Raw genomic sequence first — 59,908 nt, 5'->3', positions numbered from 1 at the left:
GAAGCAGGCTCCATGCAGGGAGCCCGATGTGGGACTCGATCCAGGGTCTCCAGGATCACGCCCTAGGCTGCAAGCTGCGCCAACCGCTGCGCCAACCGCTGCTCCACCAGGGCTGACCCCGTGGAAGCATTTCTTAAGCAAACATAAATCACAAGGCAAAAAGATAATGAAATAAATTACATTAAAATCCAATGCTTCTATTATACAAAGGGCCCCACTAAGGAGTTAATAGACAAGGACTAGATATACACAAGCAATGTCTAGAATTGACATGGGATTAGTATCTAAAATATATAAGCAACTCCTAAGAAACAAGCAAAATAAAAAGACTGATAGAGAAGTGGGTAAGGAGTAGGAATGGGAACTTATAGGAGTAGAAACCTGCAAGGCAGACTGCAGCTCACCAGTGGAAAGAGAATTGCAAATTCAGAAAGAAATGAGCCAGATCTATTAGACTCAAAACACTCTTAGTTTGTACTGGTGCCTGGGGGGTATGGAGAAAGCGTCAGATGGAGAAAGCACCGCCTTCACCCCGGCCCGCCTCCAAGGTCAGAATAGCACCCAGAAGACACTTGGTTACATTGGAGATGTGTGCCATAGACCCAGCACCCCGTAACTTGTTAGACATTGAATGTTCACCTGGGTCTGAAACGGGACAGGTAGGGGCTGCTGCTGGCTGTGGCATTATTTGGAGGAGTTGGCAGAAATCAGTTGGTGTGATCATCCCTGGGACAGCAAACCTAAACTGTTGTCGATGTGCACCATGGAATTTTTTTTAAAGGTATTATTTATTTATTTAGAGAGAAAGCATGAACAGGGGGAGGACACAGGGGGAGGGAGAGAGAATCCCAGACAGACTCTGCTAAGCATGGAGCTGGCGCCAGGCTGGATCTCACGTCCCTGAGATCATGACCTGAGCTGAAATCGAGAGTCTGGCCACTCAAAGGACTCGGCCACCCAGGTGCCCAAGCACCATGGAATATCATCTCACCATTAGAAGAAATCAAAATGATTGTACTCTTCTCTCCTTTGTCAGATCTTAAAAGCTTTATACTGAGGGACAAAAAAAGAGAAAACAATATACTTTATAACATTGTGTAGGAATGTTAAAAATATAAGCATGCGAGAAATACATATTTTGAAAGCATGTATAGGAACAAAACTATGTAGGAAACCCATTAGAATGGGGGATACATTCTCTGTGTGTTTTAGAATCTTATCACAATGTGATAACTCAGGCAGTGTGATTTCTTCCCTGTCTCCTGTCCTACTCTTTACACTTGAACATTTTAAAGTAAGTTAATCTTTTAATCATACTTGTAGAACAGCACCTAATCTAAGCCTTAGTAAATACTTATGAGTCAGAGAATGAGCAGAGAGTTGATTTTGTTTTTAAAATATGTTTCCATGGGCAGCCCTGGTGGCTCAGCGGCTTAGTGCCGCCTTTGGCCCAGGGCATGATCCCAGAGACTCGGGATCGAGTCCCACCTCGGGCTCCCTGCATGGAGCCTGCTTCTCCCTCTGCCTGTGTCTCTGCCTCTCTGTCTCTCATGAATAAATAAATAAAATCTTAAAAAACCCAAACAAAATATGTTTTCAGCTTTATTGACATGTATTTGATAATAAAAAATCATATATATATTTAAGGTGTAAAAACTGATGGTCTGATATATGTGTACATTGTGAAATATTCACAAGGCAATCGACATATTCATCATCTCATACAGTTACCAATTGCCTTTCTCTCTCTTTTTTTTTTTTTAATTTTTTTATTTATTTATGATAGTCACAGAGAGATAGAGAGAGAGGCAGAGACACAGGCAGAGGGAGAAGCAGGCTCCATGCACCGGGAGCCCGACGTGGGATTCGATCCCGGGTCTCCAGGATCGCGCCCTGGGCCAAAGGCAGGCGCCAAACCGCTGCGCCACCCAGGGATCCCTTCTCTCTCTTTTTTTATGTTGTGAACTGCTAAGATTTACCCTCTTAAATTTCAAGTATACAATATTGTCAACTATAGTCGCATTGCTGTACACAGTTCTCAAGAACTTTTTCATTTTGCATAACTGAAATATAGTACTCCTTGAAAAATATCTCCCCATCTTCACCTCCCCCAGCCCCCAGTAACCATTTCTATGTATCTCACATATCTTACTTAAGACCATGCAGGGATCCCTGGGTGACGCAGCGGTTTAGCGCCTGCCTTTGGCCCAGGGCGCGATCCTGGAGACCCAGGATCGAATCCCACGTCGGGCTCCCGGTACATGGAGCCTGCTTCTCCCTCTGTCTATGTCTCTGCCTCTCTCTCTTTCTCTCTCTCTGTGTGTTTGTGTGACTATCATAAATAAATAAAAATAAAAAATTAAAAAAAAAGACCATGCAGTATTTGTTTTTCTACAGCTGGCTAATTTCACTGAGCATAATGTCTTACAGGTTCATCCATGTTGTTGCAAATGGCTGAAGAGTATTGCATGGTGTATATATACATGATATTTTCTTTATTCATTCATTTATCCTTGGACATTTAAGTTGTGCCCATATATTGGCTATGAGAATAATACTGAAATGAGCATGGAAGTACAGATATCTCTTCAAAATCCAGATTTCATTTCTCTTGGATATATACCCAGAAGTGAGATTGCTGGATTATATGGTAGTTCTATTTTTAATTTTTTGAGGAACCTCCATACTGTTTTCCATAGTAGCTGTGCCTGCTTACATCCCCACCAGCGGTGTATTGGGTTCTCTTTTCTTCACATCCTAGCATCATTAATCTTCTGTCTTTTGGTATTAACCATTCTAACAGGTGTGAGATGATGTCTCATTGTGGCTTTAACTTGTATTTCCCTGATAATTAGTAAAGTTGAGCACTTTTTCATATACATGTTGGCCAACCGTATGTCTTCTTTGGAGAAATGTCTATTCAGCTCCTTTGCTGTTTTTTTTTAAAATCGGTTTTTTGTTTGTTTGTTTGTTTTTCTATTGAGTTACATGAGCTCCTATATTTTGAATATTAACCTCTTATCAGACACATGATTTGCAAATATTTTCTCCCATTCCATAGGTTGCTCTTTCACTATATATTTTTTTATTTATTTATTTTAATTATTTTATTTTATTTATGATAGGCACACAGTGAGAGAGAGAGAAGCAGAGACATAGGCAGAGGGAGAAGCAGGCTCCATGCACCGGGAGCCCGACGTGGGATTCGATCCCAGGTCTCCAGGATCGCGCCCCGGGCCAAAGGCAGGCGCTAAACCGCTGCGCCACCCAGGGATCCCTGCTCTTTCACTATATTAATTGTTTCTTTTCCTGTGCAAAACTTTTTAGCTTAATGCAATTTGTCTGTTTTTGCTTGTTGTCTGTGCTTTTGATGTTGTTTCCATAAAAATCATCACTCAGACCAGTGTTAAGAGGGTTTTCCTCTATGTTTTCTTCCAGGGGTTTTATAATTTTGGATTTTACATTTAAGTTTTTAATCAATTTTGAGTTGATTTTTACATATGGTATGAGATAAGAGTCCTATTCTATTATTTTGCATGTGGATATCCAATTTTCTCAATATCATTTATTGAAGACTATATTTTCCCTATTGTATGTTCTTGGCACTCTTTAAAAAAAGATTTTATTTGTTTATCTGAGAGACAGAACATGAGCAGAGGGAGAAGCAGACTCTCCACGGAGCAGGGAGCCCAATGCAGGGCTTGATCCCAGGACCCTGGGATCATGACCCTGAGCCAAAGGCAGACGCTTCACCAACTGAGCCACCCCAGTGCCCCTGTTCTTGGTACTCTTGTTGAGTATCAGTTGACTGTAGATGTGTGGATTTATTTTTGGGCTTTCTATTATATTCCACTTGTTCTCCATATGCCTGCATTTATGCCAGTGTCATACTGTTTTGATCACTGTAGCATTGTAATATATTTTGAAATCAGGAAATGTGATGCTTTGTTCTTCTTGCTTAGGATTGTTTTGATCATCCAGGGTCTTTTGTGATTCCATATGAATTTTAGAGTTGTCTTGCTCTATTTCCATAAAGAATACCATTGGGACTTTGAAAAGGACGGCATGGAACCTCTAGATAACTTTGGGTAGTATGAACATTCCTCTAGTCCATGAACATGGATGTCTTTTCATTTATCTGTGTCTTCTTTGATTTCTTTTACCAGTGTTTTATAACTTCCAGTGTACAAATCTTTCACGTCTTTGGTTAAGTTTATTCCTGAGTATTTTATACTTTTGTTGCTATTGTGAGTGTGATTGTTTTCTTAGCTTCTATTTGGATAGCTCATCAGAAAGGTGACTGATGTTTTTATTTTGATTTCATATCCTGCAACTTTACTGGATTTGTTGATAAGTTCTAATAGTTTTTTTGTCGAGTCTTCAGGGTTTTTTGTCTATACAAGCATGTTATCTACAAACAGGGATCATTCTACTTCTCATTTTCTGATTTGGATATATTTTATGTCTTTTTCTTGCCTAATTGCTCTGGCTAGGACTTCCATAATTATGCTGAAAAGAAGAGCCAAGAGTGGGCATCCTTGGCTTGAACCAGATCTTGGAAAGCTCTCTGTTTTCCCCCATTGATAAGATGGGCTGTGGGCTTTTCATATATGACCTTTATTGTGTTGAGGCTAAGTTCCCTCTATACTTATTTTGCTGAGAGTTTAATCATGAATGAATGTCAAATGCTTTTTCTGTGTCTATTGAGACAATGATGTACTGTTTTTCCCTTTCATCTTGTTAATGTGGTATATTGCATTGATTGATTTGCTTATGTTCAACTATTTTTGCATCCCAGGGATAAATCCCACTTAGTCATGGTGTATAATTCCTTTAATATGCTGTTGAATTTGGTTTGCTTGTACTCTTTTGAGAATCTTGAATATATATTCCTTATGGACATTAGCCTGCAGTTTTCTTTTCTAAGATTGTCTTTGTCTGATTTTGTTATCAGGGTAGTGCTGGCCAGCAAAGAATTGATTATAAATTGCTAGCTGCCTGGAATCTAATGAGGAGTCCAAATTGTCTGTTGAAGGAGTCTTTAAATTAAAGCTTCTCTATGTGATTTAAAGTGTGTCATAAATGGAAAATCCAGAATGAATTTATCACACAACTCCCCAGACCACAGAAATGAGGGCAATGCTGCACAGTGGCAGAAGTGAAGGATGTTTGAAGAGTATGTCAACACAAGGCTCATCCCACCATTTCAGAGTTGAGCTCAGGGAGTTAGATTATGTGGAGACAGAGAAACACAAAGGATAGAGCCCTGGTTTATTCTGAATGGCTCAAATGGACTGCCTTTTGAGGCACAATATTAATGCTTCAAAAGGAGCTTTTATTAACCTAATACTGAGTTTATTAACTTAATAGTTTCTTTCCATTTCTTCTTTCACCTGGGAAAGGGAGACAGAAGAAATGGAGTAAACAAAAAATTAAATCCATAGGTGTCTTCCGCTGCCCAGGTGTGTGATAGGATAGAGTCTTAGGGCTTAAATGCCAGGATGGTAAATGTCATGAACAAAGGATGTTTCAAGCAGTTGTTAGAGCTATAGATCTGTTTCATCCATGAGTTGGATGCTTCCTTTCTCCACAATTTTCTTCATAACCCAATAGTCGCTAGTATTTTCTCAACAATTTCGGTATCACCAGGCCCTATTAAGCCAGCTTCTCCCTATTGTCTCTTTTTAATGCAGCTCTATTGGAAGTTGAAGAAATCATGAGGAGTTGGAGGCATAGGAGGGAAGTGGAGGAATGTGCCCAACCCATGGGTCCAAATTTCCTGAACTCCACATTTCTCTCAGTGGAATGAGTTCCTCAGCATCAAAACTGCAGAGAGCTCCTGGTTCATCTGCTCCCTCCTTACAGCAGTCTCTCTCACAAGGCAATGAGGCTCCATTCATTCCTCTTAAATCTGAACCCACAGGCTTCTCCATCTCACCACATCCCTCCCACCACCCACCACACTTCTCATTATGCACTCCAAAGGAGATCCCAGCCCTGATTTCCAAGGTACTCATATCAGCATTCACCACTGCCTCTGCTCCCCAGAACAGTGTTGCCTTTCTTCTCACCTCCTGTGGGACACTGTCCCTTCTCACCAGCTACTTCCACAGTTCCTCTGGCCACCTAGAACTCTCGCTTCTCCATTTCTTTTCTCATGGCAGGCACAAGCACACAGCTGAGCTGCCCTGCCCAACTCTCTGCCCATCTGAGTCATAAATGTCCAAAATTTTCCCTTCACCACTTGAGAAATGGGTACATTGGGATGGAGTTTGAACAGATGAATTTGGGAGTTTTAAATGCTATTATTCCTGGAAATTGAGGACAGAGCCCAAGAATACCTGATTCTCAGGAGGAAGCGGGGCTAGCTTTCTACGTGGGAATAAGGAAAGTCTGGGAAATTTTAACATAAATGAATTCACTGTTCTATCACAAATGGTCTTCTCAGTGGTAAATTGGAATAGAAGAGGCCATCTCCTGTTTTTCACCTCTCTTCTGGCCCTGTCCTGATGTGCCCTGATCCAATTCCTGATGTGAGGGACAGTCAGCTGCAACTGGTGTCCTGTTCTCTTAATCAAAGCTGGTCCTCATCACCCTCCTTTGCTGCTCTGGCCATCACTGGTTCCTCACTGGTTCCAGTGAGGGTTCCTGCCTGGTTCTATGCAAGGGGCCCCTACCTGGAGCACTGATTCTACAGAGTTATTTTCAGTTCTTGGACAATGCAGGCTAACCATAATTTCCCCTTTCTGATCTTTGATGGGTGTTGAAATGTCATTTTGATGACCCCTTTGTGAGAACCTTGTCCCTCCAAAATCACTTCAGACCGCCTGGTACCATTGTCCCCATCACAGGCACACCCTGATCTTCTTTTCTTTCTGGTGAGAATAGTAGCCCTTGCACGATGTCAGGGCCCCAAAGTCTTTCTCAGACTTTCTCTTTTCCCACATGGAAAACCCCCTAAGTTCATTCCCCTGAATTGGATCCTTTAAGAGCAGCAGCTCTGCACTTACCTGGCGTGTCTTTGCTCTGAATCTGAAGCGTGTCTTTGCTCTCTGAAAGGGGAGCTCAGCATCACCAAGGACATCATGAGAGCTGCCATCCCTGGGACCCCAGTGATCACCATCCTGGAGCCTGGGAAAGGCTCTCACTCCATGGACGCCGCTCCTAATGTATCAGAGACAGTAAGCCTGGACAGCCTTCTATATCTCCTGGGTGTGGTCAAATTTTTAAAGAAGGAACCAAATTGTCACCAGAGAAGTTTGTTGTAAAGCACATGATTCTTTAAGGTGTTAAGATTCACTGAAGACGGTACAAGGAAAGGGATCCTCATTTTGAGCAACCCGGTGAGTCATAAGGCTTGATTGTCTTATATATTTTCCTCCGTAGGAACAGATCTCAAGGAATGCCATTCCCTCTCCACAGTGACTGCCATCCCCCTTGCACAGACATATTTTGGGACAGAGCAAGTCCTAAGCAGTGTGTTAATGATTTAAGGAGATTGGACTGTCTGTTCCAGAACTCAGAATTAGTCCTGGTACTTGTAAAAGCAGTCATGCAATATGTGTGGTGTGTAACTTTTCCTCTCAGGGATTCTGTAGACCTCAGAGTAGAAAGGATATGGACTGAAGTCTCAGGGTTTTAATACCAGATAAGGCATGGAAGTAGGTGTACAACATAACACAAATTACGTGTCCTTTCTGGGCCACAGTTTCTTCATTTTTGAAACAGATGGTAAGCACCTGCACATCAGTAATTCTGTGAGGGTGAAATGGAAGCATACACATAGAATGCTTTAGAAATGTTCAGGTCTGAGAGTTTTGAGTAGATCAATGAAGTTATCAAGAACCATCCTTTTTTTTTTAATTCAACATCTGTACATATTTTTGTTAACTTTTAAACACCAAATAGTCCTAACAAACTATACAGAGAGTTCCTGAAATTAGGTAAGTTTACTCCCCCAGAACATACAACCTAAGAAAGACAATAATAAACGAATATAATTTTGAACAAATATATTAAGTACTTAAATAAAGTGTTGTGAATTGAATAAAAGCACATAAAATTAGGGACACCTGGGTGGCTCAGCGGTTGAGCGTCTGCCTTCGGCTCAGGGTATGATCCTGGAGACCCGGCATCGAGTCCCACATCGGGGTCCCTGCATGGAGCCTGCTTCTCCCTCTGCCTGTGTCTCTGCCTTTCTCTGTGTGCCTCTCGTGAATAAATAAAATCTTTTTAAAAAAGCATATAAAATTATTTAATTTAGGTTTTCTATGAGGTACAGGGATGCATTATTGCAAAGTGGTCAGGCACAGGTTTAGGAAGCCCCTTTCTGCTACTACCAGACTTTTTTTTTTTTTCCTTTTAAACAGCTTTATTTGTTATAACTTACATGCCACACAATTTATCCACTCAATGTGTACAATTGATAGCTTTTTAACTGAGTCACATGTAGGTGTAAGCAAACCATTGTCAATTCTAGAACATTTCATTACCTTCCTTCAGTGGCATATATTCTGAATATGGTACTACCAGACTTTTAAAAAAAAATCCATTGTGACTTATTTGCTCTCTGTAGAATGAAGATTATTATGTCATTGGTTTATTGGGAAATCTAATTGGGATGATACTCAGAATTTGTGACTCTCTTAAAAGAAAGCCTGTACAGAGTAAAGAATCAAGAAATGTTAATTATTATAATGCAGGATTACTTTGGAACACAAGAAATTCTTTTTCCAAGGAATGTATTAGTTAACCAACAATATAAATTCTATAATTTTAGCAATAAATACCAGTGGAACTTTCTGCAGTTCCACACCCTTTTAGTGTAGTTTCAAAACCTCTGTAATAAAACAGCATATCAGAGAAAGATCTACCATCAGAATTAACGTAAAATGATTAAGGAGGGTGCCTGGGTGGCTCAGTAGGCTAAATGTCTGCCTTCGGCTCAGGTCTTGATCCCAAGGTCCTTGGATAGAGCCCCGAAACAGGCTCCCTGCTTAGTGGGGAGCCTGCTTCTTCCTCTCCCTCTGCTTCTCCCCCTGCTTGTGCTCTCTGTCAAATGAATATATAAAATCTTTTAAAAACCCAACAAAATGCAACCTTTAATTAAAAAAAAAAAAAGATTCAGTGCCTCGCTGGCTCAGTCGGTAGAGCATGTGACTCTTGATCTCAAGCTTGTGAATTTGAGCCCATTCCCACATTGGGAATGGAGCCTACTGAAAAAACAACCAAGCAACAAACAACAGGAAGATGTAAATAAAAGAGACTTATATCACCAAGTTCTGTATAAGAAGAAATAAAAGAGTAATAATTAGAAATGAAATGATGAAGTGTTTTTTGCCATCTGTTTATTTGCCTGGGAACATCAAAGAATTCCTGTAAAATTACCAAAGGTATAAAATGGTAAATATAGTATCATTTGATAACAAATGAATTCCAACATAATACTAAGAATAAACATGAAGGGGCACCTAGGTGGCTCAAGTGGATTAAGGGTCCAACTCTTGATTTCAGCTTAGGTCATGATCTCAGGAGTGTGAGTTTGAGCCCCTAAATTGGGCTCCATGTTCAGCTGATGAGTCTGCTGTGATTGTCTCCATCTGCCTCCCCCCTCCTATTATGTGTGCACCCACATTCTCTCTCTCTCTCTCTCTCTCTCAAATTAATCTTAAAAAAAAAAAAGAATCAAGAAAGTTATCCATTCAGAGAAGTTACTACTCAAAAAAATACAAGATCAACTTCAATGCCTATTTCAAAACAATCTCATTAAGAGGAAGATGATTTAATTTTTTAAATTTTATGTAGGCTCCATGCCCAACGTGGGGTTTGAACTCATGACTCTGAGATTAAGAGTCACATGCTCCACCAACAGAGTCAGCCAGGAGAGGAGAAAGATGGTTACAATGTCTCTGTTGTAGTTTTTCTTCCTCTTATTCCCAAATCCCACACAAGTTTCTGGGCCATGTCAGTCCTGACAGCTCTCCCACCTCCTCTTCCAGCGGTTCTATAATTTTCTTTCCCAATCAGAGATGCCCCTTCCTTCTAACAGTGTCTGGTTGGCTGAGCCCCATTGAGCTGTTTCACATCCACACCTTCTCCCTCCACGGGATGGGGAAATGAGCCCTGGACTCAGAGCTCCTCTCTGCACTGCTCTGACTCTTTCTCTCCTCGCTGCCCGGCTCGCAGTGGCCTGCAGATGCACCTGGAAGACATAAGGAGCCAGATCCAGGTTATGATCTTGCAAGCCATCGCCCTGGCTGCCCTGCTGAGCCCCCATGGAACTGGGGCCATTAGGGTGAGTGTTCTGGTGGGGACTAGAAGGATATTAGTAGCCCGCAGGTACTGTTTTTCTCTCCTGTCTCTCTTCTTTCTTCTTTTTTCTCTTGTGTGAGGTCTTTTGCTTTTTGTTTTTCTGATGATAGTAAGAACCACCATGTATTGGACACTGACCGAGGGCCCAATCTCATTTCATTTTACAATGGTCTTTTCAGGAGGCTATTTGTTATTCTCATTCTTGAAATGAAAAGACTGAAACCTGGAGAGATGTCTCAGGAACCTCACGTCACAGTGCCAATGTGCGAAGAGTCATGGCTCTGTATTCTCTGGAGAGTGTCTGTCTCTGTCGCTCTTAGGTTTCAGAGGTAAACTTCTTGCAATTGGAGTCTGCAATGCCTGTTTTTTACTTTCTCATGCTTCATTTGGTCCTCAGCCCTCTGCCTTATCCCTTCTGTCTCCTCACATCTCTAATCCTGCTCTCAGTGTGGACACTAGTGGCATCCTTACATCCACAACCAATGGTCACTTCTCTCTGTATACCTTACCTGTGTCACTAGTAATATTTGCAACATGACCACTTCCTCCTTCTTGGAATTTTACTCTTGTTATTTGTCTTTGAGGAACATACTTCCTTCTTGTTTTCTTCCTACTTGTTAGTCCTCCCTCTTTCAATGTCTTAAAAAAAAGACACCCAATGTGGGGCTCGAACTCACAATTCCGAGATCAAGAGTCCTGTGCTCTTCTGACTGAGTCAGTCAGGTGCCCCTAGCATCCTTTTTTAAAAAAAATGTCAACGTTTGCTGGAGTGCAGGACCACACACTCTGACCCTGCTATGATGACTTTATATACTTCTTGGGGGACCCAATCCAAGTTTATTATTTCACTTACTATGAGGACTCCTAGTCTATGTCACTAGCCCAGTCTAGCCTGGCATCCATCCGTTATTTCAACTGCTCTCAAACTGACTCTGCTTTATCCCCCAGAAATTCAAACTATTTATGTCCCCAAAAGAACATTTTATCTTCTCTCACTTCATTGTCCTTCATTACTTTTTCCATCACTGATGCCACAATTCTCCACATTGCCTGGGTATTCTGGGTTCCTTCATATCCCTACTTCTACCATGGCACTAACTGATGTCTGTGGCTTCTCATCTCTTCACTGCTACTCAAGCCCATCCTCTCTTCTCCTTACCCCAGGTTACTGCCCTATCCACACCCTCATCACTTGCCACTGGCCTACTGAAGCATCCTACTGGTCTCTTTGCAAAAAGCCTCTTCCAATCCATCTTCCCTAACAGCTGCCACCTTCAAGTACAAATCTGATCATGTTAGCTATCCTCTTGATTGAGATCCTTTAATGATTTTCCCCCGGAGCCACTGTTCAAATTCAAACACCTGCAATTAGCACACAAAGCAGGTCCCAGCGTGGCTCCTCCACATCCTCTCAGCTCTAGTCAAATCCAAGGATTCTCAGTCCTCCAGAAAGTCCCATGGCTATCTGCTCCTACGTCCCCTGCTAGAGATGCCACCTCCTTCTTTTTCTGCACTGCTAACGTCATATAAAGAACATCTCTAGGAAGCCTTACTTCAATCTCATTTTAATTCTCTCCTTTTGGTCCCAGATAGCATCTGTGTACACCTTATGATAACGCGGTAGCGATAAAATCACATGTATACTAATTGTCTTTTCTTTGTCCTCTTGTTCTTTGGATTTTAAGTAGCTTGAGGACAAGGACCATGTCTTCTGAGTTATATCGCGAGTGCCAGGAGAATGAAAGTTCACAATAAAGGGTTTTTTGATTGAATGAAAATGAACATCTGTAAGCATATAATTTGCTTCACAATGCACAGGCCTTTAGTTTTAAGAATTCGCAAAAACCATAAAAATGAGATACCATGAGGTGAACAAGCTACATAGGTATAGCCAAGTCTATACTCAGGTTTTTTTCTTTTTTCTTTTTCTCTCATCTTTTCTGTAGGCGAGTGATTTTCTAGCCACTGTATTCAGTGGAAGTCCCCAAGCATTTGTGTGAGACAATGAATCCTGTTAGTAGAATATCCAAGGAGAGGGTAGGTTCTGCATGTGTTAGAGCTGCAGGGCGAATCTGATTCAGTAGAGTTACTTCCTTTCCTTTTCTCAGCCCCAAACTCCCTCATTTTTATTGTTTTACTGTAATACTAATAGGTTTTTTTCTGTTGTCAATCTTTTGCTCCTTCTTACACGTCAGTAAAACTAAGATTCTATCCCATAGGCATTTTGAACGCAACATTTATTTCCAGTGGTAACTACCTTTAAAAACACAAAGTAACAAAAAATTGTGAATGTTGTGTGAAGGATAATACTTTAAAATTTAATATGCTTTAAATGAAGGTGTTGTGGGCAAAATTACATAATCCACCATTTTTATTCTAAGGCTAAAAAAGTAACTGGAAGTCTATAAATGGTACCAAGACTGGGGACATCTTTTCATTTCTTTCACAATTAAAAAAAAACTTCCACTCTGAAAGATTTTTATTCCACTCTTCCCTCTCTCCCAACCCACTATGTGGCTTTATCACTCATTTTATATGTTTGGTCCCACAAGGATTCTGAGATATTGTGCATGTGGGTGGGGAGGATGATTCAATCCTTGCTTCTACCAGGAGTTGTGCTACCTTGGGCTGGTTACTTAACCTCTGGAGCTGCCTAATATGCAAAAGAATGCTTTACATGGAGGTGTGAAGATGCAAAGAATAAATTAAACATGTAGTAAGTCCTCCATAAATATTACCTTATTATTGGGTTCAGTGTGATTATTATTGTACTGGAGTGATGGATGCCTAAGTTTTCAGGAACAAGGGAAACAACCTGAATTTTCAATAAGTCATTTCTCTCATTGTTTCTTCCCATTTCTTTTCTTTTATTTTGCTTTTCTCAGTTTCTGTGTTATTCGTCCATGTTATTCCTGTATTCTGTTGACGTTCCTGCATAATCACCTGTTCTCCAATCTTGCTGCTTCTTCTCCATGCAGAGGGCCATGTGTCAAGGTATGTCTGGTTTGCCCAGACACACAGACCTTCTGGGGAGTATGTGTTTGAGTTTGATGAGGATGAACAGTTCTATGTGGACCTGGATAAGAAGGAGACTGGTGTCTGCCAGGGTTTATTCACGCCTTCGACTTTGATGCTTGGAGGGGTATTGCTAACATCATCATGGCAAAGAAGAACTTGAACACCCTGATCCAACAGTCCAACCACACTAGGGTCACAAATGGTACTGCTTCCTCTTGCTCAGTTCTCTACCACCCAGTTGCAGAGATGGGAGAGCCCCTCTAATGAATAGAGAATGGGAGGCTCAAGAAACTCTCCTCATGAATGAGCAATATTCAGTCCACAAAGCTGGGTGCTTAAGTCATTAAAGGAGGAATTTTCTTCTCACTCAAGAACAAGGTTGGGCTGGAGGAGGCCAGTCGGGAGCATAAGAAGCTATGAGTTTGATGTGGGAGGCATGGGTGGGGGTGGTGGGCATGAAAGAGGTGGCCCCTAACCTGGAGAATACAGGGGCTAGGATGGTGGGGACCTTTGAGATTTAGCCAAAGGCAGCAGACTTACCAGGTCCTGCCCCTTCTCAGAGCCACCTGAGGTGACCATGTTTCCCAAGGAGCCTGTGGAGCTAGGACAGCCCAACACCCTCATTTGCCACGTGGACAAGTTCTTCCCACCTGTGCTCAATGTCACATGGCTGCACAATGGGCAGATGGTCACTGAAGGTGTAGCTGAGACCATCTTCCTGCCCAGCACCGAATTTAGATTCCACAAGTTCCACTACCTGACCTTCCTTCCCACGGCTGAAGACGGCTATGTCAAGGTTTTTTTTGTTGTTGTTGTTTTGTTTTTTTAATTTATTTATTCATGAGAGTGTGAGAGGCACAGACACAGGCAGAGGGAGAAGCAGGCTCCATGCAGGGAGCCAGACGTGGGACTTGATCCCGGGTCTCCAGGATCACGCCCTGGGCCAAAGGCAGCGCCAAATTGCTGAGCCATCTGGGCTGCCCTGAAGACGTCTATCACTGCAAGGTGGAGCACTGGGGCCTGGACCAGCCACTCCTTCGGCACTGGGGTATGGAACTCCCGCCCTTTGCCCACGCTCTCCTGACAACCATCTTCATTTCCAGGATCCATCTCTCTGCAGCATCTGCTTTCCTTAATCTCGTGTGTTTTATTGTCACTTTATCCAAACCTCACTGGTGATCTCATGGTTTCTAACCCTTCATACCCCTACATCTGAAGCCACCTCCTGCCCTCTCCACCTTCTAACTCTTTCCTTTGTGCCCCAGAGGCCCAGGAGCTGATCCAGGTGCCTAAGACGAGGGAGACTGTGGTCTGTGCCCTGGGCCTGGTAGCAGGCATGGCAGGTATCATCACTGGCGCCATTGTCCTGAAGACCAGGAGGCCTGAAAGCATTGCCAGAGGCCCCCGGGAGTCATCCCAAAGCTAGTACTAAGGACACAGTGCAAAGGAAGAGACAGCATGGTACAGGTGGTAGATGAGAAAGAGAAGAACTTCCACATGGGTTCTTGAGCACTTTGCATTTCAAAATCACCGAACTAGAGGAAAACAATACAATTATAATGAACATCAGTTGAGGTGCTTACTATTTACCAGGCACCATTCTATACATTTCTTAGGTGTTGGACTGGCTGAGAGACAGGGGCACCCAAAATGGCGGACATCTCAAATTGGGTCAAAATGGCTCATCTTCCCGCCAAAGCGGTCATGACCACCACATCATCTCCAGTAAATCGAAGCCTAGATGAGAAACTGAAACTTTCCATCCAGGACTTTCCAGCCAGGGACCCACCCCCCATTGTCTGTACTATCCCACCCCCAGTCAATCACCTAGGGACACGGTGTTCCCTTGCCTAATTTGGCAAGGGACCCACCCGGATCCAGACCCGGAACCAATAAGGATTAAAAACCCCCACACTCCCCAACCCCAGAGCGACTTCCCTGACTCAGGCCACCTCTCCAAGTCACGGAACCTCCCCCGGGGAGCGCTCCCCATTAAAGCACTCTCAAACCTACTGCCTGGCTCTGCCATTTCATTTTTCCGCCATTCATTTGGAAAAAACTAAAATTAGGTATTCACTTACTTATTTTTGGAAGTTGGTACCATTCTTTCCCCATGATACAGAGGGGGAAGCAGACATGAAGAAGAGTGAAGGAATCTGTCCAAGGCCACACAACTTGAAAGGCAGAGTCTGGATTTGAACTCAGGTATTGGGGCTCCAGAGACTCAGTCTTATCTAATATGCAGCCATTTTATCTCTCCCTGACAATCTTCATAATCTTGGTTTTCTTCAACAGAAGAAACTATGACAACATAGTGATGTCTAGAACCTCCAATATTAAACATTTATAATTATAAAAGATATCCTACCTTTTGCAAAGGGAATGCATTTAATTTCTCCATAAATATATTTGCTATAGGTTTTTGGTTTATAATCTTTACCATGTGGTAAAATTGATCAAATTGTTTATGTAATTATTGAATTCAGTTGAAATTAATATGAATGTTCTTTTTTGGTTTACTGATTTCTAGGGTCATATTATTGATTTTCTTACCTTGAAACTTCACTGCATTCCTAGGTATTTTGTGGTCCCAGCCTAATGATGGTGATGCAATCAGCTAGGAATGCCTGGGGGTACTCACCTGGGTCCCTATTATTTGTGGTGAGCTCCCACAGACACTTCTCAGACAGGAGCCAATGTTAGGGCCCAACTGGCCCTTGTGGTTCTTATGACTGCAGTTCATTCCTTAGCAACAACCATCAGGGAACTTTGAAATAAACAAGATTTATTAATTTATTACCCACAGCCCTGGGGGGTACAGGGCAAGCCCAGAGCTACACAGTGAAGTTGTGAGGGGCAGGAGAGACCTCGGGATCTGCCATTATTGGGGTTGAGGAAGAGGTGCCTCGGAATTCATGAGGTCACTCTTTATTGGTGAATTTAAAACATAAGAGCTGGAATTAAAAGCATAGGAAGGGAAAAGCAGGGTCACTCAAAGGGTCTGTTATCTAGGTCACCCAAGGCTTTCTAAAAGGGGAACTGCGTCGGGGCAGGGTGCAGCCTGACTCTTTATCTAGTTGTATATCAGGCAATATGTATCTTTTGATAGATATCTTTGAAATGAATACCTCAGCAATCAAAAGCTTAATGTCAGGCACTTACATTACAATAAAATAAGCTAACGGTCAGGCTCTCACACTATCCTCGTATTAGTAATCTTATTAGATTGAAATGAATCATGCTTGTAATACATTGTTGGATTCAGTGACATGACTGACATTAATCTATATCCTTAGCTGGCTCTGAAAATAAAGATGCACCAGCCTCATAAGATGATTTGGAAGGTTTTTGTTCCTCTCTGTGTTCTAAAATGACATGTATAAGAGAAGAATGACTTGTATTTGAAATGTCCTAGCTGCCACATTAGGACAGGGGCTGTTGGGAAGGTGTTCTTTGCTTCCCAAGCTGGTGTCTTTGATGCTTATGACTCTCTTTTTTTTTTTTTAAGATTTTATTTATTTATTCATGAAAGACACACAGAGAGAGGCAGAGACACAGGCAGAGGGAGAAGCAGGCTCCATGCAGGGAGCCCGACGTGGAACTCGATCCCGGGTCTCCAGGATCACACCCCTGAAGGCGGCACTAAACCACTGGGCCACCAGGGCTGCTCCTGCTCTTAGTTTTTGAGGATATGTTAAAATCTGCAGTTTAATTTTAAGATTTTCAATTGTTAGAGTTCTTCTCTGCATATTTCTGTCATTTGTTGCTCTTGTATTTTAAGGTTTTATTTTCAGGGGGATATATGTTCGTGTTCATTATAGTTTCTTGCTCTAGTTTTTTCACTTGCCTTTAATTTTTTTTTTTTTTTTTGGCAGATGTGAAATTTGTTATGTCAGTTATCTTTGCTTACCTGCCTCAAATCTCTTTTTCCATTATTTGGTTTTCAACCTTTTGATATTCATTTATGCTATCTGATTTTATTAGACTGTGTTGAAGATATAACCTGAGAGTCACTTCTTTTTAATTAATTGTTTAGCTCATTTGATTTATTGCAAGTATTATTAGATTAAAAATGTACTATCATATTAAAATGCTTTATTTAATATACTTTATTCTTGTTCATTTTTCTCATCTCTCAGTTCCTAAAGGCTAGGCCAAATTCTGTTACTTTAACAGTTGTATTTTCTAATTATACTCATAAAATAGCTTAATGCTCTTAATTACTTTGATTAAAAAACACTGATAGATCCCTCTATTTATCCTGCCCTGCAAAAAGAGACAAGAACTTTGTAATACTTTAATTTCTCATATTATCACTACCTAGCACCTCCATTATGTTAATACTAACTACATTTTTAGTTTTGGTTTGTTTTAAAGCTATTTTTTTAAAGCTATTTTTTAAAAAGATTTTATTTATTCATGAGAGAGAGAGAGGGAGAGAGAGAGAGGCAGAGGGAGAAGCAGGCTCCATGCAGGGAACCCAACGTGGGACTTGATCCCGCATCTCCAAGGTCAGGCCCTGGGCTGAAGGTGGCGCTAAACCGCTGAGCCACCGGGGCTGCCGGAGTTTTGGTTTGTTTTAATTTTTTTTTTTAAATTTATTTATGATAGAGAGAGAGAGAGAGAGAGGCAGAGACACAGGCAGAGGGAGAAGCAGGCTCCATGCACCGGGAGCCCGACGTGGGATTCGATCCCGGGTCTCCAGGATCGCGCCCTGGGCCAAAGGCAGGCGCCAAACCGCTGCGCCACCCAGGGATCCCCTTTGGTTTGTTTTAAATACATTTTTCTTATTTAAAAAAATCCAGCCTCTGCTTTTTAATATTTTTTAAATTCAGCCTCTGCTTCAGCCTCTATTAAGTTTAATAATAAACTTAAAAAATTATTTGATCTTTCTTTTATTCCACATCTCTCTTAGATGTGCCTCTGTTTTTTTAGGGGGTGCTTCTCAAAAAATTTTTTAGAAGTGGTTTTTTGAATAGTAAAGCATCTAAGGTTGAAATGTTTGAGACTATTCATGTTGTATTAAAATGACCATTTGTTGTGGTATACATTTTGGGATTGAAAGTTCTTTTTCTTCAATTCTATGCAAGTAACATCCCATTGGCATTAAGTGCTGCTGTTGATAGGAATGATGCCAGTTTGATTGTTTTTTTCTAGATGGATCTGCTCTTGTTCTTTTATAGGTGGAACTGCTCTCTCTGCAAGTGTTGAGAATTTTCTTTTTGTCTTTGACATTCTTACAATTTTCTTATAATGCATCTAGACATGTGTGCTTTTTAAAGAGAGATGTTTTTTAAAAATTGATCAATGCACTATGTCAGTCATTCCATCTTTCTTTAAAGCCTAGCAATCTATTCTTTGTTTCAGACATTTCATCTCCTTTTACTATTTTCCCCACTTTCTAGGTATCTAATTATCAAGATGTCAGGATGTCAGTTTTGATCCTTTATATCTTATCATTTTTCTTTTGTTTAATCTTTAATTGTTTAATCTTTCGTATACTGCCCTTGAGAGCATTTCTCAGTCTGAGCTCTTGTTTATTAATTATTCTTCAGTTGCAGGAGTCCCACTACTTTCATCTAAATATTCTTTATTCCAACCATTATTAAAGCTCATTATTTCTACTTGATTCATTGGTTTCTAGTTTTTGCCTCAAATTACCAATATCCTTCTTTGCCTCTCCTTTTAAACCATTTTACTGTGAACTAGCAGACATATGTAAGAAATACACAAAACATTAATGTACAGCCAATGATTATCAAGTGAACACCCATGTAACTAGTACGTAGGTCAAGGAAAAGAACATTGCTAACACCCCAGAGGCCCTCTTTAGGGATAATTTGTAAACCTTTTAGGAGCTAGAAGCTCCTTTTACCCACAAGACCTAGCATACTTCCTTACACATAGTAGGTTCTCAATACATGTGTCTAGCATAAGTGAGTAATATATCATTTATTTAATGTCTACTTATGGAATACTTTCTACCTCCAAAGATTCCAACTCTTTTGAAATTATCCATGTGATTTGCTTTGGATAATGAAATGTGAGAAGTGATTCATTATTTCCAAGAGGGATCATTAAATTAAGAGCCATTGTATGATTCAGTAGGGTCCTTCACTCTGCTTGGGAAATTATGGGAACAGGTGTCAAAGATCTGTCAGCCTTGCTCCCTGAGTAACTATAATTAGCAGAGCTATCTTGCTGACACACTGGACATGCAACATGAGTGAAAGCTAGACATCACACGATTTGTGCATCAGTACCTCCTATCTTATTTTTATTATATAAAATGCAAGAGGGTTCCTGGATGGCTCAGTTGGTTGAGTGTCTGACTCTTGATCTCAGCTCAGATCTTGATCTCAGGGTTATGAGTTCAAGCCTACACTGGCTCCATGCCCAGCACAGAGTCTACTTAAAAAAATGCAAGAAAGAAAAGTGTTCAAAGAAACTTCAAAGAAGCAGAGAGGCAGGAGTGTTAGAAGAATAGTTCATCACCTAACCAAGGGAGCAGAAATTTCAGGAAGGAGTTAGTAATTAATGATGTTAGATGTTTATAATCTGGCAACTAAGGTAAATATCCACCGGGCCAGTACTGAAGAGTTATTGGTGCCCCTTTAAAGAGCAGCTTTATATACTGTGCCTAATTCCTACCTCCGTTGACTCTCATCATCTAGCTGCTGGGCCTCACTGTCTCAGGAGTTTCAGAGCACTGTGGAGAGCAGGAGAGCAAAATGACATCTCCTTAGGGTGCCCTTGGACTTCTTACTGATTCTTCTCTGGGAGTAGCAACATCTGCTGGGAAGACCAGCTCCTGAGGACCCAGTGAAAGAAAAAAAGAGGCAGGTGTAAAGGGTTAGAGCGTGTAATGCTAACCCAAGAGTCCCAACCCCACTGTGTTTATCCTACTGCAGGTGACAACCCATATGTGACAGAAGAGGACAGAGGGGAATCCCCAGCATCAGATCTATTTTAAAGCTCCAGTGCCTTTGAATCTCTGTGCTCCTCAACACCAATGATTGATGTCCCCAAAGACCTCTCCAATTCCTTCCTGTCTGTGATCCTACTAGTACTTAGCACCTGCAAAGGGCCTGATACATAGGAAGTACTTAATAAATGTTGAAATTTGATGTATGGTCACAATTTGGTCCCCACACTGGATGGTCTATAGGCCCTGGTTTCTTCTGTGACTCCTCTCTACAGAGTATCCTTTCTGAGTAATCCCAAGGACCAATAAATACCGTGTGTGCTAGACATCTCTGGTGCCTTCTTTGTGACTCCAGGGCCTTTTCTCTATCTTCAATTCCCTAGGAGCACATATCCTGGACCTGTAATGTAGATGTAGTTACTGCAGTATCTGAGCCTGCCAGGTCTAGATAATGTTTGCTCTGCTCCCCAAGTACCCCAAGTTAGGGTACTTCCCTAACCTATAGCATGGGGTATAAGGCATAAAGATGGTGTACTGTGGGGTTGATTTACTCTAAACGATTCATATCATCTTCTCCATCCTGTTGCTAGCCTCCTTTGTTCACTCCCCTTTTATTTCACCCAGAACCCTGGCCACTTCTGGACTCTGACCCAAGGGCTCCTCTCCTCTTCCAGGCAGCAGAAAAGATCCATCTTCCAGTAGACACACTGTTTTGCAGGAGTTTCCCATAGTGATGATAAGCCTTTACTGACTGTCTTCTTTTATACCACATTGTATTGTACTCTACCCACTAGTCTTCTGATACACCTGCCCCATCCTGCCAGGCTTTACTTTATCCCCCCCGCCCCCATATTTTTTTCAGGGGCATCTGTAACCATCTTTGCAGATCCCAGGATGTTAGCCAGTTTACGGATGTCTGAATTCCAATTGTCAATTAAGGTCGTGTCTCCCACAGGGTTCCTGGGCCTGGAGCAAAGTATGGGGCTATGGATAAATATGTTTCAGATGGAGAATTTTAACATAAACTGCTCACCATTCTATTATGTATGGTCTTGGTGGTGAATTGAAACTAGAAATTAAGAGGTGCTATGAGGATTTGATACAGAAAACTAGAAGTTATAATGCTAAATTATGCATAAGGGGCAGCTTAAGGAGAATGCCACTTCCTGTTTCTTGCTTCCTCTCTGGCCCTATCCTACTGTGCTGGATGTGGAAGTTCCAGACATGGGAAGGTGGGGGGATGGTTAGCTTCAGTATGTAACCTATGGGCTTTTTTTTTTTTTTTTTTTTTTTTTAAATTTATTTTTATTTATTTATGATAGTCTCACAGAGAGAGATGAGAGAGAGGCAGAGAGAGAAGCAGGCTCCATGCACCGGGAGCCCGACGTGGGACTCGATCCCGGGTCTTCAGGATCGCGCCCTGGGCCAAAGGCAGGCGCCAAACCGCTGCGCCACCCAGGGATCCCTAACCTATGGGCTTTAACCATAGCTTGTCTTTATCACTCCCTTCTGCTGCTCTGGCCATCACTGGTTCCTCACTGGTTCCAGTGAGGGTTCCTGCCTGGTTCTGTGCAAGGGGCCCCTACCTGGAGCACTGATTCTACAGAGTTATCTTCAGTTCTTGGACAATGCAGGCTAACCATAATTTCCCCTTTCTGATTTCTGATGGGTGTTGAAATGTCATTTTGATGACCCCTTTGTGAGAACCTTGTCCCTCCAAAATCACTTCAGACCGCCTGGTACCATTGTCCCCATCACAGGCACACCCTGATCTTCTCTTTCTGGTGAGAATAGTAGCCCTTGCACGATGTCAGGGCCCCAAAGTCTTTCTCAGACTTTCTCTTTTCCCACGTGGAAAGCCCCCTAAGCTCATTCCCCTGAACTGGATCCTCTAAGAGCAGCAGCTCCGCACTTACCTGCCGTGTCTCTGCTCTGAATCAAAGGGGAGCTCAGCATCACTAAGGACATCATGAGAGCTGCCATTCCTGGGACCCCAGTGATCCTCAGGACCACTATCTTGGAGCCTGGGAAAGGCTCTCACTCAATGAGCCCCACTCCTAAAATATATTAATATATTAATTTATATACTATATACTATAATATTAAAATATTAGAGACAATGAGTCTGGACAGCCTCCCATATCCCCTGGGTGTGGCTACATTCTGAGAAAGGAACCAATTAGTAGGAATTGTCACCAGACAGAAATTTGGTATAAAGCACATGATTCTTTAGGGTGTTAAGATTCACCGAAAACAGTATAATGAAAGGGATCCTCATTTTGAACAACTGGGTGAGCCAAAAGTCTTGATTATTTATATATTTTCCTCCCTAGGAGCAGATCCTAAGGAATGTCATTCCCTTTCCATGGAGAATGCCACCCCCCTTGCATGGACATGTTCTGGGACAGAGCAAGTTCTAAGCAGGGTGTTGAAAATCTAGGGGGATCAGACTCCCTACCTTTAACCTTTGGGGTCCATACTTTCTTTGCATTTTAATATTTTTTTTGAGGGGGTGGAATTTTTAAACATCAAATATAGTTCTCACAATATATTGTGAGAACTAATTTACAGGTGATTCCTGATATGTGTTCCTGATTTTTTTTTTTAACCCACTGTGACTAGTTTCCTCTCATGTAGAATGGAGATTACTATGGAATGAATGTCATTGGTTTATTGGGAAATCTAATTGGGATAATACTCAGTATTTGTATAGCTCTTAAAACAGAGTCTTGCACATAGTAAGGAATCAAGAAATGTTCATTATTATATTGCAAGTTTAATTCAAAACAAAAACAGTTGAATAAATACAACATACAATTAATTTTAACAATTAAGTTCTATCATTTTGTTAAGAAGTATCAGGGGCTTTTACTACAGTTCTACACAAATTTATAAAAAAGACATTTATTTTTAAAAAATTTATAAAGCAAAGAATTAATTTTATACTAAGTAGTAAAATATTAGAGACATCTTGTATAAAGATAAAAATTTCAAGAAGAAATAAAACAGAAAAAAAGGGCAGCCCAGGTGGCTCAAGTGGTTTAGCACCGCCTTTGGCCCAGGGCCTGATCCTGGACACCCGGGATCGAGTCCCATGTCAGGCTCCTTGCATGGCGCCTGCTTCTCCCTCTGCCTGTGTCTCTGCTTCTCTCTCTCCTCTCTGTGTATTCTCAGAAATAAATAAATAAAATCTTTAAAAAAAAATTTAAAACAGAAAAAAAGAAATAAAAAGGAATAATATTTAGAAGTGAAATAATATTTTTTGCATTCTGATTATATGTCTGGAAACATCAAATTATTATCAGATTCCTCCAAAATTATCAAAAGAACAAAAGGGTAAAATATAACATTATTTAATAACAATCAAGTGGATTATTCTATTGATACAAAAAATCAACATGAAATCATGAAGAAAATTATCCATTCACAAGTTACTTACAAATTAAAAATCGTTTTAATTTGATCAATTTCAAAGATGTATTTCCTATCAACTCCATTGAAAGGAAGGTGATTATCATGTCTCCATTTTTATTTTCTTCCTTTTACCCCTGAACCCTGCATAGGCTGGGGCTTTCTCAGCTATGTTGGTTCTAGCTTGTTTCCCAGACACTGAGATGTCCCTTCTGATGTTTTCTGGTTGGGTGAGCCCTGTTGAGCGGTTTCACTTCCACCTCTTCTCCCTTCACCAGATAGGGAAATGATTCCTGGATTCAGAGCTCCTCCCTGCCCTGCTCTGCCTCATTTTCTCCTCACTGTCTGGCTCACAGTGGCCACTACAGATGCACCTGGAACAGATAAGTAAAGAAAAAACCATGTCCTTATCCCTGAGTAATTAGAATTAAACAAAGCAATGCACATACATAATGAGTTATGGGAGTTATGGTTGGTCTGCCATGCTCAGGGCTTTTCTTCCTGGGCTCCCACACTTAATCACCCCAACCTTTCTGCAGACCCCAGCTATGCTAACTCCTGTGTCAGTAACACCCACTTTTGCATCTTCAGCCTCAACCTCTCTTGGAAATGGGGGAAGCTGGTCCCACGCAGGGCATGATGGGAGGGGAGCAGCGTGAGAGGAGCAAGCAGTGGGAACTGATGCAGCAGGGGGGCTCAGGGGCAAACAAGAGGCAAGAGCTGCTTGTGAGGAGGCAGGGAGAGAGGAGGCATCACCTGGGTGTGTCAGAGATCTTCTGAGTCCCCAGTATATGCCTCAGGAGGTCATACTCCATGCTTTATGCAAAAAGAACTACTTAGAATCTAGCTCGGCTTTCAGGAAAATTTCATATGAAACAGAAAACCTGTAATCATTTTGGATTGTAAAAGCAGACGTATGTTTAAAAAAGAGAACCGCATCTATTTCTTTGAGCATTTTAACACTAAGTGAATTACTACGACAGGAAGCCTGGTGGTCTGATGACACATCTTCTATAAATTGTTGCATTAAAAAGGCTAAGCCTGCGAGCGCCTGGGTGGCTCAGTGGTTGAGCATCTGCCTTTGGCTCAGGTTGTGATCCTGGGATCCTGGAATCGAGTCCCACATCAGGCTTCCTGCAGGGAGACTGCTTCTCCCTCTGCCTATGTCTCTGCCTGTCTCTCATGAATAAATAAATAAAATATTAAAAAAAAAAAAAGGCTAAGCCTTGTTTGGTCAAAGACTATCATGGTATCAAAGAAAAGGGTTTAGGTTTATTACATTATATTTCCAATTTTAATTTTTTTATTTATTTATTTTTTTTATTTATGATAGTCACAGAGAGAGAGAGAGAGAGGCAGAGACACAGGCGGAGGGAGAAGCAGGCTCCATGCACCGGGAGCCTGATGTGGGATTCGATCCCGGGTCTCCAGGATCGCGCCCTGGGCCAAAGGCAGGCGCCAAACCGCTGTGCCACCCAGGGATCCCATATTTCCAATTTTAAATTCTGATCTTAATTTGATTTTTTAAAAAGATTTATTTATTTATTTTAGAGGGGGGAGGGGCAGGAGAGAGAGATAGAGAGAAGCAGAGAAGCCAAACTTCCCTGCCCCCTGCTGAGTGTAGAACCTGATACGGGGCTCCATTCCGGGACCCTCAGAGCATGACCTGAGAGGAAATCAAGAGTCAGATGCTCAACCAACTCAGCCACCCAGGCACCCCTTAATTTGATTTCTTAATGGTAATGGTAAAACAGTCTTCATGTATGTTGAGTTAGTGCTGTATTCACCATCTGCTCATCCTTGAATAACTAAGAATGGTCCCAGGCCTCCAGGAATGAAAGTATCAAATACAAATATGGGGCAGTCCAAAGATAGAGTGTGAATTCAGAGGAGGTCCATGTCCAATTTGCCACCTTTCCCAACAGTTAGAATATCCCCTTTTCACATTTTCTTTCTTGCCTGTGTATACACAACAATGAACTTCTTCATGAACTCCTACTGTTTACCAAAATCCTCACACAAAAGCAGTGGCAGAGATGACTTGGTGCATATTCTTAAGAAAATATGCTTTAACATTGGCTTTTTATTACTCATGGAACTACCCTAAAGGAACTTGGATAGAAGCCCCGAGAGAAAGGGTGCATGGAATCAAAGAGAACAACTATAGAAACTAGTATCAGAGCAATTACTTGGCAGTAACAGGCTCTTGGGAGGCTGAGGTCTTTTCCGGAACCAGCCTCTGGGACTGAGGAAAGATAGAAAAATGCTTGTTCCAGGTCACATGCAGGTCTTTGGGTCAGATCAGGAACCCTAGCGGAGGTAAAAGGAAAAGTTATCTCAGGTTGTTGACATTTCTTACTCTAAATCTCAGGAAATCTCAGAGAAATTTCCTGAGAGATTGAGTCTTAGCCTGATGAAAAATAAGAGTTTCTCTGGGCTTCCTTCATCAATGGAGCAAAGTAATGCTCATTTCCACACTTGTATGCTTCTTCCCAGTAGGCGTCTCAGAGTCAGGATGCAATGAAAGGACTTTCTGCAACCCACTCCCAAGAAAAAGAAGCAGGAGTATTACCTGGTTTTCAAGATCCTCATCACAGAATAATGAAAGGAGAAAAGGGAATGTATTCACCTATTAACAGAATCTTAGACAATTAGATAAACTTTCCCATCTCATCTCCATTGCCATGGGAAGTAAGGCAGGGGCTGGCTGAAGACTAATTCATTACTAAATGAACTCAGACATGACCGGAGTATTTGGAGACTCCATACATCTGGTTGGGATAAAATTCCAGCCAGGGATTTCTCTCTTCCTACAAGCCATTTTTGCTTCCCAACAATCTGATTTCAGTGAACTCCAGGATTCTCTGGTATTGTTTTTCTGTATCAGTTCTTTATCATTGAAGATGGATGAGTAAGTCAGGGGAAAGCAAACCTCAGCCATCTCTCAGGTTTTCTAACCTCTCTTGCTCCTAGTATGCACTCAGATGCTCACTACAAGGAAGATGAGCCCCAGCACAAAGCCTGAGAGTAGCCAGTATTTCTCTGAGCAGAATCAGTGTATCTCAGGGAAACACAGACCAGGGGTCATTTTCACCTCTACCTGCTGCACCACCCCTCACGTACTGAGATTCTGGGGCTTAATATAGAATACCAATATGAGGTCTGTGAGAGATATAAAACTTGAAGGAGGAAATTTAGAAAGGAACCCCAAGTTCTGAAAATTAGGCTGTGACTTCCAAAAGGACACACACATGCTGATTCTGGTAGCTGCCTCTCAAAATAACTCACATAAGCTAAAAGGCTGAAGGCATTTAACAGTTCTCACATGTGAGGATAATTCAGGAAGGTGTTTGAGTTTCCCAGGTTTTCTGACATGGGCAGAGATCTATGAATCATTAGTATTTCCTAGGACAGGGTGGGCAAGTCTCTGCTGCTCCAGCTCTAAACTATTCTCAGGGACTTCTCTAGGAAAAAGATGGAGATAGGTATGACCCCCACGTATAGACATGTGACAAAATGAGTAGATCACGGAACTAGAATATTCCGTTTTTCAGAATTTAGGGCCTAACTCAGGGAGTAACTCACTCCACTCCACAGTGACAGGACCATCCAGGCTGGGGTGCTCTACTTGGCAAGTGTAGCCATCTCTCTGGTGAAGGGTCATTGACAGTATCACCAGGATCTGGAAGATCCAGTCTTTATTAGGATCAGGTTGGTGGACATAACTCTAGCTGTTTTCCTGCTGTCCATTCAGGAACCAGTGGGGTTGAATGTAGCCTGGATAGAAATTTGTCACATGGTAGACAAGAAGGCTCAGGTGCTATAGAGGTCCATTCTTCAAAGGGGAGATGTTCACTTTAGGCTTGACTAAGAATTGTAAAGAGAGGGCACCTGGGTGGCTCAGTGGTTGAGCATCTGCCTTTGGCTCAGGTTATAATCCTGGGGTTCTAGGATAGAGTCCTGCATTAGGTTCCCTGCAGGGAGCCTGTTTCTCCCTCTGCCTATATCTCTGCCTCTCTCTGTGTCTCTCATGAAATCAATAAATAAAATCTTTAAAAAAAATTGTAAAGAGAAAAGCTAATGGCACATGAGATTATTGTTTCTTAGACATTTTCATTATAGAGTTGATTTCTAGCTGTTTAAAATATAAATGATGTAATTAGGCTAGTAGATACAGGTGGTCTAGTCTCCTCGGGACTACAGAGAACAAGTGGTGGTTTTGAATAGGTCTATGGGCTCCTCCTATGACTCCTTCTTCCCTGGTTCAGTTGAGTGATAAAGCGCAGCATCCAACATCTCCCTGGAAGGAATTAGACTGCACATCTAGCATCCTGACTTTTCTCACTAATGCCCAAAGGTCTAGCCTCTAACTTACTTGTTTCTGGGAGCTGATAAAGCAGGTAATCACTAGTCTCCTGAAAGCTTGAATGAGGATGTGGGCTCTTTCTGCAGCTCTTCCCCCTGGCTTGTTCCAGAAGTAAAATCAAGCCTCCAACTTCTTCCTGGAAGGAGTTGGAATATATATCTAGCCTTGCAACTTTTCCAGATGCTACTGGAAAGACTCTCTTCCAACTCACCAGTCTCTGAGAGCTGACAGGGCTTGACATTCACTAGGCCACTGGGGGCTACAGAGAGCAAAGCAATGGTTTAAAAGTATGTGGTCTGAACAAGAATACAGACATTTGTCACAGCTCTTCTTCTTGGCCTAGTGCAGAATGAGTGATAAATTCTAACTCCCAGAATATCCCTGAGGAAAGAATGTTCCTTGGATCACTCATGCAGCACCCAACTTTTCTAGCTACTACTCAGGGAATTGGCTTCTACCTCACCTGTCTTGGAGCACTAATAGGACTTGTCACACTCTAGATTCCTGGTGGCTGCTAAGAACACAGACAGTGGTTCGGAAACACACATTAAGATTTGAAAGACCCGGGAAGCCCCGGTGGCTCAGCAGTTTAGTGCCACCTTCAGCCTAGGGCGTGATCCTGGAGACCCAGGATCAAGTCCCACGTCGGGCTCCCTGTGTGGAGCCTGTTTCTCCCTCTGCCTGTGTCCTGCCTCTCTCTCTCTCTGTGTCTCTCATGAATAAATAAATAAAATCTTTTAAAAAAAAGATTTGAAAGACCCTCCTAATCTTTGGTTGGGATGACTGGCAAGGGTCATCTCTTGTATGAAGCCAGTCTATGAAGACTAGGAGAGGTGGCTATTTTTTCTAAAGCACAGGCATCAACAGAGTCAAAGAAAATGAAGAAACAAGGAAATATATTCCAAACAAATGAACAATATAAATATCTTGAAATCAATCCTAATGAAATGGAGATATGTGATTCACTCCACAGAGAATTCAGAATAATGGTCATTAAGATGCTCACTGAGGTTAGGAGAGCAAAGCATGAAGAAAGTGAAAATTTCAACAAAGAGAAAAATTTTAAAGTATCAAACAGAAATCATAGAGTTGAAAACCCAATAACTGAACTGAAAAATTCAACAGAGGTGTTCAACAGCAGACTAGAGCAAGTAGAAGAAAGGATCAGTGAAATTGAAAACAAGTCAGAGAAAAAAAAAAAAAAAGAAAAAAGAAAACAAGTCACTGGAAATCATCCAGAGAAGCCAAAAGAAAAAAGAATGAATAAAGATAGCTTAAGGGATTCGAGACATCATCAAATGGCCCAATATACACATTATGGGAGTCTTAGAGGAGGAAGATAGACAAAGGGGCAGAATGCTTATTCAAAGAAATAATATTGGAAACTTCCTAAAACTGGGGAAGGAAATAGGCATCCAGATCCAAGATGCCTAAAGAATATTAAAGAAGATGAACCCAAAGAAATTGGGTTCTCTTTGTCTTTGACTTTGATAATTTAATGTGCACATTAAATTATCAAAGTCAAAGACAAAGAGAGTTTTGAAAGCAGCAGGAAAAAGGCAACTTTCACATACTGAGAAACACCAATAAAACTACCAGTAGATTTTTCAGCAGAAACATGGCAGGCCAAAAAGAGTGGGATGATGATATATTTAAAGTGCTGAAAGAAAAAAACCCTGCCAACTAAGAATGCTTTATCCAGCATAACTGTCCTTCGAAAAAGAAGGGAAGATAAAGACTTTCTCAGACAAACAAATGCTGAGGAAGTCCATCACCACTAAGACCTGCCTTATAAAAAATGTTAGAGGGAAGTGAAATGAAAGAATGCTATAGAAAAATGATAACTTAAGAAAGTATGAAACATATTGGTAAAGGTGAAAATATAGACAAATATGGAATGCTATATCACTGTAACAGTGATGAGAAAATATATTTTTTTAAGATTTTATTTATTTATTCATGAGAGACACAGAGAGAGAGAGAGAGAGAGAGAGAGAGAGGCAGAGACACAGGCAGAGGGAGAAGCAGGCTCCATGCAGGGAGCCTGATGTGGGACTTGATCCTGGGTCTCCAGGATCACATCCTGGGTTGCAGGTGGTGCTAAACTGCTGTGCCACCAGGGCTGCCCAAGAAAATCATTTTTAATTCTGGTGTAAAAGTTAAAACACAAAAGCATTAAAATAACTATAATTAAAATCATATTAATGGATACACAATATAAATACATATAAACTGTGATATCAATAACATATAATGTGGGGGCAGGAGAGGTAAAAGTGTAGAGTTCTTGTATGCAGTGATATTAAGTTGTTATCAGCTTAAAACAGAGTGTTATAACTAGAAAGTATTTTATATAAGCCCCATTATAACTACAAAGAAAATACGTATAGAAGCTACACAAAAGAAAAAGGAAATAACTAAAGTCTATCAATACAAAAAAAGATAAACACAAAGGAAGGTAGAGAAAAAGAGGGACAAAGAACTATAAGACAAACAGAAAGTGTGCTTGCTTCAGCAGCACATATACTAAAATTGGGACAAACAGAAAGCAATGAACAAAATGGTAACACTTAATCCTTCTCAATCAATAATTACTGTAAATGTAAATGGTTTAACCCCCCAATCAAAAGACAAAGAGTGACTAAGTGGATTAAAAAAACCCAAGATCCGACTACATGCAGTTTACAAGAAACTTCCTTTAGGTTTAAAGATACACAGAAGCTGAAATGAAGGAATGAAAAAAAAAGATACTCAAGCAAATAGTAACCAAAAGAAAGTAAGGGTAGCTATGATTATATCACACAAAATAGACCTTAATTAAAACCTGTCTTTAGAAACAAAGAAGGTCATTACATTAAGATAAATGTGTCAATTCAATAGGAAGATATAACAATTGTGAATATAAATGCATCCAACATCAGGGCACCTAAGTATAAAGAGCAAATATTGACAGGTCTGAAAGGAGAACTTGATGGCAATACAATAATAGTAGGAGACTTCAACACACTTTCAATACTGAGTGGAATTTCCAGACAGAAAATCAAAAAACAGTGGAGTTAAACACTATAGAATAAATGGACTTAAAAGACACACATAGTACTTTCTATCCAAAAGCATAAGAATACATATTCTTCTCAAGCATACACAGAACATTCTCCAGGATTAAACACATGTTGGGTCAAAAAACAAGTTTTAATAAAGTTAAGAAGATCAAAATCAGGGGATCCCTGGGTGGCGCAGTGGTTTGGCGCTTGCCTTTTGCCCAGGGCGCGATCCTGGAGACCCGGGATCGAATCCCACATCGGGCTCCCGGTGCATGGAGCCTGCTTCTCCCTCTGCCTGTGTCTCTGCCTCTCTCTCTCTCTCTGTGTCTATCATAAATAAATAAAAATTAAAAAAAAAAAGAAGATCAAAATCATACCAAGTATCTTTTGCAATCATGATGGAATGAAACAAACCCAAAAGCAATGAGAAAATGGGAAAATTCGCAAATACATGGAAACTAAAGACCACACTCTTCAACAACCATTGGTCAAAAGGGATTTTTAAAAGTATCTTCAGAAAAGGCAAATGAAAACACAATATATGCTGTTCTCCACCATGGCACAGGATTAAGGTAGAAAGGAGAACCCCATGTGGGAACTTCACATCTACAAGTTCTGACTCAACATCTGTGTGGGGGAGAGTGGAGAGAGACTGACCCAGGCAGCCAAGGTGCTGGAGTAGCTCACAGGTCAATTCTGTGTTCTCCAAATCTAGATACATAGTGCGATTCCCTGGTATTGGGAGAAATGAAAAGATTGCTGTCCACTGCACAGTCCTTAGGTCCAAGGCAGAAGAAATCTTGGAGAAAGGTCTAAATGTGCTAGAGTATGAGTTAAGGAAAAATAACCTCTCTGATACTGGAAACTTTGGTTTGGGGATCCAGGAGCACACTGATCTGGGGATTAAATATGACCCATGCATTGGTATCTATGGCCTGGACTTCTGTGTAGGCCAGGTTTCAGCACTGCAGACAAGAAGCACAGGACAGGCTGCATTGGGGCCAAACACAGAATCAGCAAAGAGATGCCATGTGCTGGTTGCAGTAGAAGTGTGATGGGATCATCCTTCCTGGCAAATAAATTCCCATTTCTATCCAAAAGGCATAAAACTTTCAGTGGAAAAAAAAAAAAAAAAAGAAAAAGAAAAAAGAGAACACAACACACTAAAACTTATGGGATGCAGCAAAAGTAATACTAAGAGGGAAGTTTTTAGCAAAAAAAAAGAAGGTCTCAAATAAACAATCAAACTTTACACCTTAAGGAACTAGAAAAAGAACAAACCAAACTGCAAGTTAGAAGATAGAAAGAAATAATACAGCAAAAATAAATAAAATAGAGGATAGAATAAAAAAATTGATAAACCCTTAACAAGACAAAAAAGAGAGAAGACTGAAATAAATCAGAAACAAAAGAGCAGACATTAAATGGATGCCACGGAAATAAACAAGACCATAGGGAATTTTATTAACCAATTAATTAATTAATTAATTAATTATGAGAGACAGAGAGAGAGGCAGAGACAGAGGCAGAGGGAGAAGCAGGCTCCATGTGGGGAGCCCGATGTGGGACTTGATCCCGCAACCATGGGTTCACGACCTGAGCCAAAGGCATAGATGCTCAACTGCTGAGCCACCCAGGTGTCCCAACCATAGGGAACTTTATGAACAATGATATGCTAACAAATTAGATAATCTGGAAGAAATGGAGAAGCTCTTAGAAACATATAACAATTGGAAAAAAAAAAAGAAACATATAACAAGAGGAATTGAGAAGAAATGGAAAGCCTGAACAGACCAATAACAAATAAGAAAATTGAAGGAGTAATTAAAAACCTCCCAAAGAAGAAAAGCCCAGGACCAGATGGCTTCATGGGTGAATTCTATCAAACATTCAAAGAAAATTAGTATCAATCATCCTAAAACTCTTCCAAAAAAAGGAAGGAACACTTTCAAACCATTTATGAGCCCACCACCACCCTAATACCAAAGCTAGACAAAGACAACATGAAAAAAGAAAACCACAGACCAATATCCCTGATGAACACAGATGTTAAAATACTCAATAGAATATTAGCAAACCAATTCAACAGCACATTAAAAGGATTATACACCATGACCAAGTGGGATTTATCTGTGGGATTAAAGATGGTTCAATAATGGCAAATCAATGTGACACACCATATTAACAGAATGAAAGATAAACATCATCATCTCATGACAGATGAACAGACACAGAAAAAGCATTTGACAACATCCATTTGGGATAAACACTATAAGCAAAATAGATGTAGAGGAACTTACCTCAACACAATAAAGACCATATATTAAAAGCCCCCACAGCTAACATCATAATCAATGATGAAAACTTGAAAGCTTTTCTTCTAAGATCTGATATAAGGCAAGGATACCCACTCTCTCCACTTCTACTCAACATAGTACTGGAAATCCTAGCCAGGGCAATTAGACAAGAAAAAGAAATGAAAGGCATTCAAAACAGAAAGGAAGATATAAATTTATCTCTGTTTTCAGATGACATGATCATATATTTAGAAAATTCAAAAGACTCAACAACAACAAAACTATTAGAACTAATAAATGAATCCAGTAAAGTTGTAGGAAACAAAATCAACATATGAAAATCAGTGATGTTTCTGTACACTAACAATGAATTATCTGAAAAGAAAATTAAGGAAACAATCTTAATCACATAGCAACAAAAAGACTAAAATACTTAGTAATAAACTTAATCAAAGAGATGAAAAACTTGGCCACTGAAAATTGTAAAACATTGATGAAGGAAACCAAGGCAGATGCAGATAAATGAAAAGACTTCAATGTTCATGGATTGGGAGAATACTGTTAAAATGTCCAGACCACCCAAGGTGATTTACAGATTCAGTGCAATTCATATCAAAATCCCAATGGTATTCTTTACAGATAATAAAAAAAATAATCTTAATTACATGAGGCACAGAACATCCAAATAGCCAAAACAATCTTCCTATTTTTTTTTTTTCCCCACAGAAAGTGGATTATTGATTTTAGGACAAAAAAAAAAAGATGCTTTCAGAATTTAAAAAAAATTATGTATTTATTCATGAGAGACACAGAAAGAGAGGCAGAGACACAGGCAGAGGAATAAACAGGCTCCATGCAGGGAGCCTGATGTGGAACTCAATCCCAGGACCCCGGGATCACGACCCCAGCCGAAGGCAGATGCTCAACCACTGAGCCACCCAGGCATCCCGCTTTCAGAATTTTTATTAGTGAAGAAAAACTGTTAGAACTTTAAAACTTTTCTAAAACGTTATTTTGTCAGCTGATGAAAGTACTTCAACACAGAAAACTTCACATGGCAAGTGTGGGGAGCCCAAACTGTCCAATTGGATACAATAAACTGCTTACAAACGGGACTTGCACTTGGGGCTGATGTAGTGAGTGTCAGGTCTGATTCTTTGTCCTGATGTCTGTGGTGCTCCTTCTCCAGCACCCACTCATGACTCTTCCTCACCATCCCGTGCCTCACAATGCTGTATGGGACTCTCTGCAGGAGACACAACTCTGAGTGGGTGGATGGAGTGGTCTGGTAATACCCAAGCTAATCCACACAGGGAAAAATGGTGACCCTCCCTGAGCGAGGCGGCCTCAGAAGCCTCTTTTACAACAGAAGTCCCCCACTTTTGGAACCCTCTCCTCTCCCAGTGAATCCCCTGGGACCAAAGAAGTTGTTTAGTAGGAAAGCAGGAGGTGAGAGGCCCCACTCCTTCACAGGCATCTTTGAGGTAGATGACTACCTGTTTAGGTGTGTTAGGTGTTGCCTATAGAGTAGGCAGGGGCCAAGTTACTTTTGGGGCAACACAGGCCAGGATCAGCTCATGAGAGCCTGGCACTATGTAAGGAGAGCCAGAGGCTCCATGCTGCCAGTTCAGACCCTTGTCTGGCTGTGGGGCTAGCATGCTTGATATAGATCAAGCAGGGGCTCCCAGCAACTACAGATGTCTGAGGCAGGAAAACAAGGCTGCCAGCTTGTGGCAGCCCTGACAATGATCCTCAAAGGCTGATCTTGGCCTCCATCCCTGGCTAAGGAGAATAGGGACCTCTTAGCCCCATGGGAGAGAGGCCCCACCTAACTTCAAAATGCACCACAAAGTTATCAAAACAGTATGCTACTGGTATAAAAACAGACATATTAGGTGAATGGAACAGAATAGAGGGCCCAGAAATAAATCAGTGCATCGATGGTGAATTAGTCTTCAACAAGAGTTTCAAAAATACCCAATGGGGAAGGGAGAGTCTCTTCAATATTTTTCGGAAAATTGGATATCTGTATGCAGAAGAATGAAACTAGACCCTTGTCTCGTACCATATACAAAAATCAACTCAAAATGGATTAAAGACTTAAATGTAAGACTTGAAACCATAAAATTTAGAAGAAAAATGGGAAAAGCTCGACATATGAAGCGAGACAGCATCTCACATGTGTTAGAATGGCTATTATCAAAATACAAAAGGTAAGTGTTGCTAAGGATGTGGAGAAGAGGCAATCCTTGTACACTGGTAGAGGGAATGTAAATTGGTACAACCATTATGGAAAACACTGTGGAGAGTTCTCAAAAAATTAAAAATAGAACTACCATATGATCCAGCAATCCCACTTCTAAGTATACATCCATTGTATATACATATGAATATATATTGTATATTAAAATATTATGTTATTATCCATAATACATATGTTAGCTATATAGCTAACATTATGCTAAGTAAAAGAAGGCAGACACAGAAAGCCAAATACTGCATGATCTTACTCACATGTGGAATCTAAGATAGTTAAACTCCTAGAAGCAGAGAGCAGAATGGTGGTAACTCGGGGTTAGAGGGAGGTGGAAATGGGGAGCAATTGGTCAAAAGGTAGAAATTTTCAATTATCCGAGATGATTTAGTTCTGGAGATCTTACCGTAGAGCGTGGTGATATGGTTAACAATACTGTACTGCATACTTGAAATGTGTTCAGGGTAGACCTCGAGTGTTGTCAACACACACACACACACACACAGAGACAGACACTGGCTACTGTCTGAGATGATGGGTATGTTAATTAGCTCGATTGTGTAATCATTTCACGATGTAGACATATATCAAAACATCAAGTTGAACACCTTAAACATATATAATTAATATATTTATAATTCCTATTTGTCAATTACACCTCAATAAAACTGAAAAAAAGAAATCTTCAGGATCTGCCAGGTGTTACCTGGCTACATGGGAATCAGTTGGGAACTCATTAAGAAAACAGATTTCAAAAAAAAAAAAAAAAAAAAGAAAACAGATTTCCAGACCTCGCCACCCACTGAATCTGAATCTCTGGGCAGTGATTTGGGGAATCTGTGCTTCAGGCAAGGTTTCTAGGAGATTCCGGTGAGCAGGACTTGGGACTCATTGGCCTAGAAGATAAATCCACACTCCTCAGGCTGGCATCCAGCACTCTGCTATCCGGAAGCTAATCACCTTCAAGAAAATGCCATTTACTCAAACACTACTCTGGACCAGCGACGGGAAATCAAGGTAAAATGCCATCCCAGCCCCCAGGGGCTTAGGCTTCACACTCCTCCTCACCGCCCCTACTTCTCAGCCCCCCTTGGTACTCTCCTGCTCCCCATCCTGCAGCCAGCCAGCCTCCCCAGGTCTCCCTGATTTCCAAACACACAGTTCAACCTGCCTTTCCTTCATCTTGTTAAGTCATTGCCACCGTTGGCTTAGGTCACCCTCTCAACCTCAGCTTCTGGAACACTTCTCGGGGCGCTTCTCCTAGTATCTGCCCTTCACCTTCTGGTTTCCTTGGCAGGCTGTTCTGGGTTAAACAACACAGCTGTCCGGGTTCCTGCGATTCACTCCTTTGCTCTCGTCTCCCAGGATTCCCCCCTCGGAAACCACCGCCTTCTCGTCGGCTCCAGATGCTTTAGGGTAACCTGGGGTCCCTCGAATATCTCAGATCCGCCTTCCCCACCGGCGTTTCTTCCCACAACGCTGTCGCCATGAGCCGGTCAGCACCTGCCAGCCTCCAGAGGCCACCCCAGACCGCGCGGCCCCTCGGTCCCGCCCCTTCCGGTCTTGCCCTCGCTCGCCCCGCCCCTCAAGCCCCGCCCCACGCGGCCGCGCCGACGAGCCCCGCCCTCGCCCCGCCCTCGCCCCGCCCCTCCGTTCGCGTCCGCTCCGGGACTCGCTCCGACAGGTCCTAGGCCCCGCCGCCCCAGCTCAGTGCCCCGCGTGTTCTGCGCTGTCCCCGCGGAAGCGCGCGCTCTCCTCTCGCGGTTACGACGTGCCTGTCCACCGCGCGCCGCGCCCCGGGAGACGGCCGCGGCCCTCAGCGTCGCCGCGACGGGAACGTGCGCCGCGGGGAGCGGCGACCGAGTCGGGGTTGCCGGACCCCATTCCCCGCACACCTGAGCACCTCCTCGCGGCCCCGGGGGCGGATCGGGACGGCCGCCTCCGTCGGCCTCTCCTACCGCCTCGCCCGCCCCTGGCTCCCCGCTCTCGGCGAACGTCGAACGGGCGCCACCACCCGCCGGCGGGGCGCCCCTGGGGTCCTAGTGCCGCCCAGATAGCGCTGCTTTGTATTCGTGGAACTTTGGCTGGGTGTCTTGCATTGACTGAGAGATTGGGTCTGTTACAATCAAAACCGAAGGAGACCAGCTTTGAAAATTATAAGCAAACTAGCCAGTTTGATCATGCAAACAAAGCTTAATTTAGCCTATTTTGCATTTGCAAGGCTATCTTGGCCAAGATCATTTCTTGCTTGCTCTTGGAAATAAGCAACATTTGACTGTTTCCCATGGTTGATATGAAGAAACCACTGAAAATTATATTGTAGCCAATCTGTGAAAAACAGTCACCGCTTTCTCACGGCATAAGCTATTTTATAACAGTATACCCCTGAGTCTCATTCTGTGCTCTGGTTTGACAGCTCCCGGTTTGCAGACTATTTTTGGTATGTGTACAAGAAGTTTTTACAAAATAGTGATTCATTGGTTTTGACTTGGCTATTTTGAACTTAAAAAAAAAAAGAAGAGTTTATTCATTTGAGAGACAGAGAAAACAGAGCAGAGGGCCAGAGGAAGAGGGAGAAGCAGAGACCCCTCTGAGGTGGGAGCTCTTGAAGGGGGTGGTTAGATCCTAATCTGAGCCAAAAGCAGACCTCAACCGGTTGAGTCATCCAGGTGCCCTTATTTTGAACCTTTGACAATATATTTAATATGCATGGTTCTAGCTATTCTCCTCAAAACAGTTCACCTCAGGGCTGGATTTTTAAAAACTATCTTTTGTAATAGTGAGTTAGGCACAGAACCTTTCTGTGTTCTCACCTATGAGAGGAGAGGATTCAACCAAATGATTTCTGAACATTAAACAATAGGCCCTTCACAGGGAAAAGAAAAAAAGTAAACACGCATAGATATACATAAGTATATAAAACGTGACTCAATGCTAAGGGGTGATTCAGTGATCTTTAGAGAGGGTGGAGAAAGCAATCAATTCTGCTGGCAGCTGGAGGAGGAGGGGAACATGAAGGCTTCCGTGGAGGTGATATTTCTTGTGGGGTCCAGGGAGGGGCAGAAACTCACTAGTGGGGAAGGCCTCAGGTGGAGGCATTGCAGAGACAGGAAACATTGGGGAAATGGAGAGTGTGCTGTTCTCTCTGACTCCTTTCCTGCTATTGGACAGTCTTGGCTCATATGTCACTCCTCCAGGAAGCCTTCCCTCATTTCTTTCTCTTTTCCACAGTTAGGTTCTCTCTCTTCTCTTGCCAGTATTACATCTTAAATATACCTCAGGTTTGTAGTGTTGCGTGCTGGAAATGTAGGAATAAACTTCACAAAGCTTTCATAAGCCCTGGTGTAAGAAAATCTTAGCTTGAAAGTTAACATGTCTTTTCACCTTTCAAGCATTGCCATAGATAGACTTGGCCTCAAAAGGTGTGGAATGTACCTTGACTGATCAATGAAAATTACCACAACCTCCAGATAGTGCATTTAACCTAAATACCAGCAGAATATTCTTAAAAATTGATGCATTAATTTAAAATATCATTTAGAGACAACAGAAGGCAAACTGAAACATTCACAAATTTGTGGAAATAAACAATAGATCAAAGAAGAAATCACAAGGGAAATTAGAATATACTTAGATGAACAAAAGCTAAGGCACAACACACAATGCTGCATACTGGCAGTAAAGGGTGTGCTAAGGGACAAATTAATCTCTGTAAACACATTAAAAAGGAAGAGAGACCTCAAACCAATCACCTACTTCACAATTTTAGGAACTAGCAAAAGAAGAACAAGCAACCCCAAACTGGCAGATGGAAGGAAATAATAAAGATTAAAGCAGAGATAGAGAAGAGAAAAATATACTGGAAATAAACCCAAAAGTTGCTTCTTCAAAGAGAGTGACATGATTGAGAAACCATTATATAGATTGACTGAAAAAAAAGAAAGAAGATTCAAATTGCTAGTTAGAAATGAACCGGGGACATTTCTACTGCATCCACAGAAGCAAAAAGGATTAAAAGATGGTAACAGGAACAATTGGATAACCAACTAATTGGATAACCTGGATGGAATCGACAAACACCTAGAAACACAAAACTTACCTAGATTGAATCAATAAGAAATAGAAAGTCTGAGTAGAACTGTAATAAGGTTAAATCAGTAATAAAAAACCTGTGGACAAGGAAAAGCTCTGGAGCTGATGGCTTTACTGGTGAATTCTACTAAATGTTAAGGAACTAATACCAATTCTCAAATTCAAAGAACTGAAAAGGAGAGAACACATTCTAATTTATTCTATGATGCTATTTTTGTCCTGATACCAGAGGCAGACAAAGACACTGCCAGAAAAGAAAACTACAGACTAATATCCTTTATGAATATCGATACAAAAGTCCCCATCGAAATATGAGAAAACTGAATCCAGCAGCATATTAAAAGAATACATACTAAATAGGATTTATTCTTGGTATGCAACCATGGTTCAACATATGAAAATTAATATGACTAATTAATGTCATATATGACACTAACATTATGACTAATATAATGTCATATGTGACACTTAAGTGGACTGAAATGATCCACTTCAACTGATGCAAAAAAGCATTTGATAAAATTTTGACTCTCTTTTATGGTGAGACACTCAAAAAACTAAGAGTAGAAGGAAAACAACCCCAACATAATAAAGGCCATACATGAAAATCTGACAGATAACAGCATAATCAATGGTGAAAGAAAGTTTTTCTTCTAATTTCCGGAACAAGATAAGGATGCTTGCTTTAGCCACTATTCAAAATAGCACTAGAAATTCTAGCCAGAGCAATTAAACAAACTGGGAGTGGAGGGAAGCCATCCTAATTGGAAAGAGTAAAATTATCTCTGTTCAAAGATGCATGATCTAATAAGTACCACACCTTAAAGGTTCCACACACAAAAAATAATTAAAAAAGAAATTCAGCAAAGTAATAAGGTACAGAATCCACACAAATCCACAGTTGTGTTTCTAATGCAAATCAAAACCACAATGAGATATCACCTCACACCTGTCAGAATAGCTAGTCTCAAAAAAATAAGAAATAACAGGTGTTGGTGAAGCTGTGAAGAAAAGGGAACCCTGTGCACTGTTGGTGGGAATGTGAATTGGTGCATCCACTATGGAAAATAGTAAGGAGGTTTCCCAGAAAAATAAAAACAAATGCTGTGTGATCTAGCAATTCCACTTCTGGGTATTCACCCCAAAAAATGAAAACACTAATTCGAAAGGATATATGCATCCCTATGTTTATTGCAACATTATTTACAATGGCCAAGATATGGAAGCAACCTAAGTTCATTAATAGATGAATAGATAAAGAAAATGTGGCATATACATAAAATGGAATATTACTCAGCTATAAAAAAGAATGAAGTCTTACCATTTGGAGCTATGTGGATGGACCTAGAGGGTATTATGCTAAGGGAAATAATTTAGACAGAGAAAGACAAATAGCATATGATTTCATTTATATGTGGAGTCTAAAAACAAAACGAATGAGCAAAATAGAAACAGATTCATAAATACAGAGAACAAACTGGTGGTTGCCAGAAGAGAAGGGGGTGAGGGGATGGGTGAAATAAATGGAAGAGAACTAAGAGGTACAAACTTCTAGTTAAAAGTCATGGGGAGGCAAACTACAGCATAGGGAATATAGTCAATATTGTAATAACTGTGTGTGGTGACAGACTTAATGCTGATCATTTAATAATGTATATAAATGTTGAATCACTATGTTGTACAACTGAAATGAATATAATACTGTATGTCAACTATACTTCAATAAAAAATCAATTGTGTTTATATACACTAATGATGAAAAATCCAAAAAAGAAACCAATTCTATTTATAATAGCATCAAAAAGACTAAAATTCTTAAGAATTAACCTAAACAAGGAGGTGAATACTATATGCACTGACGACTAAAAAACACTGATGAGACTTTTGCAGCCATCTTGAAGTGCCAGCCTCCAGAATGAAGTTCAATCTTTGTGACTTTTGACCAGAGCAAGAACTATAAAATGCATTTCAATGCACCTTCCCACATTCACAGGAAGATTATGTCTTCTTCCCCTTTTTCCAAAGAGCTGAGACAGAAGTATAATGTTTGAACAAATGCCATCCAAAAGGATGATGAAGTACATGTTGTGTGAGGACACTAGAAAGATCAGCAAATTGGTGAGGTAGTCTAGGTTTACAGGAAGGAATATGTCATCTACATTGAATGAGTACAGAAAGAGAAGGCAAATGAACAACTGTCCATGTAGGCATTCATCATAGCAAGGTAGTTATCACTAGAATGAAACTGGACAAAGATCACAAAAAGATCCTTGAGTAAAGCCAAATCTTGCCAAGTAGGAAAGGAAAAGGGCAAATATGAGGAAAAAACAATTGAGAAGATGTAGGAATGAAGTAATCCTATGTATGATTGTTCTATCCTATGAGGAGGGGGAAAGGTAAAAACCATTGCTGAAAGAAGATAAAGAAGATGTAAATAAATGGAAAGACATTCCATGTTCATGGACTGGAAGACTTAATGATATTAAAATGTCAATATTAGGGCAGCCTGGGTGGCTCAGCGGTTTGGCGCCGCCTTTGGCCCAGGGCCTGATCCTGGAGACCCAGGATTGAGTCCCATATTGGGCTCCCTGCATGGAGCCTGCTTCTCCCTCTGCCTGTGTCTCTGCCTCTCTCTCTCTCTCTCTCTCTGTGTGTGTGTCTCTCATGAATAAATAAATATAATCTTTTTAAAAATGTCAATATTATCCAGAGCAATCTACAGACTCAGTACAATCCTTATCAAAATCCTAATGATATTTTTGCAGAAATACAATTATCCATCTAAAATTCAAAAGGGGCCCCAAAATGCCAAAAACAATCTTGAAAAAGAGGAGAAGAGTTGGAGGTGTCATACTTCCTCATTTACCACAAACTTACCACAAAGTTACAGGAATCGAAACAGTGTGGAACTGGCATAAAGACAGACACATAGGGAACCCTGGGTGGCGCAGCGGTTTGGCGCCTGCCTTTGGCCCAGGGCGCGATCCTGGAGACCCAGGATCGAATCCCACGTCGGGCTCCCGGTGCATGGAGCCTGCTTCTCCCTCTGCCTGTGTCTCTGCCTCTCTCTCTCTCTCTGTGACTATCATAAATAAATAAAAATTAAAAAAAAAGACAGACACATAGACCAATGGAATTAAAAAAGAGACCCCCCCCCCCCAATAAACTCCTGCCTGTATAGTCAATGATTTTCAACAAGAGCAGCAAGATCATTCAATGGTAGAAAGTACAGACTTCAACAAAAGGTGCTGGGAAAACTGTATATCCACATGCAAAAGAATGATGTTGGACCCTTATCACGTACAAAATTATGTCAAAATGATCAAAGAGGCATGCCTGGATGGCTCATTTGGTTAGGCATCTTCCTTCAGCTCAGGTCATGATCCCAGGGTCCTGGGATCGAGACCCTGCAGGGCGTCTGCTTCTCCCTCTCTCTCCGCCCCTTCCCCCATCGTGCTCACACTCTCTTCTCTCAAATAAATAAATAAATAAATAAAATATTTTAAAAAATGAATCAAAGATTTAAAGGTAGGAGCTAAAACTTTAAAAGATTACTATTTTAAATACATAGTGCTGGAAGCTGCTTTCGTGTTCTAGAGATATAACTGATCTCAAGGAGAAAATTGACCTTTGATTTAGGAAAACATATTAATGTGCTTTTTCATTATGAGAGAAATACTCTAAATTAGTAGAGGCAGGTGGAAGTCACATGTCTCTGTGAAACATATAGGGATAATATTTTATTATAAAAATATTATTTACTAAAGGTCTTACTACTTTCTTTTTCACACATCTTTGGATGTGATTTTATTCATTCAGAGATACTCATTGTATTGGGGAACATTTGGATTTTTATCATAGAGATAAAGAGAATTCCAAACAGAATATTGATAGACACAGCAAAGTCTTAGTCTTAAAAGTCAGACATTAGTAACAGAAAAAGAAGTTTCTGAAATTTTTGGCTTTGGAATTTCAGGCTTGGCTTGGTTTTTAGAGTTTCTTACTGAGTGTGCATTTTAGGCTGGGACTATTTTCTTTTGGAGGTGAATATTCATTGGCTGGTTCTGTGTTTCTGAGATCTTATAAACATCAAAACTCTCCTTTTTCATCCTTTTGCTACCTCCACACGGAGCTAGAACCTATAGGATCCTGTGTGGTTGTTTGGACCTACCCATTCATATTCTAGAGTTCCAGGGACTGCCTTGTCCCTAGTTTGTTAAAGACATTGTCTCTGGGTACTTTACTTTGCTATCCCAATTGATCTGTTTTCACGAGGACACTTGGGGCAATTAAAAAACTCTACAGCCATTATCATCTTCCTGTATTTGTAACATTTGGCAAACTGAACATTACTTTAAAAGCTAATATGAATCAAAAAGGAAAGCTAATAAACTAAAATTTAAAAAATTGAATGCATAAAACCATTCAACTCAATGTATAAAGTGACAAAAACTTCATAAAGTTAAAGAATCAAGTTTTTGGTAAATCGGTAAAGTAGGAAGATTGTGATTTGGTGAATTAATTTCAGCTTAGTTGGCCATTTGGTGAGTTGATTTTTATTTTTAATTTAAAAAGTTTTTTAAAGATTTTATTTTTAAGTGATCTCTACACCCAACATGGGGCTCAAACTTACAACTCGGAGATCAAGAGTTAGAAGCTCTACCAACTGAGCCAGCCGGCCCCACCCTCACCCATGACTTGATTTTTAGAGAGTTGATTTTCAGTAAATTGATTTTCAAGGTAATCATGGAGCGGGTAGACCTGGCCTGGATTCAAGGGCCAGCAGTCCCAGTTATGCAAGCCCAGGATCGGGTAGCAGGTGCATCAAGATGTAAGGGATATGCAGCAAGAGCCAGGCTTGCACTGGGGCCAATAGTGGGGAAAGTGGCTGAGCCCTGTTGCCTTTGCCAAGGAGAACTGATCTCCAATTCGACCAGCCACAGAAACTTTGGTAATTGAAGGAGAGAGGGCAGAGGCCAATGATTAAGATGCTGCTGGAAGTAGAGAACCATCAGAGAAGAGAAAAAAGACACAGCTTCCCATAGTCATAATGTTATATAAATTTACCTTCTGTCCCAGGATATCATTCAAATAAGAGGGAAGGAGAAGGGGAAAGAGGAAAAACCCTGAAAGACTTAGCCTTTCCCAGGGGAGAGATGAATCTTTTCAAAAACAATCTCATTTAAATAGGAAGAGCTGCATCTATACCTTTAAAAGTCCAGTTTGGGGGTTTTCCTACCATCATTTGGATTTGTTGCTCCAGAGTATAATGAGATCACTCATTCATATATACACACACATATATATATATATATACATATATATGTGTATATATATATTTAAAAAGTTACTGTTTTTCACATATGAGTTTTGATTTTTATATATCAAGCTATTTACAGATATACAGGAAGAGTAATTTTAGTATATGTGCTGCCAAAGCGAGAACAAAGAGTGATTTTAGCTTAAAATTTCCAGTTTGTTCCCAGGAGATAAGAGGTCTGGGATTTAGAGAGTCAGGAAATGGGAGGGGAAAGTTCTAAGGGAAGCAAGCAGCTTCCAGCAACACGACAGAAGTTCAAAGCCTGAAAATATGGTCAGAAAGCCACTTGCTATGATAGAAAGCAGCCTGAGAATGACTGAAACAGTGTGCTAGGAGCAGGAGGTTGGAGAAAGAGACATTAAGCATCTGGCATGTGGAAACATGCACTTGTATCACTTCTCTCTCCAGGGAATTCTTTTTAAAAAATTTTTTTAAAATTTATTTATGAGAGACAGAGAGAGAGAGAAAGAGGCAGAGACACAGGCAGAGGGAGAAGCAGGCTCCATGCAGGGAGCCCAACATGGGACTTGATCCCAGGTCTCCAGGATCAGGCCCTGGGCTGAAGGCAGCGCTAAACTGCTGAGCCACCTGGGCTGCCCTGTCCAGGGAATTCTGAAGAGAGAACTAGACCACTTGAATTCCTGAAATTATCTGGGTTGGAACTATTTAATTAATTACTAAGAAAGGGTTATCCCCAAAAGTTGAAGACCATATGAACATTGATATGGCACATTAATATAATGGATTTGATTCTTCTTTCTTTTTGCATGATAATTAGTTGTTTATAGCCTTCTTGATAAATTGTAAGATCTGGGATGGCAGGAACCATAATTGTGGTTCTAGAGCCTAGTACAGTGCCTGAAGCATAATAAACTAAAAGTAGTTCAATACATATACATAAAATAGATTGAAGATCCAGAATTGAAACGGTGGAAGATAAGATCGCCCTCTGGTGGAATCTCTAGGTGATCACAGGAAAGGATCCCCCCACCTCCCACCCCTGAAAAGCTTACAGCTAAATTGAAGAATCTAAGAAAAGCATTGAATAGTTAATTGGTAGCCAACCAAGAGTAGTAACCAGAGCAGCACTGTCCAGTAGGAATACAATGAGAGTTACACATTCGATGTCAAGTTTTCTAGTCACTTTAAAAAGGTAATAAGAAACAGTGAAATTAATAATATATCAACTACTCAGCATATCCAAAATATTGCAAATTAACCAACAATCAATATAAAAACTATTAATGAGATTATATATATTCAGATATATAATTTTAAATACATATAATGCATATATTTTTTACAAAGCCTTCAAAATATAGTGGTTTTCTATTTATAGTATATCTCAGGACTGGCTACATTACAAGTGATCAATGGCCACATATGGCAGGTGGTGACCGTATTGGACAGCAGAGTCCTATGATTAAGGGGCAGTGTCTAGTTCTTCTCTGTGTCCCCAGGACATAATGGGTGTTCCATAAATATGTGTTTAATGAATAATATCTCCTAACATCTACCTCAACTTAATATTATGCTCCAGAGCATATTATGCTCAACATGATGGATACAACTGTTTATCTCAAAGTCAGTGTTTTAGACAATTTAGAGGAACTGAATTTATGTCATATTCAAAGAGCACTTTACTCAGCAATCTGTTGAGCATGTATTTATTTTCAGTACTTGTTTCCAGTGCTGGAATGTCTCTCTCTAGAACCACTGGTATTCACTTCATTGATTTTTTTTTAAAATATTTTTTTATTTGAGAGAGAGTGTGAAAGCATGTGTGCACATGCATGAGCAGTGGGAGGGGTGGGGAGGCAGAGGGAGAGGGAGAGAGTCTCAAAGCAAAGCCCTTGGTGAGCACAGAGCCCAATGGGAGGCTCTATCTCACGATCCTGAGATCAGAGCTGAGGGGAAACCAGGAATTGGGAGGCTTACCCAACTTTGCCACCTAGGTGTTCCCACTTCATTGATTTTTATTTGTTAGCATCTATTTGTTTATTTGAAAAGCATTTATTTAATACTGGGCTAGCATCCGGAGGAGAGGGGGGATTCTATAACAGAGTCAATGAACCTCAACTGCTTGGCATTTCTATATAGGGGGGAATATAGTTCATACATAAATATTATAGGAAAATAATGGAGAGATCTACTTTTTGTTGAGATAAATTAGCATATGTTCTTAGTTCCCAGCTCTAAAAACCAACCCTGGAGAAGCAGTGGAAGGAAACTGGGGAATCCCTAGTGACACTGTTAATTGTTTTGGGGGAGCTTGCTTGCTGTGAGAAGATTCATTAGAGGCAATCTGTTCTTGCTTTCTCCCAGTGTTGCCTTTGAACAAATTTTGCCTGTCCCATAATGCAAAACAAACAAACAAACAAACAAACCAAAAAAAAAAAAAAACAGTGGCCCAAGATCCTGATTGCTGGATCATGCCTGGCGATAGAGGGTTGGGGATAAAGTCTAGGTTGAAATCCCTGCTAGAGTGGGGAGGGTGCAGGACAATAGGTGCACCTGATGCCATAGTCATTCACTCTGCAGCACTCCTTCGGACCATCCTCAAGGCTGGCGGACAAGGAGAGAGGACTAGCCCCTCCCAGGGCTCCTTATCCTGAGGCCCTGACTTGAACTGCCACCAGTAAGGTGACACCAAAAGGGTGGCAACTGGTTTTGTGCTGTCCTAGAACTCTGGTCCTTCCCTCTCTTTACCATGATACTGACATAGATGGGCACCTGAAGGCCAAAATAATAACTCCCTCCCTTTTGGAAAGTTTCACATGTCAAAAGAAAAGCAACAGAGAGCCCATATGTGTCCTTAAAGAAGTATTAGAAAATATAGGATAGCCACTTAAAAGGAGCATGAAAAACACATTAAAAAATAAGAAAAACTGAGATGCCTGGGTGGCTCAGTGGTTCAGCATCTGGCTTTGGCTCAGATTATGATCCCGGGGTTCTGGGATTGAGTCCTGAAAAAGGCTTCTGGGGGGAGGCTGCTTCTCCCTCTGTCTATGTCTCTGCCTCTCTTTGTGTGTCTCTCATGAGTAAATAAATAAAAAGTCTTTTTTAAAAAAGAAAAACTATTATAATATGAAAAAAGGGAATGCAGAAAAAGCTCTATAGAAGTTCTAGGCATGAAAAAAATATGAAAGTCAAAAACCCCACTACTGGGAATAAATAGTGGGAGAGATAGAAAAACAACAGAGTAATGGGAAGACTACATTGAAGAACTCTTCTAGAGTAAAAGATACAAGGGGTATCATGACCTGAGCTGAAAACCAAGAGTCGGACACTTAACCAACTAAGTCACCCAGGAGTCCCTCAACTTAGAATTTAATGCATAGTTAAACGTTCAAAAGTGGTGCTGTAACAGTAATATTCTCAAGCATACAAAGCTTCAGAAGATTTGCTCATACTTAAAACATTTTTGGAAGAAGTATTCCAATAAAAGAGAAAAAAAATGTCAGGGGGTGCCAAAAAGGATGAGAAGTAAAGTTGATCAAACTCCTTGGTGAAGTAGAGAGGCACTATATGAATAATTCGAAAGTTCTTATCTGGCTAGAGGGAAGATAGGTAAGGTAAAAATAACCCGCCCTTTTTTTTTAGATGATGAAGCCTAAGGAAAAAAAAACCCAACAACAACAAATGGAAAGATTGAAATAAATACAATATTAGAAACAGGTTCAAATATGTTAATAATCACAATAAATAGAGCAGGGATGGGGCAAAGATAGTGCCTGCCGTGCGCTCCCCAACCACTACATCTTCCTGAACGCACCGCTAAAATACATTTTTCCCAGCCCTGCCCAGGGGCAGGGTCATTGTTTAATTCCTGCCAATGGAATGTGAGTAGAAATGGCATGTGGTGTGTGGTCGAAAGCTGCAAGATCTTCTTCAGATCCTTCTGGAGGTTCTCTCTAGCCTGCAAAGCAGGAGGCATGGTTCTTTTCCAGTGTGGTGGTCCTCACCTAGGGAGCGTGTTACTAAGGCAGGTCTCTCAGCCCTACCCTTGAAAAGGCTACTTTAACTCAGGTCAGGATGGAACCCAGGAATCCGTATCTTTTAAAACTTATTTTACTTTTTGAGAAAGAGAGAGAGAAAGAGAGAAGGGGGAGGGGCAGAAGGAAAGAGAGAAAGAGAATCCTGAGCAGGCTCTACAGTGCGACTCGGGGCCCCATCTCACGACCCTGAGATCATGACCTGAGCCCAAATCAAGAGTTAGATACTTAACCATCTGAGCCACCCAGGCGCCCCAGGAATCTACATTTTTAACCAATTCTCCAGGTGATTCTCCTCTGTAGCTGGGTTTGGAACCATAGACTCAGATGATATCTTAGTTCCCTTCCAAGCGGAAAATCATTTATTTCCTGATCTTTCAGAAACTGCCTTCAGGTATTTGGTTAGACTTTTCCTTATCTGGAGAGATGGTTAGCTTTATATATAGTTTTCATATTAGAACAAATCCTGCCTCCCGCCTCCCATTGGCTGAAGAGGGAAAGGAGTTGCTGTTGCTGGGGGAGGGAGGGGGGCTGGGGCTTCATGCTGGCAGCATGAAGGAGGGTGCCCAGGAGACCTGGAGGGACAAATGGAGGTTATCCAGCACCCTCTGCGCCCCCTAGAACAGTCCATTGAGGCTTCTTACAGTTCTCCTTACTCTAAACATCTCTGACAATTACACTTTTTTTTTCACACCATGAAATAAAGTAATATTTTCCAAAACGATTTAAAGGTTTAAAGGATTTTAATCCTACTGTGTATCCAACATCTCCTTTTCAAAGTTCCTGAGTACAGTTTATATTATTATTTTTTTGCCTCCAAATGTGTCTGCAGAAACTTAGAGGGAGACTGGGATTCTCTACACCACAGATCACAGAGCAAGATAGAGGCTTTGTTTGAGCTCAGCTGTGTAGTTCTCTGATGGCCTTTTCTCTTCCTTTGGTGGGTCTCTTCTTAGAGTTTGTAGTAATGGTTGATTAAAGCTCTGCCATCTCCCAAACAGAAGCTTCCTTTTGACTCTTCTGTGGACCAGGCCTCCGTGGTGCGATGAGGGCCCAGTGCATTCTTCCACCTTCCACCTAGGCTCCTTACTTCTTCACCCAACAACAGCCACTTTAACTCAAGGAGTGTCTCTGATTGGTTGAATACAGCAGGGGTCTTCCCCATCCTAGAGTGTTTCCTTCCTCTTTTCTTTACCTTCTGCAGCAGCCCCACTCTGAGAGACTTACTTGGTTAAAGCACCAGGGCAATGGTCCTCAGTAGGGGGCTGGTCCTGGGACTCTACACCTTGATGAGCCTCCTGAGCCTCCATGAAACTGGGGCCATCGAGGGTGAGTACTGAGGGGGATCGGCTGAGGAAAGGAAATTTAGGTTCTACGAGAGACAGTATAGAAAGAACATAGATTGTTCTCCTTCTCTGGCTTATGGGCAACTTCCTTTACCGAGAGATCCCCAATCTCTCTCACCTCTATCATGTTCATCGCAGACCTAAACATACAGGTGCAGCTCAGTGCAGCCATGCCAGTTGCAGGTTCAGGTGCCTCCCCAGCTCCTTCTTTCTGAGACCCAAACCTCCATTCTCCTTCCGCCAAGCACAGTGACTTTTCTGTCACTTCCTGACTTGGAGTGTGCCCATTCAGGTCCAGTTTTACTGCAATATTTATCGCCATGTGGATAGTCAACTGTTTATCCTGCTCTAGACCTGAGCTCCTTGAGTGAGGGATCCACAGCTGGTTCATCTGTATTTCCCTGGGGCCTGGCATCATGCTGGGCACATAGTAGTCCCTCGATGACTGTTAAATGTATAACTGCATAGATTTCTAGAGATCCCTTACTGATTAAAATCTAACCCAAATTTCCAGAGAACTAAGCCTCAGTTATGGAAAGAGACACCTTTGATCATAATCTCTTGAAGTGGAAGACCTGGGGCATAAACCTAACTTGAACTTTGGACTCCTTGTCCAGTGCTCTCTGCAATACCCTAGGCTGCTTTTTCCTGTCTGTTTGATCTCTGTCACAAATCTTAATTCTTACTTCTGCCAGCCATCACCTATTCTCCCCTCCTGCCCACATATACTGCATCTCTGTGCCCAAGGCTCTACTTATGCTCCCATCCTTAATCATTTTCCCTCATCCCACTCCCTCATACCACTCATCTCACACACAGGACCTCATAGCACAACTAGAGCTGATGATCATGGCTACCATTTGACTTTGAATCCCAAGCATGATTTGAGGCAGCCTCTCTTCTTCCCAACCTGGTATGCTGGACTGCACTCGTGTCTCTCTGTTCCTGCCAGTGTGTTGGGCACATGCCCATGTCCCTCTGTCCTCTCCTTTCTATCCCCCCAGCAACACTTCCACTGTCAAAGGCCAGCTCAACAGCTCAACTTTGCCCTCATAGAGAACCCAGGATGGGATGTAGGCTCAGAAATTTAAAGTGTCACCTGCTTTAGATGAGATTGATACATTTTCTTTTCTGTCTCTGACCCTGAACTCACTCAATACAGCTGATCACATGGGCTCCTATGGACCAGCCTTCTACCAGTCCTATGGTTCCTCGGGTCAGTTTGCCCATGAATTTGATGGGGAACAGCTGTTCTCCGTGGAGCTGAAGAAGAGGGAGGCTGTGTGGCGTTTGCCTGAGTTTGGCAACTTGGCCCACTTTGACCCACAGAATGGGCTGGCCAGCATCGCGGTGATCAGAGCCCACCTGGATGTCTTGGTGGAACGCTCCAACCACACCAGAGCCATCAACGGTACCCACCTTTCCTCTCCTTGTTCCCTCTGCTACCCTGTGTTAGGCAAGGGAGGCCCAGAGAAGCTTCTTCCCACCTCACAGGCCTCCATCTGCTCCAGCACATCTCTCAGCCTCTGTGACTGTTGTAATCAGCCCCTTTCTTTTCCAGAAGGCTCTAGATCTTCCCAGACCCCTTCAGCACCCTCTTCCTTCTTGAGGACTGACCCTTCCACCTGGATGCCCTCTCAGGGACCTGTCAGATACAGGGGTTCCAGGTGCCCCCCTCTCAGCCTCTTCTCCCTCTGCACCCCTCCCACCTCAGCTGTTACATCCCAGAGCATTCCCTGCCTGTAAATGGCTAAATAGGAGGAAACATTACTTAATCCAAGTCTTAATGAAGCCCAGGTACAGGGATGAGCCTTTGGAATTCAAGGCCTCATTTTTCTAGTGCCTCCGAGGGTGGCTGTACTCCCCAAGTTTCGAGTGGAGCTGGGCCAGCCCAACGTCCTCATCTGCATTGTGGACAACATCTTCCCTCCTGTGATCAATATCACCTGGCTGCGCAATGGTCAAATAATCAGCGAGGGGGTAGCCCAGACCAGCTTCTATTCCCAGCCTGACCATCTGTTCCGCAAGTTCTGCTACTTGACCTTCGTGCCCTCTGCAGAAGACATGTATGACTGCAAGGTGGAGCACTGGGGTCTGGATGAGCCGCTTCTCAGGCACTGGGGTATGGAGCCCCTCCCCAGGTCACTTTCCACAGACCCATGTTTCCTTTGCTCTGGAATCCCTTCTCTGAACCCCCTGACCTTTCCTTTCTCCTCCAAGAGCCCCAGGTGCCTATCCCAGTGCCAGACACCATCGAGACTCTGATCTGTGCACTTGGCCTGGCTCTCGGCCTGGTGAGCTTCCTTGTGGGCACCATCTTCATCATCAGAGGCACGTGCTTGTCCAGCGGCCCCAGGTACAGAGGCCCCCAGGAGTCTGGGGGCAGGAGAGTGGGTGTCTCTGAACAGGATGGGGTGCAGGATCATTCTCTGGGGAGCAATGGGGCCAATGGGAAGGGTGAATAGACAAGTAGCAGGCAGGGAATAGAAGAGTAGAAGTGATGAGGGGGTGAGGTTTTGGGGAGGTGGGCAATCAGAGATAGGATCCCAGGATTGTGAGCTTGATTATATGCTTTTTACCACTTTAGGTAATGAGCCTTCCGAGAAAGGATTGTGGGAGATGCTCTATGGATTCCTTGCAAGTTTCTGACAGCCTTTGCGTACTCAGTGCCTCAGTCTACTAAGTACATCTCTATTGTGCTGACTTTGGATGGGATCAAACTCTGTGCTATAGGTCTCCTCTCTTAGACCTGGTACTCACTGCAGGACTGGTGGGGCAGCAGCTAGCTCCCCTTCCCACCCCCAACACATACACACACACACTCACACACTCACTCACACACACCTCTTTCTTGTTCTACCCAAAGCTCTGGTTAGTGGCAATAAATTTTTAAATGGTGTTTGTACTGTATCATTTCTACCAGATCTTTGCAAGTTCTTCCAGGGTGTGAGGGATGCTGGAAGAGGGTATTCCAGTTGATGACTCTTGAGCAGGACATTTCATATGGGGATAGGCAGCTATCCTCAGGCCAGTTCAGCTATGTCTTATTCTGTTTGAGTCTCTATGGTGTGTTAGTTATGAATGGGTCCTCTCACAAGGACTTCATGAAATTTACCTTCTGAATTCAGATTTCCCCCTAAAGGAGTTTTCAGGAGAGGAAATGTTCATGGGAATTCTACTCTTGTCCGGATTTACTCTGTAATGAAGAGAACTTTGGTATACAGCCATGATCTACAATGTCATCTCCTTTTCCTACATCCCCTAGAGTCCCACGCATGACAAAGAGAGGTCCAAGGCTTGGATATGATGATTACTTCCTTAACCTGGGGTCAGTCATACCAGTAGAAGAGCTGGTTTAGACAGAGTTCTGATCTTTCTTAGTGGTTTTCAAACTGGAATGTACAGGAGAATCACTTGGGAGCCTTTTTAAAAGTACAGGCTTCACCCAGATCTACTGAATTAGAATCTTGGAGGGTGAGGAGAGTGGTAGCAGTCTGCAATTTTAAACAAGCCCAGATGTTGCTGATGCAGCCATCCTGAACTTAGACTGTGATCTGATAACTGGGACCCACTGACATAGCCTGATGCTAAGAATGGATCCCTGAGTTCAGAGGTGGTCCAGGAAGGCTTTCTGGGAACCTGGGTCTTTTAGGGCATAGGAGTTGGGGAAGATACAAGTAAGTAGGGGCAAATTGGGTTTGGCATTGTGAGGTTTGGTCATAGAGAGGAAAGAAACTAAGAGATCATGAAGACACTGTAGATTTCCCAAGAGAGAGTAAGTTGAAAGGAATCAACGGCCAGAAGAAGACCCTGTTGGAAGGGGGGAGAGTGGTCCTAGTGAAGGCTTTGTTTGCCCGTAACAGAAACCCTCCTAAAATGATCACAGATATAAGCAGAGGATATTTACAATAAAGACCCAGGAGCGGTGCCCTGAACCCAAGGGTGGATTTTAGCCAAGCCTTATAGGCAACAGAACTCAGAACTGAAAAGCCCATAGACTCTGACCCATAGCCCATATCCTTTCTTGCTCTCTTTCTCTCTCTGGGCCATATGGCCTGTGTTGTCCCTCTGCCTGTTAGTCGCATTAGCCATATCTATTCTGTCTCTGTGGACTATCCTTTTCATCTAACATGTCCGCCCATAGCCACAGCACCTCAGTTCTACCCACCCAACAGCACTATCTCCCAGGGACAATTTTAAATTATTGGAAAAACAAATGAATGCCCAAACTTGGGGCAGGTGTCCATCTGAGTCCAATGTACCATGGCCAGAGGCAGAAGATCTAAGGTACAAACCCCTCTGAGGAGAGGGGTTGTTGGATCATTTCTCAAAAGAAAGAAGAATGTGTTGGTTCTCAGAAGACGCCTCACATATGTTTGACCCCAACATGCCTTGATCTCTCTGATCTTTTGCTTAAAAGTTAATTTGATCATCCTTGGAAAAGATGTTTCTCTGATCACTGTTCGAATGTTTAATAAGGTCATTAAAAGTGTTTTATTTTGACCAGAAGTCTACTTTTTTGCTTTGCATGTATTACACAGAAGTCATTGGAACTTCAGGGGACAATTCCAAATCTTTTAAATTTAGTATCTGCCCTCATAAGCACATTTTTCTTCTAGTTTCAGAGTAAACAGTCTCACTTTAAAAATTGTCCTCCCACATTTTTTTTCTTTTCAAAATTTTACTTAAATTTTGGTAGTTAGGGAGAACCTGGGTGGCTCAGTGGTTGAGATCTGCCTTTGGCCCAGGTCATGATCCTGGGGTCCTGGGATCGAATCCTGCATCAGGCTCCCCACAGGAAGCCTGCTTCTCCCTCTGCCTATGTCTCTGCCTCTCTCTATGTCTCTCATGAATAAATAAATAAAATCTTAAAAAAATAATTTTTGTTAGTTAACATATAGTGTGATACTGGTTTTCGGAGTAGAATTCGGTGATTCATCACTTACATGCAACACCCTGTGCTCCTCACAACAAGTGCGCTCCCTAAATAAACCCATTATCCATCTAGCCCATCTGCTACCCATCTCCCTCCATCAACCCTCAGTTTGTTTTTTGTCATTAAGAGTCACTTGGGTATGCTTTGGCTCAGGTCACAATCCCGGGGTCCTGGGATTAAGTCCTGCATCAGGCTCCCTGCAGGGACTCCTCCCTCTGCCTATGTCTCTGCCTCTCTCTGTGTGTCTCTCATGAATAAATAAATAAAATCTTTTTTTAAAAAAGAGTCACTTATGGGGGTGCCTAGGTGGCTCAGTTGATTAAGCTCAGGTCATGATCTCAGGATCCTGAGATGAATCCCACTTCAGGCTTCCTTCTCAGCAGGGAGTCTGCTTCTCTCTCTGCTCCTCCCTTGCTCATGCTCTCACTCACTCACTCATTCAGGCAAACAAACAAATAAATAAATAAAATCTTAAAAAAAAAGTCACATATGGCTTATTTCCCTCTGTCCTTTTTTTCTTTCCACCTTTCCAGATGAACATATTCATCTGTTTTCTTTCTTAAACTCCACATTAGAGTGCGATCATATGGTATTTGTCTTTCTCTGACTGACTTATTTCACTTAGCATAATAGTCTCTAGCTCCATCCATGTTGTTGCAAATGGCAAGATTTTTGTTGGCCGAGTAATATTCCAGTGGCGTGTGTGTGTGTGTGTGTGTGTGTGTGTGTGTGTGTATACCACATCTTCTTTATCCATTCATCAGTTGATGGACATTTGACCTCTCTCCATAGTTTGGCTATTGTTGATAATGCTGCTATAAATATCAGGGTGCATACACCCCTTGAATTTGTATTTTTGTATCTTTTGGGTAAATACCTGGTAGTACAATTGCTGGATCCTAAGGTAGTTCTATTTTAATTTTTTGAGGAACCACCGCACTGTTTTCCAGAGTGACTTCACCAGTTTGTATTCCTACCAACAGTGTAAGAGGGTTCCCCTTTCTCCACATCCTTGCCAACATCTGTTGTTCTTCATGTTGATAATTTTAGCCATTCTGACACGTGTGAGGCGGTATCTCATCATAGTTTTGATTTTTATTTCCCTGATGAGTGATGTTGAGCATCTTTTCATGTGCCTGTTAGACATCTGGATGCCTTCTTTGGAAAAGTGTCTCTTCATGTCTTCTGCCCATTTCTTAACTGGATTATTTATTTTTGGGGTGTTGAGTTTGGTAAATCCTTAATGTATTTTGGACAGTCATCCTTTATCGGATATGTCATTTGCAAATATCTTCTCATATTCAGTGAGCTGCCTTTTAGTTTTGTTGATTTTTTGCTGTGCAGAAGCTTTTTATCTTGATGAAGTTCCAATTGTTCATTTTTTAGTTTGTTTCCCTTGCATCCAGAGACATGTCTAATAAGTTGCTATGGCCGAGGTCAAAGAGGTTGTTGCTGCCTGTGTTTTCCTGTAAGATTTTGATGGTTTCCTGTTACATATTTAGGTCTTTCAACCATTTTGAATTTATTTTTGTGTATGGTGTGAGAATGTGGTCCAGTTTGCTTCTTCTCAGTGTTGCTGTCTACTTTTCCCAACAGCATTTGTTGAAGAGACTGTCTTTCTTCCATTGGCTGTTCTTTCCTGCTTTGTCAAAGATTAGTTGACCATAGAGTTGTGGGTCTATTTCTGGGTTATTTATCCTGTTCCATTGATTTATGTGTCTGTGTTTTGTTCCATTGATTTATACTGTCTTGATGACTATGGCTTTGTGATATATCTTGAAATTCAGAATCATGATGTCTCCAGTTTTGTTTTTATTTTTCAGAATTGCTTTGGCTATTTGGGATCCTTTTTGGTTCCATACAGATTTTGGAATTGTTTGTTCTAGCTCTGTGGAAAATGCTGGTGGTCCTTCTATATTCCTGATCTGATCCTTTTCTGCATCTCTCAGAATAGACATTCAATAGATAACTCTTATTCTGTATTTTCAAACTCTCCCTCTTTGCAGGGTTCTCTCTACAGATGATGTATCATGTCTCTCATATATTGAGAACATTAAATCTCCTCCTTGTTGTATAACCCACCCCCCGCCTCCAACATTGCAAGTTCCTCCCATTCTCTCTGAATGAGTCTTCTGGGTGGGCTGCCTCCAGATCCCTTCTGCTGATCCTCTCTCTCTCTTTCTTTCTCCCCCACAATTCCCTGTTCAGCTGTGTAGCATACTGTGCACATACATTGTATCTTCTAATCCCCAATAATCCCATCTGGTAGATTCTAATATTATTCCATTTTTAAATAAGAGGAAATTGAGGCCTGAACAAATTCAGTAACTTGTCCAAAGCAACACAACTCTAAGTGTCAAAGCAGGGACTAGAATCCAAGTCTGTTTGACTCCAAAGCCCATGCCCTTAATATTCTAACATATTCTAGGTTTAATGTGGATAAATGACCCACTGCATGGACCAGGAGGTGCAGAGAAGACATAGACATCCTCAGAATTTTCAGAAGACTAGAGCTGAATGCAGTTATTCATTTTGGATAATTCCTAATATTAGGAATGTCTACGCAGTGTTCCAAAGGAAGCTTGAGAAAATACTCATAGCTCTAATTTGTGTTTAATAAAACAGGTCCATTGTAGTCAAGTGAATTACTGCATCTTTGATTCATTTATGCATCAATCCATCCGATCAGATGCTAAGTGACTCTTGTTGCTTTAGGTGTAGGATTGACGGCAGGAGTGAAAAAGCCAGACACAGTCTCTTACCTCCAAAAGCTTATACTCAGTGAAGGAAACATACAGACCACCAGCGAAAAGGATATTTAATGAGAAATATGAGGCCTGGAAATTGTGATGAGTTCTACAAATAAAATTAAACGGAATAAAGGGTCTGATAGAGTGACTGAAGGAGAGGGCTGAAGTCCTACTTTAGGAGGTGACGCCAGGACAGAAATGTTATTTCCGAAGACTGACAAGCAGAGATCTGAGGAATGAGTGTTTCAGTAAGAAAGAAGCACCGCATAAGGGCAGAATAAACACCCAGGAGGAGAGAAAATAATGTTACTTTACCCAGAACTTTGTTTCTTTTTCACATGCCTGCAGTTTTGTTCTTCCTAACTAAATGCATTAGTCATCTCCTTACTATTCTTTCCTTTTTTTCCCCCTTTTTACCTTTGATTCCTTTTACTCATTTCTCCCTCACTCACCCCCCCCCCACTACTGCCTCTGACAACCACCAGTCTGTTCCTCGTATTTATGAGGTATTTTTTAGATCCCACACATAAATGAAATCCTATGGTATTTGTCCTTCTCTGACTTATTTCACATCACATAATGCCCTAGAGACCCATCCGTGTTGTTGCAAAGGGCAGGATTTTGATCTTCTTTTTTTACAGCTACATAATTTCCTTGTATATGTACCACAGTTTATCGTTCCATTCATCCATTGATGAACACTCAGGTCATTTCCATATCTTTGCTACTATCAACAGTGCTGCAATGAATATTGGGGTGCACATATCTTTTCGTATGAGTGCCTTCATTTTCCTCAGATAAGACGGAAAATTGTAATTTTTAACAAAGTTATGTCATACTTATAGTTTATTTCCTGCAAATTCCTTCTTTTATTAAAAGGTTTTATTTATTTATACATGAGAGACACACAGAAAGAGGCAGAGACACAGGCAGAGGGAGAAGCACCCTCCCTGCGGGAAACCCGATGTGGGACTCATTCCCAGTACCCCGGGATCATGACCTGAGCCAAAGGCAGACACTCAATTGCTGAGCCACCCAGGTTCCCCTGGGAGCTGATGGATGAAGATCAAGATCTGCTGGGCTTGGAAGTGGAATGTCTTCATTATTTCCTGCTCCCACAGTCCTCTCTGGAACCTGCATAATGACAGCAGCCTTCGGAACTCCTTATTCCAGGGCAGCATTTGGTGGTGCTACCTTTAATTTTTCTGGGACCCTCACTTGTTAACTAATATGTTCGCTGTATTCCATTTTAGACTGAATTACACCAATTTCTGCCATGTCGGCACCAGTGGGAGAAGGAAATGCTGCCCACTCACTAAACGTGGACCGGCTACTGCTTGCTATCTGACACTTATTCTGCATCTGTGCTTCACATGAAGTGCTTTAGCTTGCTTCGATGTGCCTGTGCTGGACTTAGAGCCACTTTTGTTCCTCCAGGTCTGCTGGACAGTCCCTGGGGAGGGCCACTGGCCACCTGCTCCCTGGGAGTGTGGCTGCACTGAGGTGTCTGGGCCATCATCACACACACAGCTTAAAGAGTCAAATATTTCTACAAGATTTTCCCAAAACATCTAGTCTCCAGCCCCTGCTCCTACCATATCCTCCCTGCCAAGAAGTGATAACTTTCAACTGTTTTTTTCAAAAAAAAAAATTTATTTATTTACTTACGAGAGAGAGAGAGAGAGAGAGAGAGAGAGAGAGAGAATGAGTGGGGTGGGGAGGAGCAAAGGGAGAAGCAGAGGGGAGCCTGACATGGGGCTCGAACCCAAGGCCCTGGGATCATGACCTGAGCCAAAAGCAGAGGCTTAACCGACTGAGCCACCTAGACACCCCAACTTTCAAC

General features: G+C 41.7%; 2 protein-coding genes, 1 long non-coding RNA gene, 1 other non-coding gene and 2 pseudogenes across 4 annotated transcripts; 4 read left to right on the top strand and 2 right to left on the bottom strand.

Annotated features, from left to right (window-relative positions):
• Positions 1–493: 493 nt before the first annotated feature.
• LOC112914136 (RLA class II histocompatibility antigen, DP alpha-1 chain-like) lies at positions 494–14,755 on the top strand. The gene is given in 7 exon segments (XM_072748724.1): positions 494–548; positions 7,060–7,257; positions 13,290–13,400; positions 13,403–13,531; positions 13,890–14,114; positions 14,318–14,377; positions 14,595–14,755. Coding segments are annotated over 7 exon segments (939 nt in total).
• Positions 14,756–23,010: 8,255 nt separating this feature from the next.
• Positions 23,011–37,181, bottom strand: LOC112913871 (uncharacterized). Its single transcript, XR_003233762.2, has 3 exons — positions 36,798–37,181; positions 25,855–25,975; positions 23,011–24,039 (listed from the first exon to the last, which is right to left on the bottom strand). It is a non-coding gene; the product is annotated as an uncharacterized lncRNA (long non-coding RNA).
• On the top strand, positions 31,632–32,155 carry LOC112913870 (large ribosomal subunit protein uL5-like; annotated as a pseudogene).
• Positions 35,068–35,196, bottom strand: LOC112914290 (small Cajal body-specific RNA 20). Its single transcript, XR_003233835.1, has one exon.
• A 1,817-nt stretch (positions 37,182–38,998) lies between the features above and the next one.
• LOC112914135 (large ribosomal subunit protein uL24 pseudogene) lies at positions 38,999–42,063 on the top strand (annotated as a pseudogene).
• Positions 42,064–50,233: 8,170 nt separating this feature from the next.
• LOC112914199 (HLA class II histocompatibility antigen, DO alpha chain) lies at positions 50,234–54,882 on the top strand. The gene is made up of 5 exons (XM_025991201.2): positions 50,234–50,362; positions 51,542–51,790; positions 52,220–52,501; positions 52,600–52,735; positions 52,967–54,882. Exons 1-5 carry the CDS (start codon positions 50,281–50,283, stop codon positions 52,968–52,970), a joined length of 753 nt encoding a protein of 250 aa, XP_025846986.2. The 5' UTR covers positions 50,234–50,280; the 3' UTR covers positions 52,971–54,882.
• Positions 54,883–59,908: the final 5,026 nt, after the last annotated feature.

Source organism: Vulpes vulpes, chromosome 1 (genome assembly GCF_048418805.1).
Source record: "Vulpes vulpes isolate BD-2025 chromosome 1, VulVul3, whole genome shotgun sequence".
Taxonomy (NCBI): domain Eukaryota; kingdom Metazoa; phylum Chordata; class Mammalia; order Carnivora; family Canidae; genus Vulpes; species Vulpes vulpes.
The sequence above is the reverse complement of the archived record's forward strand: the minus strand, read 5'-3'. Positions and strand labels throughout refer to the sequence as shown.

Excerpts from the sequence above, each read along its gene's own strand:
- LOC112914199 (XM_025991201.2), top strand. The coding sequence starts at position 50,281 with ATGGTCCTCAGTAGGGGGCTGGTCCTGGGACTCTACACCTTGATGAGC. Across the intron at positions 50,363-51,541 it reads TGAAACTGGGGCCATCGAGG|CTGATCACATGGGCTCCTAT; the intron begins GTGAGTACTGAG and ends CACTCAATACAG. Across the intron at positions 51,791-52,219 it reads CCACACCAGAGCCATCAACG|TGCCTCCGAGGGTGGCTGTA; the intron begins GTACCCACCTTT and ends TCATTTTTCTAG.